Below are 59386 nucleotides of genomic sequence, written 5' to 3' on the forward strand. Positions count from 1 at the left end.
TGACTGACACCGAGGGGGGTGGAAAGGACGGGGACGCTGCAGCTTGTCTCTTCATCATTGATTAATCCCAACCTAAAGCAAGTATCTGAGATGGGCTTTCCTTGACTTTCCCTTTCTTGGCTCAGGAAGCCAAGGAAATTAGTTGAGCGTAGACACAGACTTTTAACTGAAGTATGGGGAGATGTTGTCTACCCAAGATGCCTCCACTCCTGTGTTTTTTCAGTGAAGATGCCTTACTGGGTGGCCAGGTATGATTGGAAGGGGAGTTTGAGGTTCACTAGCAGTTCTGGAAAATAATTTACAACAAATATTTTGGGTGAAAGTGGAACTCAAGACCTTTTTCCAGCAAAGTCGAGAGGTGGAAAAAACTATATATCAGTCCCGAGAATTTAAATGCTTTTTGCTTCTATGGGTTGCTGCAATGAATTGGATTAGCAGGTTTCTCAAAGGAAAGTCCTTACGAATGGGCCGCTTTCAACCTTTGGAAAAGGTTTTGAATTTCTTTGGAAATGATTTCTAGTTCTTCAGGGCTTGTGAGCTTTTTTGGAATTGGAGGGAGGAATAATTCGCTAACTCAATGTATATACCTGCAAAGCTAGTTCTGCAGTCACCGAATTGATTCCTTTTTACGAGTGAAAAAAACAGGTGGGTTGGAAATTCGCACGCGATTTCAGTAGGATTTCAAGCACAACTGTCCTTGGATTTTGTTTTTGATGCTGACTTACCCGGAAGAAACCTGTGGAGAAAATATCGCTGATACCCTGAGGCAACACACAATGCAAAAAACATCACGATGTTCCGTGACGGTGAAACTTAATAAATCTGATTTCCTGTTGATGTTTTGGTGTTTAACACCCTGGTGGTGCTAACCATGAAGCTTTTCCTCTAGTGGACTTAGTCTGCTCACTGACCCACCTCTTTGCATCTTTGAAACATCTCCTCCTTTGCCACACTCAGCTACACTTCGCCAGAAAGTTTACAGGTTATTTGGTAGGAGGGGTTGATGGATGGACCAACAATACAATTGGTTTGGAAATTCATAGGAAAACAAAATACTGTCCTCCGAAAATACTGAGAAAGAAACCTAATGCCTCACAGGGATGGCATTTGAATAAGGTGGGTCAAAGTTGAGAACTACTCCAATCAGTGGTAAAATTTTACAACCCCTTGCCTTGCTCTTGAAGCACTTCACATACCACCATGTTTCCCCTGCATCCCTACATCACTACTCTACCTCCACTACCTGCAGGATATATGGTCCAAAAACCAGCTTCCCTCTTGCTTTAACCTGTTTTACACTGAAGCCGCCCCAGCACCCTCTGTCACATTATTTTAGATTCCCAGGAGTTCGATTCCTCCTCGTCCTACGTCCTGCGAATTGCCACTTAATCTGCATCACACTCCAGGCTGGGCCTGAAGGCAGGGGTGGACAACCCTTCCCGTGGGAAGGGCAATTCCTCAGTCCCAGCATGAACATTATTTCGGCAGGGTGAGGGGTGGATGCTCAGCATCATCCAGAAGCAGAGCAGGGCCAAACACACGGGCGCAGGAGGCTTGTCTTTGGGGTGGGCTATTTCCCCTGTGTTTCTCAGAGACCTCGTGCCAGCCCAGCTGGGAAAAGACATCTCTTAAACAAGCTGACCCCGACTAAACAATGGAGCAATACTGCAAAAAGCCAGTCCCAGATCCCTCCGTGATCCCTGGAGATGAGCAGCCAGGTGACCGCAAACTTCTGCAGGTCTTCTGTGCTTGCATAGGTTCCCTTGGGGTGACCAGGGGACAACATTAGCTGGAGACCTGCTGCCCTCTGTAGGTGCCTCTGCCACATTTCCAGGTTGACTGGCTCCCAGGTGGCCCTCCAACAACATCAGAGGATTTTCCTGGTACAAGTCGCGGTGCAGGGAGTGGAAGCTGCACCTGGCGAGGATGGGATGGTGGTGGTTGAGAGCACCACAGTCTTCTCTCCCATCCCAGCCTGGTCACACTGAACCCCAGGGACTCTGCTGTGGAGGAAAGGTATTTATTTGATGAGTAACTGAGAAGCAACCATTGATGCTCCTATGAGATGATCCCGGCACGTGGTCCAACAGAATGATCACACTTCCATGCTGGGCGGTCCAGCTCCTCCATGCTCTGTTGGCAGGATTCCGCCAAGGAGAAATTCCCCAAAGCTGGGAGCCAGGGCAAGAAGCAGATGGTTCAAATCCAAGCTGAGTTGAACCACTGCCATTATGGAAGAGGAACGGCCATTTCTGACCATTTCTGGAGATACAGACACTGCTCAGAAGGTCCAGATGAGATTTAGCTGGCTATAGGGCACGTCTACCCTATAGCATTTGTGGTGCTTAGATGGGCAGAGGAGATTTGGGTTCCCAAGAAAGTCTGGAGGGAATTACCACTGCAGCACACAACTCCTGGCTTGGGCTTTGCTAAACCACATCCCTGCAAGGGACCAGTCTTGTATACAAGTGTTCCCAAGGATTCAAGGGTCCTTTGGAAAAGGTGCCATGCCCAGGGATGCTGTGGGACATAGCTCCAGGAACTGGCAGCTTCTGCAGCTATGAGTGCAACAGAAAGGCCTTGCTTCACCTGAGCAAAAGAAAAAACATAAATCTAAGCCATAGGTACAACAGTGTTAGTGTTGCAGAGGTTTATTTTGACTCATTACACCTAATTTCAGGTGCCCGCTGCAGGTGGTTGAGGTTAAAACCTCACGACCAGGAATGTTTTTTGGTAGAAGGAGAAGAGCAGCTCCCCACCACAGGGGTTTTCTTTTTTGGGGTGAAGACAACTTAAATGAGATAAATTCAGGCCAAAAAAACATTCAAAACCCATGAAGAGACTTCAGAGGGACCTGGCTTCGGCCTTTCACTGGTGTCTTATGGCAGCTCATTTGAAATCCATTACACAACTAAATTAAAAATAAACATTTACAGAAGAGGGAGCGGGTGACAGTGTGTGGTCTGTTACTGCGATGAGATAGATGCCCAGCCTTGGTAGTGACACCTCTGCTAGTAAACTAACCCGTGCTAGACCTGGTCTCCGGCCCTGACGCCAACTGACCTCGTCTGGCCACATCCGCACAACTAAATGCTCTTGGCTATCAAATCTGGGTGTCTGCATCCAACTTGTCTGTCAAGAAGGGGCCCTGGTCTTGTTCATTCCTGAGCCACGTCCCAGGATTGCTCGTCCCATGCCAAAACCAGACCAGGGGCTGTGTTTCACCAACCCCTTGTGCCCACTCCCTGACACCGCTTGATTCATCGGCACAGCCCCAGTTTTTGTTTCGATGAGACGTTGCAGGAAATGTCGAGCCACCCGTTTGCTGCTACGAGCTGAAATGCAGCTGTAGGTCTGTGTCAGATGGTTTTAGCATGAAGGCAACAGCTCGTCTATCTCCGTGGTCCCTCTCCGTCATCAGCAGCCCTGGGAAGGGCAGTGCAAGCCACCGGGTGACTGCTAGCAGCGCAGCCAGAGCTGATCACCAGCCTGAGTTTGCATGTGCACATCTGAAATCTGACCCAAAAAAAAGGGTGTTGGCAAAGCTGGGGGAAAAAAAAAAAAGAATAATAAAAAAAAAAATTGCATTTGCATCAGAAATGTGAAAATGCTGTTCTTCGCTCTTTGGAGTCCGCATTGCTGCGTCTCGCAGGGCACCCGCTCCCCCTGTGCTCGGTGCTGCACAGACACAGCGTCCAAATCACTGGGGGGGGTGTGGGGCACCCCCTCTCTGGTTGGCATTTGAAGGGAGGAGGGAAATCCCAGTCCTGTGAGGGGGTCTGTAAGGCCTTTGTTGGGATGCCGGACTCAGGAAAGGGCTGTAAATCATGATGCCGGCGGGGGAGAGGAGGAAAGGCTCAGACAGGAGAAGGGAGGGGTAAAAAAAAAAAAGGGAGGGGTAAAAAAAAAAAAAAAAAAAAAAAAAAAAGAGCCTGTGAGGGGGTTTCTCTTACAAAAGCTGAGTGCAGAAGGGGCCTGGGTCGTTAGGTGTCAATGGCCAACTCTTAACCCTTTGCACCACCAGGTTCGCGCACACGGCCAGTGGTCCTGAGACACCAGAGGTGCAATAGCTGCAGGTGGGGACGGAGGTGTGGGACGCGTTTGAGAGCTGTCCCCAGGCTTTGAGGGGTTAACCTTCATCTCCCGGAGAAGGAATGAAACACCCTCTGTCCCCTGCCTTTGCTCCTGGCCCCGAGTTAGCCAGCAGCCAGGGCACGTGCCTTGATCAGTCCCTCTTTGGAAGCAGTTAAAATGGTTTCCAGCCCCGCTGGGGGAGACGTGAGAGCAACAGGCTGTTTCCCAGCACATAAGACAGGCAAAGGCTGGTTCCTGAGCTGGTTTCTGTCTGGGGACGGATGGTGCCAGCAAGCGGGTACTCGCCACGGTGCCCTGAGATACCCATGCCAGGGCTTCCCGGAGATGCTGCTGCAGCCTTGCAAAACTCCCCTCCACACACACACAAACACACACACACGCCGACCCCCCGGGCGAGAGGTGGCATCTGGAAAACGTTATCCCAAAGCTCTCCCCAGTGCCAGGGGACCCCAGGCTCCGTGGAGAAGGGCTCGCAGCTCTCCGTGGCATGCAAGGAGAACAGCCACGGGGCCACCAGCCCGGTTCATGTCGGGAAGAGCCACGGGATCCTTTGGGAGTAAACCAGCTCCCCGGGCGTCTCCTGCGGGGTTTTTGGGTCCCTGCACGGCATCCCTTCATCCCTGTTAGCCACGCCGAGGGCATCGCCACCCCTCCTCCCTCGTTGGGGTGGCGGAGCCGGAGGATGTTTAGGACCCAGGCTGTGCAGCTCCTCCCTTTCAGGTCTCTCCAGGGTTATTGCTTGGTGGGAGGTAGGTTCAGGGCTTGGTGGTATGAATGAAAGAGAGAGAGGAAATCTGGACTGAAAAGCTCAAACTGGAATAGCTCGCCTGTCTCCAGGCAACAGGCCTGACGCAACCGCTGGAAAAAAAAAAAAAAAAAAGAAAAAAAAAGTCCCTTAAATAAAAAAAAAACACGCACACACAGAGATTTCTGAAGCGAGGCAGAGAGGAGGATGAGACAGTCTCCTGAAGGCGCTGGTGTCACTGCTCGGCAAATACCGAGTTGGAGACCCGAGGTGGAAGGAGGCAGCCAAGATGTCCGTGCAACCTTCCCTCTGACTCGCTGCACGGTAAGTTTGTTGCTGGCGTTGGCTCGGCCGTGCTGGGGCTGGGGGGGACCACAGCCACCCCGGGGACACCCCACCGTACCCTGGGGACACCCCACTGCACCCAGGACTGGAGCTGTCTGAGAGACGCCTGGTGCAGGAGGGGACCCCCATCTTTTCTAGCCCCACAGAAAGGGGTAGCAGCAAGGACCAGGTCCCTGGGGAGCATCGGGGTGGTGGTGATGGGGACCCACCAAGTTCAGCACTGGGGTCTGCCGCTCCAGCTACAACGTGGTGGGGCTGGGGGCTTGTATTGTGTCCTCCCCCCGACGCAACCTCCTGCCTTGCCGAAATCCCCTCGAGATGGCTGGCACGGTGGCTCCCCGGTGATCAGGACAAGTTGGAAGCCAGGGCAGGGTTTGAGTCCTCCTTTACGGTGGGTTTTGTCGTCAGCTGGGAGCGGTGTGGGGGGCTTTACTCACCGCTTTCGGGGGGGGGGGGGGATTTTTCTGCACTGGCTGGGGTGTAACGGGGAAGAGTCTGGCCAGGTTTCGGGACGAGCACTTGTTGCTGCCTCTGCCCCCTCCCCGCGATTTGCGAGAGCCCCGGCAAGGTTTTGTCAGCCTTGTGCAGCGCAGACATAATGGGATGGAGCGCGGTGGCCTCGCAGGGCGTAGCTACCTTTGATTTTTTGAAGCAGGCACCGCGTGCCGAGCAGAGCAGGTTTCCACCTGCTCAGGTCTGGCCCTCGCAGCTCACGTTAACACTGAGGGGGGGCGGGGGGAAAGAAAAAAAAAAGAGAGAGAATAAAAAAAGAAAAATCATCACCTAGAACTTCTTCAGAGCCCTTTATAACAGCTTGGGGCTAATTGCTAAAATAATACCGTCAAGCCCACACCCTTCCCAGCCCAAGCGCTTGTGCAACCCCAGGCAGCGCTCCCCGGTGCGATGCACAGCCCTGCACCCGCATGGCCCCGGCCCGACAGCCCGCGCCCTCGCCAGCCCACGCAGACCTCTCCCACCTCTCCCACAGCCGGCACCTGCGGGGGGCTACGGAGACCCCTCCCTATTTTCCTGGGATGCTCCCTGTATTATTCGGCACTGCTCAGCCCTTCAGAGCTTTCCTACATGGGGGACCTCAGTGGAAGGGGGGGTAAAAATGGATGAAAACCAAGCGCCTTGTTTCCAGTGTCCAGCTGATTCCCTTGGCTTTGTCTGCACGTTCCCAGTATCCTACAGACACCCCACTTTTCAGGGGGAAAAATCCTGTTTTGGCTGCTATGGGTTTTCTCGCTGCCAGCCATCATGTCAGCACGCTGTTATTTGCATCTCAGACCTCCTCGGCTTTCCAGTGCCCATTGCAGTGGTACCTCTTCACGGGGAGGGGGGGGCGGTCTGTACGACACGAAAAAATAAAGGAGAATGGGGAGGGGAGACGGCTTCTCCCGGGCTGTGGGCTTGCAATAGCTCCGCAGCCATTCGGTGTTTGCAAAATGTAGCAGAGACACTGCAGGGGGAAAAAAAAAAAATAATAAAATAAATAAATAATAATCAGCCTCAGAGGAACGTAGCCTTTTTGGGGGGGAAGGGAGCGGGGGTCTGTTTACAACCAGCTCACCTTAAATAATATTGAATGACCAAGCGGAGCCCAGCACGGGGAGAAGGCAGGTCTGAGTACGGGGCTTATGTGATCATTGCTTGGGCAGCCGCCACGGCGGGTAATTGGATGGGACAGGGAGCATGGAAAAGGGATTAGGGGATCGCCGGGGGGCTGACCCCACACCCCCCCATCACTTTAACGTGGAGCCTCGGGGTCTCCTATGGGAGCTGATCCTGGCGCTGGTCTCTGCAGGGGGGTGAGCTCAGCGCTGGGCAGAATGAAGCCCAGCAAAGCCGGAAAGAGGTTTTGTTGGTTTGGGGTTTTTTGTTGTTTTTTTTGGTGGTTTTTTTTTCCTGAAAATATACCCTTCGTGCCTTCCACGCTGCATTTAGGGAAAAATAACTCCCCGTGCCAGTCTCCTGGGAAGAGAGCATTTCTCAACCTGACCTGGCGCATTCCCAAGGAGTCCCAGCCCTTCGCGTCACCCCAGTTGCACGGGCACAGAGGTCCCTGCCTGCTCCCTCTGCTCTCCCCTTGCTGAAACACCGCTCTGCTTGGGGTGGCAGCAGGGAAAATAAAGGAAGGAACTGGTTCTGCCAAGCCACAGGTCCTTCATGGGCAACTCTCAGGACAGGTTAGGCATGCCACCTCCAGGATTATGTCCCAAGACCTGCTAGGACACTGGGGTAGTGCATGGAGAAGCAATCCTAATCATCATCATCATCATCGTTATCACCATCATCACCCATGGCTCCCTTTGCATCTCAAGAGACCTTACCGGAAGATGACTAGGGTGGATGGGGTGCTTTCACCAAGAGGTTATAAACTTGCCTTTGCTGCTGCTGATTAATCCTTTTTCCTCTGAGTAATTATACCTGGTTTTGGCTGATGGGCTGAGAGCATTAACCGCCCCACCTCCAGCTTCCCAGTTTGCAAATGCTTCTGGTGGAAGACGGGTTTGTGGGAATGCCAGACATTTGCCAATGCCCATCTTCATCCAGGATTTCCACCCGACTGCTGGAAATCTGCTGATCGATGGGAGCTGAGCTGGTCTGAAAATGGAGCTGCCAGGGTCCATCTAAAGCAGGCAGCAATCTCCATCCTGCTTCCTTGCAAGAATCCCGCTTGATTTTGGGCAGGGGAGGCAGGAGGGATAAGATGTAGGTAGACGAGAAGGGACAGATGTATTTATTGAAGCAGGTTCTGACTCTACTGGTGATGCTGGGGATCAGCATAGGAGAAATACCTTGGGGCAGGGAGTGCATACTGGTCCCCTGTTATCTCTGCACTTCTGCTCTGCTCCTCTTGGGCTGGTGGATTGGCTGCAGTCACCCACTGCTCTCCCCTCTTCCCTTCACTGCGCTGTTTGGGGGTCCGTCTGGGGGTTATTCAGGAAGAAGGATGCGCCAGGTGATCCCTTACCCTGCTCCAGGTCATACGTGAATGGAAAGCCCCTCTTCTTTCCCCCATGTATCCGTGTCCGCATCCGAAGGGCTGAAGCAGCAGGAGAGGCTGCTTCCCTACTGCTGCCCTTAGCATCCAAGCTGCCTGGGAGGTCTTCTGGGGGTTTGTTCGTGGCAGTAAGTGGACAGGAATACCCAGGTGCCCTCAGGATCCCATTACGCTGGGTCCTGTACACCTACCTCAGCCCACTGCGTGGGGCAACTCTGTGACCACCTCTCCAAACCTCTGCAAGGGCATGTCATTCCGGATCAATCCAGGGACAGAACCTTGGTCTCTTCCCTGGGCTTTTGTCACGTATTAGGCTGGAAGTTGGGGGTTGGGTGTGTGTGAAGGGACAGAATTAATGTGGACAGCCCTGCAAGGAGGTCTTGAAGAGTCACCAGACCTAGACCTGCAGTCATGATGCCAGCTTGGTCACTTCAGTGCCATCATCTTGCCCCTAGAAGAAGCTAACAGCCCACATGAGTGTGGCCAGGACGACCACATGGACACTATGTCCAGTGGGCACTGAGGGCTAGGGGCTCCACCAGGACCCCTCCAGCCTTGAATGGACAAGACCCCCTTCCATCCTGCACCAACCACGCTGAGCAGGCAGAGAGCGTCGGACCATGACGGCACCAATTTCAGCTGGGGTCTCTGCCCTGGAGAGAGTCCTGGCTTCGGGATCAGGCAGATCTTCAGATTACTGGTGTCTTCTCCTTTTGGGTGGAGAGGGGCTGGATGTCATTTTAGGACAGGTAAAGAAAGCATTTGGGAAGCAGGTCAGCTTTCTGAGGGAGCAGATTTCAGGTGCTACAGAAAGGGATCAAGTGGCCAAATACTGGATAATATAACCCAGGGAGATCAGCTCTGCTCTGAGCTCGTGAGACAGCCGGGGGAGCAATTAAGGCTGAGGGGAGACCTTCTCGCTCTCTGCAACTCCTTGAAAGGAGGGTATAACAAGGCGGGGTCGGTCTCTTCTCCTGAGGAACAGGTGGTGGGACAAGAGGAAACGGCCTCAAGTTGCACCGGGGGAGGTTTAGGATGGATATTAGGAAAAATTTTTACACTGAAAGGGTTATTAAGCATTGGAACAGGCTGCCCAGGGAAATGGTTGAGGCACCGTCCCTGGAGGTATTTAAAAGATGGGTAGACACAGTGCTTAGAGATATGGTTTAGCGTTGGTTTTTGTCAGAGTTAGGTCGATGGTTGGACTTGATGATCTGAAAGATCCCTTCCAATCTGGACAATTCTATGATTCCATGATTCTATCTCTGTAGGAGCCTCGTGCAGAGCAGCGTGCTGCAGCCGTACCACTTGGAGGGGGGGGGCTGTGGTGGGGGACCCCAGGGTGAGGAACAGCCCAAGCTCACCAAAGCCCACGCAGCCCAGCAGCTCCTCATTTTTGGCATGGGGAAAGGCGTTATTGATGTGCAGCCTCCCTGAAAGGGAACCACTGGCTCCAGGGAGCCGTGGTGTTGGCCTGGATGGGTTTTTCCTTTCCTCACCTGCTGCCTCGGTGTCTCCACTGCCCGGAGGATGCTCGGGAGCCTCCATCCACCACCCTGCAGCAGCCGGAGTCCTCCCTTACTCCATTGCTATGGCAACCCCCTTTCACAGGCATCTCCTCCTCGCTGCCCTGCTGCCATCCTGCTGCAGACCTCCGGGGGTGGGTGTGGGGGTGTGTGTGTGTGTGTCAGCCACCCCCACCCCATCCCTGCCTTTTTGCTGTGCCGAGAAGGAAAGTAAAATACAGGGCTTTCCGCACGGGGTTTCACACCGGTCACCATCCACCCCACCTCTCGCTCCTCCTTGGTATTTCTTCAGCCCACCGTTTCGGGCTCAGGGTCCTCCTCACCCCCTGGGACCTGCAAAGCTCGATGATGACATTGTTAGCAGGTGCAGTTCTCTCTAGGGCTTTCTTTTGTAGGAGCAAGGAGTGTTAAGGGTGAACACCGATACAAACCCTCGGAGCAAATGCCTTGCAAACAGTCAGAGGATCCACGTCCCAAACTCCTTGGATCATAGAGGGTGTCCCTGCACTGATTAGAGTCAGAGCACGGGGACCCAGATGAGGTGGAGAGACCTGAAGATGCCAGAGGTGAATCCCTGCATGACTCTGAAGTTCCTCAGAGCTTTTTTCCTGAAGGCCGGTTATGTGAACTGCCTACTCAGTGAGAGGGAAACTGAGGCATAAAAAGGGCTGAGGTGCTTTTTGAAGGTCATTAACAGGCTGAAACGTTACCTCTGCCCCATTTCACCCACCCCAGAAGTGTCATCCATGGGCTATGTGGGCACACCTTCACCCTGCAAAAGGACTTCACTTGTCCCGGGCTTTGTCTCATACTGAGGGTCTTTTTTCTTATCAGAGACTAGACGATCAGAGTAATGCAGACCCTTACAATCACTGCTGCTCCTCTGTAATAAAAAATGGTATTACAGTAAGCTGAACTCCACCAGGAAGAGTCAAGGGAGCAGAATATTATTCCCCACACCTCTGTCCTGGCTGATATTTTTCTTTATTCTGCTTTTTCCCTCTCATTTCCATCCTGAGTGTTTCTCCCTTCTTTTTTTTTTTTCTTTCTTCTCCTAGTCCTCTTGCTCCCCACCGTGTGACCTTCCGAAGCATCGTGTGCCCTTATTTACAGCCATGAATTTAACAGGCTGTACCTGTTCTGCCCTGGTCCAGCACATACCAGCCATAGAATCGTAGAATGGTTTGGGTTGGAAGGGAGCTTAAAGATCATCTTGTTCCAACCCCTCTGCCAATGCTGCTTCGTGAATGCCTCGTGTTCAAAGCTGACCAGGGGGCAGAGAGATGATGGGGAGGGTACAGATGTATAAAATTCCTCGGGCACGTAAAACTCCCGCAGGGTAAAAAGCTGTGCCTGGCATCATTTTGTGCAACCTCCCTCTTGACCGTGAACAGCATGTGAATTTATTGTTTCCCGTCACCGGTGGTGATTAAGCGAAGCTTCTCTCACACCCCGTACACCTCCCCTTGCCTCCTCCCCCCATCACACCCGGTTTATCAGGGGACAAACCAGGGTAATCAGGGTATCCTGATCCCCTGCTCTAACGCACAGGCAGGGATGTCTGAAGGTGTGTGATGGGGACGGGTCTTCTGCATCTGCATCAGGGTGGGAGGAATGGCAGCAGTGGGAAGCTGTGGTGGCAGATTGTGCCGCTGGACCTCGTTTCTTGGACCATAGGACAACCCATGAGCTTCACAAGGTGTGTCTGGCGTGGGAGAGAGCAGGAGTCGCATTGCTGACATGCAACCATGCAAAAGCCAAGCCGCAGGCCATGCCAGCTCCGTGAGTCTTGGCGTGGTAGGACTTCACACCCAACCCAGTTTGACAGTCCTGTTGTTTCTCCATCTTGGTCGTGCGTTTCTGCTAATCCCTTTGCATTACAGCTTGCGGGGTCAGTTAAGCTGTCTTCTCTGATGGAAACGTAGCCCAACAAAGAAACTGAAGGGGTTTTTGTTGTCTTGGTGACCTGATGTGTCCTTCAGTATTGATAGGATTCGTGCAAGGGAAGGGGGAAACCCCTGAGCAAAGGGTATTAGTGATCTGGGAGCAGACCCTCACTCCAATTTGGTGCTGAGCTCCTGTAACCACTAATTAGGCATGGCACGAACCCCCTGAGACTGGCAGGTGTGATAATGAAGACAAATCAAGGGTTAATCACTTTGACGACTTTGTGCGGACCAGCCGAGGGGGAAACTGAGCCTGGGGCAGGGGGACTGGGAGATGGAGTCTGTTGGCTTGAGCCAGAGGCCAGGTTTGTTCCTGGGAATTAGGAAACTCAGGCAGCAAACAGGTTTGTATTACAGCCTCGCATGCAGACTTATTTCACACGCTTACCAATTTCACGTCTCTTTTTCTACAGCAGGTCTTTAACCCAAGTCCCAGATATTGATAGGAAATTAGAGGCGGCTCCTTTCTGTCGTTTTTGAGTTTGGACAGGCTGGGGAACAGACGTGCCTGTTTAGGGGTGTCCCTACAGAGAGAAATGAGAAGTTCCGTGTTGCACCTGGGAGGAGGTGAGGGATGGGTTGGATCGGTGCTGCTTTCAGGATAGAAAAATTAAATCCCTCCACAGTTTCTGGGAGATGATGGTGAGGAGGGGGAGATGGCAGCGGGATCTTGGCAAAGGGGATGCTCCAAACCGCTGTCGTGCTTTCCAGGTGCGATGCTGGAAACGCCAACTGAGCGGTACCCACTGTGCAAATAGTGAGGGTGTTTTCCACCCTGAGGATTTTATACGTGCTGAAGACACAGGACAAAGGAGTTTGTGCGAGCTCGGCTATGTAGCTGTGGCATTCAGAAAAGTCAGCCTTACAATAAAATAATATCTCTGTTAGGGGTCATTGAACCCAGTAGCCCAGTCCGGAGCTGTAGCAGACACTGTTGGGCTGCTGGTTTTGGCTACCCCTAGCAATCCCCATCTCAATGAACACAAGAAAAAGCTTGGAGGTGAGGTCTTTAAAGTTACTACGTGTTTCCCTTTATTGATTTTGGGAGGCTGGAGCTGGAGGCAAGTGAAAATCATCGGCATGCCCTCAGCTCTGCAGAGCATCCATGCAAGAGCTGGTGCGGGACCTGACTGAGAGGGCAGCCCTCTGCTTTCCCCTCCATACCATCTATTTTTCAACGGAAGAAGGAAAATCGTTGCTGCCCCAGGCACGAGAGCTGTTGCCTTCAACCTGATGTAGTATCTGTGTTTGCACCCGCTCACCGTAAAACTCTCATTAACATAAATAAGAGCAGGAACAAGACCGCAACATGACTAATTCTCCACCCCCAGACTGTCTGCGTGTATATTATCAACTCCGGGTTCAGCTCCTGCCTGCACACAATTGTGGGATAAATCTTGCTTTCTGTTGGTGTTTATTTTAAATTGAATCTTCTTACTGAAAAGGTTCGAGAGGCATAATTATGGTCTGGATTTCAGAGTTACACACGTCTTTGTGTGCACAAATAGCAGGGAAAAGAATGGCTGAGTAATTCATATTGCTGTGGTTTAGTGCATGCAGTTAGAGAGCTGCATACGTCCTGGCTGGTCTTTCTGGGCATGTTACCAGGCAGGCAAAAAAGTATTTTGTTTTGTGTTTGACGTGTAGATGAGAGCTCTGGATCTATTCCTAGCTCAGCCGTAGATGAGCATACGACCTTGAGAAAGTCTCTTATCTGATCCTACTGGCAAATGAATGCAGAAGCTGCCTGAGCTTAACTCTTGCAGAGTTGTTTGAGTCCTCTGTCCCTCCAAGTCCCATAGTGTGGTTGACCAACTTTGGGCACAGCTTCCCAGACTCCACACGAGGTGGCAAGAGGGGAAGGGGGGAGGAAGCTCCTGGCTCCTCTGTGCTAGTCCTCCAGCAGGATTTTTTCAAGGGGACCACTGGGACCATTCCCAGTGGGCAAGCTGGACGTAGTGGACAGTGGTGGAAACCACAAGTCCAAGTGTCCCTGAGTGCTGGCGTCTGAACCCAGACCAATCTAGCACCCCATCTAGTCCCACACTTGGCTGGGGACCATGCTCTTGCTCTGAATCAGCTGGACAGGAGGGAGATGAATCTTACGGCTGCAGACTGGCATCTTTATCAAACCTAGACCTTTTTTTAGCAAACCTTTTCCCTTTTTTTTTTGGGGGGGAGGTGGAACTTAACAGCTACTTTTGCCAGCTCTCCTTTTGGCTCAAGCTTTTGGGAGAAGTTTGGTTGTCTTACTTCACCTGGTCCTGTTTTACCTAAGCAGAAAGATGTAGGTTTGCCAGCCAGAAAACCAGCAAAACAGTGCCTGCAGACACCCTGACCCCCATCAACACCCCTTGCTGCCTCCAGAGGACATCAGGTTGTGTGATACAGCCCCAGAGGGGTCTGTGAATGTGTCCTGGACTCCTTGGCAACCCTTTCACGGCCCCTTGAGTTAAGACCGGAGATGTAGGTAACCAGAGCTTCCCTAAAAGCCAGAGCCTGTCTGTTCCTGCCCCAAAAGCAGTCAGATAGCTGAGGTGAGGTAACACTCCCCAGGAGCACCTTGGCACTGTGCCTCTCCCAAAACCCTCGCTCCCTCCACTGCAGCAAGAGCTGTCTCTCCCTTCTCGCTCCCTTTTCCTTCTCAAACTGGAAACCAACCATCTGTTTTTCTTCTAGGTGCTCATCCAGGGCCAGAGAGGTGCTTGAGCAGGGACCACCACCACGACTGTCCTCCGAGGGGCCGCGTTTGTCACGCTACAGGAGCTGGTCCAGCCCTGAGGGTTTCCCACTTCCATCCCTGGCCCTTTCCAGCACACCCTTATGCTGTTTGACTCCCAGAGAGGATGTCTCTACCCAAAATCCAAATAGAAGAGGCTTTGGACAGTGCAGATACTGGCTCTGGAGGTGCCGCTCCTCCTGATGACCACCTGAGGAGCCTCAAGGCTTTGACGGAGAAGCTGAGACTGGAGACCAGGCGCCCATCCTACTTGGAGTGGAAGGCAAAGCTGGAGGAGCAGGCATGGAAGAGCCCTCAGCCAGCAGGAGAGGAGGAGGAGGAGGCGACTGAGGCCAAAAAGGCCATGGGGGAGACTGTTGCCTTGAGGAAGATGCAGCTGCATCTCAATGGGAACCCCGCCCAGGACAAGGTGACTCTTACCTCAGGGAGAATAGGTGGCTTTGAGAGCATCGATGAAGCTTTGACGTGGCTCAGGAAGGAATTGGTAAGTGGTTTCCTGTCCCTATTAAATAGCACACTTTCTCAAGAGGAGAAAAAAAAAAAAAGAATAAGGAAACAAGTGACTCCTTGTTCCTACCTGCTTTCAGCCTCAGGTGAAAAAGCAACAATCAATCATTGCATTTTCTGCGGCTGGTGGCAACAGAAGCAGCCCAGGGAAGGGAAAAGATGAATGCCAGAGCATCCATCACCTCAGAGAAGGAGCTGGGCAAGTCCTAGCATCCCTGTTGGGATCCAGCAGGCTGAGGAAATATGGCTGCTTGCACTGGTTAGAACTTTTTAGCAACTTGCCCCCTCCCCTGCTTCTCTAATTATATCTCAACAGTCAGATGAATGCAGCAGGTATGAATACACCATGAACACGTGTGCACTGCTGGCGCAATAAAACTTCTCTGATGAGCTTCTTGAAAGGATGCTTTGTCAGGGCTGTAGGAAGGAAGAACGACTAGATCCATCCCCTGGATCTGCCCTTGCAGCTTGTGTCTGTTGGGTCTTTAGGAACTCCCTCAGTGGAAGATTGTATGCTGACCACTGTGCTTAACAGTCATTAGTGTATCTAATGACCAAATGTTTGCCTAATTCCCCTTTTTTTTTTCAACTCATAACTCCTTTTAAGGTCTTGCAATAACCTGCTTCCCCCAGGTCATTTCTCCATGGTGAGAGCAAGTGCTTCCTCTTGTTTCAAACTGTGGTGGAAACCCCTTGTTCTCACCATGTAATATCTAATGAATAAAATTCCTTTTTTTGCTATATGCATAAAGCCAGAACCTTATCTGAGACCCCATCACATCCAGCTCTTACAGGTCCATCGTCTGCTTCATTAGAAGCTGGTCCACATTCCCATCATCCTTGCATCCCAGTCTTGGACTCTATCTTACACATATCTTTATTTCTTTTAGTTATGAACTGGTAGTTTCACAGAGAGGAAGACAAGACAAAAATACTGTATTTATGGTCGGAAAATACACAAGAGTCAGGACATGGGTGATGGAAGTTCATCTTTCATATGTTGTGTTGCTATCATGGTCTTTGGTGCAAATTTGGCCTGGGCCAACTAGCACTGACCCAAGCAGCTCCCAACCCAGTGCAGGAGTCAGCACAACCTGCAGAGAATTCCCAGGAGACAGCATGGATGCAGCACATCTTTTCTGGAGGCCACAGGAAGTCAATAGGATGGACACGACCAGATCAGAGTAGCTGTTATCAGAGCTGGAGAATGGGTCCTGGTGCTCTTTAGGAGCAAGTAGACACCAGTGATCCTTCCCTTCTCCTCACTGGAATGAAAAATCTTTATTATTTGGCTCACATGACTAGCAACAATTCATGTCTTGTGGCTTTGTTTCTCTTGCCTGATTGGAAGTCTGCCAGTGAGTCCCACCAGCATTTGCAACTTGTAGTGACAGCAGCAATATTTGCAAGAGAGTCCCAGCGGGCTGGGACGTCACTTGTGGTTCAGATGCGCTTGTGAAAATGTTCCTGAGCAAATGCTTTGCTTTGGTAAGCACTTAAAGTCTTTGGGGAAAAATTCTCGTGCACAACAATGGATCAATCTGGGTGCCCCAACATAAGAAGGACATGGACTTGTTGGAGCGGGGCCAGAGGAGGCCCCGGAGATGCTGGGAGGGCTGGAGCCCCTCTGCTGGGAGGACAGGCTGAGAGAGCTGGGGGGGTTCAGCCTGGAGAAGAGAAGGCTCCACGGAGACCTTCCAGCCCCTTCCAGTCCCTCAAGGGGCTCCAGGAAAGCTGGAGAGGGACTCTGGAGCAGGGAGGGGAGCCATAGGTTGAGGGGGGACAATTTTAAACTGAAAGAGGGGAGATTTAGATGAGATATAAGAAATTCTTTGGTGTGAGGGTGGTGAGCCCCTGGCCCAGGTTGCCCAGAGAAGCTGTGGCTGCCCCATCCCTGGAGGGGTTCAAGGCCAGGTTGGCCGGGGCTGGGAGCAACCTGGGCTGGTGGGAGGTGTTCCTGCCCAGGGCAGGGGGGTGGAACGATATGATCCTTAAGGTCCCTTCTAATCCAAACCATTCTGTGGTAATATTTTGGCTTTTTTTTTTTTTTAATTCTCTGTGACTTTTGCTTCAGATAACATTTACTTGTCACCTTTTTGATGTATTGCTGTATTCGCCCAGCTAGACTGATCTCTAGAGAAGTTATTTACTGACGCTCTTCTGGATGTCAGAGTTTTGGAGGATGAGACATTTCTCGGTGCCATGGCTTTCACAAGGCAAGTGCAGTGCTTTCAAGAAACCAGAACTATTACGAAGGGTTTTTGAGCTGGTCTCCTAAAATCACTCACCGCTCTGGAGAATCTCAACTCCAGATCTGAGACCTCAATCTGGGTCCGTGCTTGCATCTGTGATGCAATCTTAAATTCACAAGTCTCAAGATGTCCCAAGACAGTAAGAAGCAGATTTTCCTTCTCAGAGGCCCAGATTTTAAATGTGTTATTTTTTTTTCTTTTAGTTTCTGCCCATGATGGAAGTATAAATTGTCTCAGGGTCCGGTTCTACCCTTTAGACTAGGGTGTGGTATATAAACCACCATCTGTTGAAAACTAAAAGTTTAAATTAAAGAAGAAAAAAGGGCAAAGCAAACCCTAATTGTTCCTCACTTTCCATTTTCCTGCCTCTTAATTATACCAGTCTTTTCTGGATCTGGACGTGACTCGTGTAATTTAGAACAATTTCCCCAAAAAAGAGAACATGTATTTGACTGACCACACAGCTAAATAGTTATGTCGGAGGCACTATTGTTGGGTAAGAGCTGCCAGCAAACAGTGAGAACACAGTGAGGCCGTCGCATCACAGGGTGCTGGCACAAAAAGATGCATTTCACATTACATCTCAAGGGTGAAACCCAGATTCTTCTCAAATAAAGGAACAAGCTTCCACACATCCTGACACAGGCAGGATTTTCCCTTGTTTATCCCTGTGTTGTGATACTAAAACAGTTGGGAAGGCTTCAGAGCAAGGCATTGTTATGCTTAAGGCTATACATTTACTTAAGGCAGTAGCCAAGGCCAGAGAGGGCAGGATCCCTCAGACCCTGCTTGGGGCGAAGAGGCAAAGGGGAAGAACCTCACGCCTTGGGGAAGGTCACCTTTAGTGGGCACTCAATCCTTCTGGTCTAGTTTATTCTAGGAGATCATAGACCTGGGAGCATCACACAATCCAGCCTTGCCCCAGGCAAGCATGAGTATGCCGGGCAGCGTTCTGAAGATCATCCAAAAATGATCTAGTAGTCATGGCTGGGATGAAATCTGCCTCCACCACGCTGTCCTCTGCTGCAGGATGAATTCTCCTTCACTCCATGCAGTCCTTCATGAGAAGTCAATTTAGGATATGTAGGCTTCATCTATCCAATGAAAGGGTAAAAGCCCATGTCCTTACTGAGTGAAATGCAACGATGCAGGGCGTGCAGCTCCATCACTCACACTGCAACCCTCATCACAGCTACCAGTGAGTTTAGGCTGGGTTATTTCAATAAGCATGGCCCCAGCATGGTCTTGGCTTGTACCAATTAACATCCTGCCAAACTGTTAGAGCTTCAGGAGTTTGCACATGCTGGGGACTGTTCCCAGCAGGCAGTTTGTACGGGACCACCCAATTTTGGAATTAACTCTATCCCAGCCAAAACCGGTAGAGGCAGCGAAGTGAATTTAACAGTATGTGTATGGCCAAACTTCCCCTTGGCCATGGTGCTACAGAACGGGCCATGGCATGGGCTAGTTGCCTGGTGAAGTGATAGTCCAGAAGTGCCCAGCTTTAAGATTAAAGTTACCTGATAAATCTGAAGCATTATTCCCAGTTCATGCAAAAGAGCTCATCCAACACTGCAAGGAAATTGCCTTCATGTCCTGGTTCAGGTTCAGCCAGGTTCTGGCTCCTCATATTCGGAAGTGAAGGACAAACCCAAAGTCTTCCTGTGCATCTGCTCTTCTTGGTCTTTCGCCTCACATGACCTGTCCCACGACCTGATTCTGTGCATCAAGTCCTGGCCCCGGTTTACAGGACTGACATATGCCCACCGAGCTCCAGCCAGCCGCGTCAGCTGGGACCTGCTGAGAATCTGGCCCCGAGAAGCTGATTTTTTCAGACATGCAAACTCCTGCTCTTGTTTTTGCGCTGAGAGAGGCTCTGTGTAGGTGTAGGAGCAAATTGCAGCACTCAGCATGTGCTGAACCGCCCCGGGGCTGGAGCACTTCCCTCCCCAACTCCTCCTGCCTCTTCTTTGCCCTTGTGTTTGCCTTTGCACTGCCAAGTGTGGCTGTTCTTCATCAATGCTGAAAGTGAAGCCATCAGCAGCCAGGGTATGGTGACAGACCCAAAGACCAGAATGGTCAGACTGTCATTTTCCTTTTTGTTTTTGAAATTTGTCAGGACAAATGTTTACAAAGTTCTAAAACTGAGCCCTCAAAGTCTTCTTCTTCCTAAAGGTCATTAAAGAGCAAAACTCTGCTATGAACTGGGACATCTTAGGATAGTTATGATTTCGTCCCCATAGGAAAATACATTTTCTGTCTCAAATTCACCAATGGTTGGCACTGAAATTTGAGGTGTGTAAGCCAGAATGCAGGAAAGGCTCTTGAAAAGGGACACAAATGTCTGATGCTCTCTGCTGGGAAATGTTAGAACACCTATGATGTCCTGTTGGTCAGACATTTATTATTAAATATTAACTGTTATTATCTCTCTTTGGGATACTGATATTGGCCGAACCAGTACTTAAGTGAATTTACACAACAATGCAACACCAAAACAGTGTTGGCGTGAGCCTTGTTGGAGATCTCTCTGGGGTTGTTGAGAGGTGGACAGGAGGAAAAGGAGCCTAGATCGTGGATATGGTGATGGAGACTGCGCTGGGAGTCCTCTGCTACATAGCAAGTCCAGGAAAGATTTTTCTGTATTTGTATTTAAAGCGATGAAAGAATAAGGGCACAGGCACCAGAGCGTGGTCTTCTGTACTATTAAATTGCTAGAACTGGAGCGCAGTTTGGGAGTTATCACAGAATAGGACCATCCCCAAGGGGCATTTTGGGTGCAACCACCCTGTTTTGGAGGCAGAGGGAGTTTCGTGGGGTGGTTGTGGATATATGTGCATAGTGGAGATGCAATTGTAGAAACATCTGAGAAATGATGTACTCTTCTGTGTAAGCCCACTGAGATGTCCTTCAGTTCACTTCACTCAGATGTTAAGCTGCCAGGCTTTTCCTCTGGCAGTGGGCTTTCTCCTCGGTACAGCATTCCCAATTCTGGAAGCATTTTGGCACGCCTTGATTTGACAAAAAGACAGAGGTAACTACCTCCCTCAGGAAAGATAATATGAAGATTAATTCTGAGGGAGTCAGCACAGACTATACTCAACACTGACGAAGGGTGAGATCTGGGACCCACCAGGCTCTGCAGGTGACAGCTGGCAGAGGTATCCTGGACTTCAGTGGTGTATGACTCCCAGGCACTGCAGGAGATGAGATACCTTGTGTGGGGCTGGGGGTTGTGCCCCAATGGCATGAGCATCTAAAATTAGCCACAGCAGAGCGGCATCTGAGCACCTTTGAAGATCAAGCCTCAAACCAATACACAGACTTAACTGACTTCTCTGAAGTGTTTGGCAAAGTTCTAATAACAGGCCTGTGCTTCTCCGTGCTTGAATCCAAGTGGCTGCACAAGGAAAACACCAGTTTAGATTTAAGTTTCTTTTGATATTTTGGAAATAAAAAGGACTAGCCTCATGGGAGCATCTGCTTCTCCACAGACCATCACCCTGAGCTTCATGGACCACAGACCGGGATGCTGTCCATGGGGCACTTCTCTTTTGGGAAGAGGTCCCAGGCAGCTCCACACCTCCATGCCATGAGGTGCTCTTTGCACTTCCCCTCATAGCAGGGAGATGGACCACTGGCAATGGGAATGTTATTGGTCTTCCTCTCTGTGACCATATGGTTAAGGCAAACTTGAAGACAAGTCTGGGCTACAACTTGAACTACTTCTATCTATCTGGACTAAGCCACTGGACAACAAGCAAGGATGCATCCAAAACTTTCTCTCCCTTCCCCATATTAAACATCCCTGGGAGACTCTGAGGCTCAATCTAAGCAGAGAAGCCTTCCCATAAGACTATGGGCCTCTGTGGTCCAGCGTTGTGATTCCGTCTAGCAGTTGCAGTAGCTCCTTTGCCAGGAAGGAGACGGGTTTAGTTCCGCCTCCCACCTGGGGATGTTCAAACCAGCAGCCTGTCCATCCCAAGAAGGTGCTCCAACCGTGCAGATGAAAGGCAGCTCTTTGCCTGCTGGAGCTGGGTGTGCAGGAAGAGGCAGAGTGTGTTCAAAAGCAGTTTGTGAGAGCAAGGCGTGCCTGAAGCTGTTCCTGTATTTGGCGTGTGAGACTCAAAGGAAGCAAAATGCACAGCTTCTGCTGGATGCGCTCCATGGGTTTCACCAGGATATTGCACAGAGTGTGTGGGATCATGCTGTTGTCCCACACAGATGAACTGGTGCATTGAGTTACACTGTGGTGGCTGGCCCTGTGAGTGAACTGTGTAAACTGAAAACCCACAGCTTCCTGCAATGTGGCGCCTGTAATCCCATTATTTCTTTCCAGGAAGCTTTGTGTAGCTCTTTTTAAAAAGAGATCATTCATCATTTCTAGCAATGGTTTGGTCCTCAGCGTGGGATGGATTGAATGTTTCTAGTACTCGTGAGGAGCCTCTGGGAAAGCGGAGAAGGATTTCTGTGTTCTGACCCAAATTCTGATGATATTCTGGATGGTTTTGATCATGGTTCAACAGGACAAGTCCATGGAGGGACAGCAAGGTGTTTGCATTTCGAGCCAAGCTGCCACGATGAGTGGGAAGAGTGAGAGGAGCCATGCCCTGCAGAACAGCCCACCCTTCCACCATGCAAAGTGCTCCCAAGCCCTCAGGAAGCCAAGGCAGACTCCCAAGGGGCACAAGCAGTGACAGCCCTCATCCCCTGTGCCATCTCCTCATTGTGCACATCATCCTTTAGTCAACCACTGCCAGGCTTCGTTCCTCACCCATTTACCTTTCTTTCCTGGAGGACAGAAGAGGGCTTTATCCCCCCGGGAAAGCTTTGGCTGATGGTGCACGTCTCACAGGTCACCCTTGCTTCCCTGTTCAGCCCCAGAGCACAGCCAGGCAGGGCTGGGTCTAAGGTGGTCTCACAGCCTAGGTGGTCAATGAAGATGGGTGGTGGGTTTGCCCCCTGCCATGTTGTCCCCAGCCTACAGGTGGGCCAGTGGGCCATGTGGCTGACTTGGTATACCCCAGGGTCAGCAGGTCAACTGCTAGAAGGAAAGAAGGAAAGAAGGAGGAAAGGGTGACTGGAGATCAAGCACCTGAAGGACATGCTTTGGAGAGCTTTGTCTTCAGCTTGCACAAAATCAAGACGCCTTCTTCAAAAGACAAGGAAAGCAAGAACCTGTCAAAACATGGAAAGCTGGCTTACAAGGGAAAAACAGCAATCTCCAACCCACATCCCTCTCCACAATGGCCTCATAATTAATTTTTAAAGCCTTTTTCAGTCCCACATTCCTCAAAGCATTTAATGAAAATATTTGTTGACATTTCTTATGTAGCTTGATAAACTGACAAGAAAGAGCAACCAAGGGTCAGTTCAATAAGGCCCACGATCACCTTCCTGATAAAATGTCAAGTCACAGCACTTGTTGTGAAACAGGGAAAAAATATCAACAAAATTATTTTTTTTTTCATTGCAACTCACGTAGGAGAAGAAAAACCTGCCGATTGGCCTCTGCTGGGGGCACAGGCTACAAGGTCTGCAAGGAAATAGTGTTTTTTTGAAGAAGGTAAATGGTTACAACCCTGCCAACAATTCGAGAGATTTCATGAGAGAGAGATTCACTCTGAGATTCGTACAAAGGTGACTTAATCCTCTCCAGGAAATCAAGCTGGAGTCCGGTTGCTGTCTGAGAGCACCAGGCAAGGTCCTCCAAGGTGCCTCCATGGTGCGGGAGTGGGAAAAGCTTTGCTTGGCTTGATTTAATTTCCATTATACTCATGTCAGCTCTCAGCTTAGGCTCTGGGCATAGCATTGCAAAGGGCTTCCCGACAGCCGGAGAAAACAGCTGGAGCGGAGCCAGGCTTCCTTCTGAGCCCTTCAACCGCCTGAAGTGGCTGCTTTGCCTTGCTGTGAGGCTATTGATGCTGCAAGGGGCAATCCCAATGTCTTTGGAGGCATTGCCTGGAGGAGGAGGAGGAGAGATTGTGCCACAAACTAGAGGAAGCCCAAGGCTGCTCTGGTTGACAGCCTTGTTGCAGCAGCCCGCGCATCAGGCATCGGAAATTTCTCATGTGGAAATACCAGGGCCACCTGCAGAGCCTCCTGAGGGGAATTTTTCCCTCCTCCCTTCCCTTCTGCAGTTTCATGGACGAGCCACCAGATCAGGAACAAATTTACCCCCCACCCCCAGAACTGCATCTGTACTTGTAAACTAAACAGCTCATTTTCAGGCCTGGAGGCAAACTGGTATGGTCTGTCCACCTCCGTGCTGTTAAAATCCAGACAAAGTGGCTGTATCCCAAATGCCTCCTGAGGATGAATCCCTCTGTGTTAGCCCCTGAAGAGCGCCCGCGGGGAATTGCTTAGGACTGGGAGAGCTGGCCCCAGCTCAAAAGATGCCAGGACCTTGCTCACAATCAAGTGGAGAGACTTTGTTGCTATGCACTACTTAATGTATTGCTATAGATGTAGCCTGGGTCTGTTTCTCAGCTCCTTCAAACCACAGGGAGCCAAGAAACCCGTGATGCAAATCAAAGGAGCGAGGTGAAGGATGGATTTGGGGCCAGGGCAGTTCCAGGGAGGAGCTGGAGATGAGCTCAGGGCATCGTCTCACGCACTGAGGAGTCGGTGAGGACAGCACATACCTAGGGAGCCATTGGGAGGGGAAAAAAAAAACCCAAACAAAACAAAATCAGGAGCCTTGGTACTAAGGGGCTCATTCCAGTGCCAGTTTGTGTTCTGTGATGGAGGCAACACCAGGGGAAGAGGCAGGACACTGCATCAGGGCAGATGTAAGGCTGTTTTCCAGCCAGTTTTGCTCCCTCCTTGTCTCCAGTAGTTAGAGAGAGATTTAAGCCACAAGGTTTGCTAAGAGCTGTTCGGCTTCTCTCCCACCGCTCTCTTTTCTTTGTGGCTTGTGGTTTGTTGCTTTTCTGTGAGGAGGGATGTGGGGTGAGAGGTGGGAGTTGTCTTGGCATCTACTGTTCTAACTCTACCTGCTTCTGTTCCCCAGACAAAGGCCGATTCTTGCACCAAGTATTCACCTCCTTCCTTCACCTTCCCCAATATCCTGTGGCAATAAATTTTCTGCTTAATTACAAGTTGGAATTAATAAAAAAAAAACAAGAAAAAGCTTTTTTCTTTCATCATTTCTGAATCTTCCACCTTCCAAAGTTAGGTGCCAGGGGAGGAAAAAATTCTCTGAAACACTTAGCTCATTAGCCTGGGGGGATAGTTGTTCTCTCTCCTGTGGGAAAATGTGGAGGTTCCATCCCGAGAGCCACTTCAAATCAGCGAGATAAGCCACGGGGGATGTGGAGGGTCACGTTCATGGCTGTCATGAATCAGGTCTGATTTATGCAGACTGGAAACCCCAGCCAAATATTTGGGGATGGGTCCTCTGAGGTTCTTTTAATTGGTCCTTTCCACCTCTAATTGCTTCTTCTCACCGTGGCTGCTCCCTTATGAACAAAATTAGTCTGGGCTTTGCTTAAGGTTGGGATGGAGGCTATGAAGCCTGAGCTATAGGATGGATACCTAAGCCAACAGCTTTGGCATGGCTGGCTTTAATTCCAGTTTCCTGGTACTCCTGAAAACTAAAAATTCACCATCCTGAGCTGGTATTTGACTGTGATGGATTGCTGGCTTGTAAGAACCTCATCTCCCTCCCAGTTCTTTGCAATGGAGTAGCACCTCTAGGTGAGTTCCATTTCCAATGATCTGGTGAGTCCTCTAGCAGGGAGCAGCACGATGAGCAAATTCTCTGTGCCCTTGCCAACAGTCTCTTCTTTCCCCACCCTCTGTCTTGTGTTTCAGGCAGAAATGCGCCTGCAGGACCAGCAACTGGCGAGGCAGCTCATGCGCCTCCGCAGCGACATCAACAAGCTGAAGATTGAGCAGACCTGCCACCTGCACCAGCGCATGCTCAACGACGCCACGTACGAGCTGGAGGAGAGGGATGAGCTCTCCGACCTCTTCTGTGACTTCCCCCTCGTGAGCTCCTTCAGCCTCTCCACGCCGCTCAAGCTCATCGGGGTCACCAAGATGAACATCAACTCCCGACGGTTCTCACTGTGCTGAAGGGAGGAAGAAGAGGGAAGGATGGGGGAGAAAGAGAGAGAGGACTGGGCAGCGCCGGGGCTCTCTCTGCCCAACGGCTGGGTGAAAAAGGCCCAAAGAGGAGCAGAGGGAACAGGAACAAACAGGGAACCCGCAGCTGGTCTTGGTGGCAGGGTACAGCAGCAGAGCTGGGTGCTGAGATGGCCCAGAAATGCATGTCGAGAAGACAGGACCTGCATGGAGGAAGTATGGACAGCATCTGGACCCAACATGTGCACTTAGCCTGCTCCTTTGCAAAGTCCCTCCTTCTCTTCCCCCCACAGTAACTAAGAGGATGCAGATCCAGTGTGGTTGTTTGTACTCAAAAATCAAAGGAGAAGGTCAAAGATCAGCCACAAAGCAAAGCAAAATCCCTTCTCCCTTCCCCTTTACCTTCTCCCAGGCTGGAGCTGTCTGTTCAGATTCACCCTCCTCCTTGGATGTCTCCTTGGACATTGATCCTCAGCCTCTGCTGGCCCAAGCACAGGGTCCACTGGGCTGTTTCAGGTAGGAAACTGATTTTCAGTGGAAAGGAGCCCTCCCAGCCGGTGAGGGACCACGGGTTAAATGATGGCCCCAAGGAGTGGTGAGAAGATGTGTTTGTTGACTTGCTCCATTGTGTCCAGTGTGCTCTATCTTAATTTTGCCTGTGGTATAGATTACGGACAGATCACGGACATGTTTTTATAGAGACTCCAGCCAGCCAGAAGTCGCCTGTGTGCCCAAGAAGTTGTACCCAGAGCAATACCTGTTCCTGATCTTGTTGTCAGCAGTGGCCACAAGACACCGTGTGGTTACCCCCATGAGCAGTAAGGCAAAGGAGGTAACTTACACCCAAGACATCTCATATCAGAGCAATCACCCCCAGGCTGACATTCCCCTAACAGCAGCACCAGCAAATCCTGGATCCTTTGTAGCAACACACATCCACTAGAGAAGGGAACTTCAAGAGGAGAAAAGGGACCTTTGTGTAATGAACATACGGTGTGACTATAGAATTAAAGGGAGAAATATTGCTGTGATGAGCTTTGGACCTCCAGCAAACACAAGGGGTTCCCTCCCTGCTTGTCAGTACGTAAGATGGATGCTGTATTTTCTTGCCTTTTAGTGCACCCAGCTGCACACCTGCCTGTACTTGGCATGGAGGGCAGAGACACCCATGGTGAAGCCCAGCAAGGGCAGGGACACAAGCAGTCTAGCCATGGCAATCTTGGGACACCAGGCACCCAAGATAGTCTGTCTAGAGGGAACGTGGGTGCCTCTGGACTCTCCCTCCTGTGCCGACACCTCTCCTGACCATGTCAGAGTGGTGCAATCTCTCAACCCATTGCCGCAGCACAGCTCTGCTGCCCGCCACATGCCTGAACAGCGAGCGCTCTGTGGCTGAGCGGATGGCTCTGCGTCCACGTAGCACCAGCCCAAGCTCTGGGGACGAGCGGGAGATGCAAGCCAGCGCTGGGCTGAAAGCTGTGTGGCTGTGTTGACGTGCCTGTACCTGACTGTGTCTGTAAGCTGTGTGTGTGCATAAGTTGTCGTGTGTGTGCATGTGAGCCTGCAGGATGCCTCTCTCGGGAGGCCGAATGGTGGACCCACGTCTTTGTTCCCAAAAGTGATGTGAACCAGAAGCCAATGAGGCTCTGCCGTGCCTGGGAAGATGCAGTGAGGCTTCAAGACTTGGGATTTCCACAGAGAGCTTAAGTCAACACAGAGAAGCTAAATAATTTGCCTGCCTCCTCAGGTCCCTGTGGAAGGAACAAATTAACATCACAAAGGAGTTCATGGCCACATGGGGCTGGGGACTGGCAGGGGACTCTGGAGCTGAGTTCAGTCCTCTATCTCCCGTAGCAGATAACCCCTCGGCGATGCCTCCCCCTCCACTTCAAAGCTCACTGAGTATCATTTCTTTCTGCTAAGAAAGGAGGTATTTTGGGCACTGGAGCTCTATCTATACCAATAAGTTAATCAGTGCCGGGTTTCTGAATCTTGTGCTGCCCAGGCAGTGAAGGTTTAATTGAGTTGTGGCCAGACTGTCAGCTGGCCTCTAGATAAGACAACCAGCCACGATGCTGTTTAGTTTACCAGTAGAGAAATAGCCTTATTTCCCCATGGACATCTTGAAAAAGAAAAAAAAAAATCTCATTAAAATTCTTCTTTGTTTACTTTTTTAATAAAAAAAAAAATCAATTCATGTCCCACATGTTGATTTGCAGAGGAATTTTCGATCAACATATGACAACTTTTCAGTGAAAATAATGCCTTGGAAGAGGTTCTCTCTAGGATCAGCTAGAGTCGACTACAGGGTGGACCTGCCTTTGGGCTCTTGTCTGGTAGCCAAATGCAGGAGGTTAGTACAAGCACAGTCTTAGGAGGTGATTATATGTGGCATCAGAAATAGCAGCGGTCTGGGTTCCAGACATGTATTTTCTGCATTAAGTGGAATGGGGGATGGTTAGAACTGCCAGCTGTTAATCAAAATGCACAATTTTTTAATTATAAAATTATGTCTGTATTGATTTCTGCCTCTGGTCTCTCATTGTGTTCAATGGCTCCAGCTCTGCCTGGAGAGCGGTTGGGGAAGCACTAGTCCAGTGTGTTCAAGGTTTACAGGTACACAAGGTTTCCAGTCAGGTTTCTCTACCCATACACATCACTGGGACACACTTACAGCTCCATCACCAATTTCTCCGCCTTGCAGTCTGGAGGACACAGGAAGAAATTAAGGTGGGAGCACTTATTACGTATTTGGGCAAAAATGTATGGGAAAGAAAGCAAAAACAAAATTTACTCCTTTATGTTATGTGCTGTTTTGTTAGTCAGCCACTGAGTCAAAAGTGGGTCCAGGCATCTAAAAATATATCAGGCTAGGGGAGAAAAATAAGTAGAAGTGTGTCTGATTTTTGCTGAACTTTGTTTAAAAAAAGAGAGTCATCCAAAGTTTGGGTAGCCTTTTAGAAACAGGTCACTGCTCCCACCACAAAATTCCCGGAAAGGAGCCTCCAGGCCTCAGCGGTCTGCAATGAGATGAGTTGAGCCATCAAGTGCCAGTTCCTCTCCTCATACAAGTGGCCTAGAACCACGTTCCCTTTCCTAGGTGACCTACGATGCCTGCAGAGAAAGGCTGGTGGCAACCAAAGTTGACGCATCTGGGGTCCATCCTGAAAATATGCTTTAATGCGACCACATGTATGGACCACCAAATCAAGGCCACGGCATCTCCATCTGGTGCACCAGCAGCATCTCAGAGGTAGCTGCTGCTTCATCTGTTTGAAGCAGAGATCTACTGGACATTGATTCAAGGGTTTTCCACAGCCACCCAGCAGTAAGACATGTTCCTCGCTGAAATTAAAGAGCAAGCTTGAGAATAGTCCACGTGAATAATTTTTAATTTAGATGGCTAGACTGAAAGACTATGGAATTCTCCAGGCTAACTGGCAGATCAAATTTCAGATTACTTTTTCTTGCCCCAAAAAGCTCACGTATACACAAATTTTGAGTGGGGGAGTCGGTCTAACGTTTTAATTGGTTACATTTTGCTCTTACTTAAAACAGTTCTAAAAACCTTAATTTAAAACTGAAACCATGAACATCTCACTTTCATTCAAACATTGTTTTGCAATGAACAGTCAAAAATCTTTTCCCTGGAACGGCCTTAATGAAACTTTTCCACTTTCTCTTTTTCAGTGGGTATCAGCCATTCATCCAGCTAAACCCATTCCCTGAAATTTTAGTCAACCCAAAGCTCAATATATTTTTTAGCACGAAGAAATAAGTTAAAAATGAATTGGCTGAGCTTGATTTCTGACTTCCTTTGGGTCAATTAAGAGGAAGCACAAAGCAATTTTTACACATTTTAAGTTACGGTCAACTGGCCGCTCTCCCTGGCATGGTCTGCCACAACGTACTAATGGAGAAGACCTTGCTCGTCTGTCACAGCTCCAGTGTAGCAACACTGAAAAGGGTCATTGTTCCTGGGAGAGTGTCTCATTTCTCACTCTTTTGGCACTGCAAATTGCTATCGTATAATCAGTGAGTGATTTGTATTTTGACATCTCCCACAATTGCCTCCGTATAACCCTTAATGAAATTCAATAGAGATATTATCGAAGAAATGGCCTGACAGGTCCCACTTACACCAGGAAAGCCAGGGAATGACATGTTTAAGGACTTAAAGACTGAATTTTCAGATTGCTTCTGCTACACAGTATTTCAGCTATCACAGCCTAACCTCTATTTTATATATATGGGAAAAAAAAAACCATCTGAAGTATTCCCAGCACCTTGTGGGTTGGTTTTTTTTCCACAGACTGACGCTGTCTGCTAAATGGGTTTTATTTTAGATCAAGGAAGAAAGAAGGAATGGGAGGGAAAAAAAGGATTGGAAGGAGGAGGCGGCAGGCTACACACCAAAACCAGACTCAGACTCCCTTCCCTCGCTGCACGTTTTACAACCCAATGCTGTATCTAAGGAGATACACACAACGGAGTGAGGCATCCCAAAACTTTGGGGAGAAATCGCCCCGTGGGTGTTGCTTGTAGCCCAGCCAGTGTCCAGAGGAGCCGTGCAGTCCCCCAAAGGAAAAGTGGCACCAAAAGATGTGCGAACTGCTCCCAGAAATCCTCACCAGTCTCCATGCTACCCGGGAAATCTGGAAAGCTGAATAACACCAGTACCTCCCTCCCCTCGCCGACCAGAGGACATCCCTGAGCCCCGGGTGGCCACACTCATGTGAAGGTGCAATAATTGGATGTAGATTTTAAGGTAAGCGATGATCAGATTTGGAGAAAACTCTTGATTACAAGGTTTCATCTCTCACCCTTTCAATCTATTTGATGAAGAAGGACCAAGAGACCAGCTCCATGAACCCATCATTCAGAGCAGCCAAGACCTGGTCTTGCCCCACCCTTGGAAGAGGACGGTGGTGCAGAGTCCCTGCAGGCCAAGCCTTGGGTCAGCCAAGTTATCTTGGTCACCGTTGCCTCCAGGATCTCAACGTGCTGCAAAACACCCTGGGTCAACCACCGCGAGGGTTCTGCGATGTCCCAGCCCTGAGGTGTTGGTGGAAGATGCTCAGTGCTTCACTGCTATCCCTTCCCAGACACCCCATCTCCCTGGTGGCTGTCTCAGCCCCCCCCGCCTGCCTCTCAGAGGAGGGGGAGGAGGAGGACAGGGGGGTTACACAATGTTTTTGTTCCACTGATGACTTCCCTTTGCCAGTTGGAACAGGCTGCTCATAAATTGCAGCTTTCTGGAGGGGTTTCAAGAGCTTTGCATTCTTAGATCATTGTCTCTCCTCCCCGGGAACAATGCGGGTAGGAAGGAGCTGCTCCAAAAATGCCATGTGCTAAGAGGGGATTTCTTTAGGATGGGGATTGCTCGGGGAGGCAGAGGGAGTTTCCCCCAACAGCTTTAGCTTGCAGCCGGGGTAGCTAAAGAGGCAGCTCAACGGGAAGCAGGAACGCTGTTAACGGCGCTCTGTGGACACCTGCAAAGGTCAGCTCCTTTCTACCACCCCAGAAAGCTAGTTAGAACAATTATCCTCTGATTATAAGGTGGAAAATGAGATGTGAGATGACCCGTGCTGTAGCTGCTCAGCCTGAGATACAGCCAAGGACCTTCTGGCCTTTCAGGTGTGACCAACTTGGCACACTCGGCGGGTCCTTTGCCACCCTGGAGCCTGCTGGGACTGGCCTTTTAGACAAAAGCCTGTCCTGCAGGTCAATTAAAACTGGAAGTCTGTTGTTAGGCTTCTGACCAAATCAGAGGGATCAAGTTCTTAATGCGATTAAACCCATCCTGTGAAAACAGCAGCTTGTTAGACTGCCCTGTCCCCCTTCCTCCCCTGCCAGTTCCAGCCACAGCTTTGGTGGCTTTGGCAGGTGGCTTGCCAAGGGTTAGCTCTGCCTGCTCGACTGTCAGCATGGTTCCTGACATGGTGTCGGTCCAGGCCAGCTAGAACTGACTCAAAGAGCTAGCAGGTACAGCTCGGGAGTAAGCCAGGGACCATCCCAAATAGACAATCTGGGTGCCACCACCTCTTTTACAGTATGCGGGTTCTGAACCTGTCTGGGACACGCCAGTTGGTCTTGGGGACAGAAGAGGGACCCTGGTACAACATCTGCATGAAGAAATGTAGTCAGGGCAGTTTGCAATAAACTTTTCTAATAAAGCAGCAATCACTAATAGCTCAAGTCTTGCAAAGAAACAGTTCCCTAGTGCACTTTTAAGCCAAGGCTGTAGAGAAAAAGTTTTCTTGATTCATGACATACAAACCTCCCACCCAGAGGTAGGGTCACTCATTTGGAGGGAAACACCAAGAGCCACATCTTCACCAGCAACCAGGACCCATTCTCTGACCAAAGGCCAAGTGAACAACCTGGCCAAGTCCTTATTATTAACTACAAAACAGGGCAGCCGCAGCCGAACTACATCTTAGGAATGGTCCTTGCCCCACGCAAGCTCCCAGACCTTGCCTGTGGATTGTTGTCCCATGCCTAAACCATGCCAGGGACTGTGGTGACCATTGAAGAGTTGAACTCCAGCGCCTGGAAATGCTTCTCAGCCATTTGTTTTGCTAGCACAAATATAGCCACAGCACAAAAACTAGCAAAGTCCTGAAGAAGTTGTTCTTCCCTGCTTGGGTGTCTTATAAGCCCACCCAAGACAGGTAGAGGACACCAGTCCTCTCAGATTCCTATGTGAAAACTTGTCCAGCTTATTAAGAAAGGTGACTATAAATTCTTAAGTATCTTCATTAGCTGCCAGTCTGCTCTGAGCAGGGGTCCCAGGGATGTCAGGATGCTCCCTAGACATCTTGGTAACAAGATGCAATCGGCAAAAAAAGGGAATTATCTATCAGATGGTTCCTTGTCGTGTAGGAGGAGAGGACAGAGGGAGGATGCTCCAGGGGCCCTATGGGGAGGAGCGGCAGCCTCCAGCACCTCCCCGAAGGATGATGTGTTGCAGCGTTCCGGGAAATCCTCCTGCAGGCAAAAGCCAACCACCAAAAGGAAACGAAAGACGTCCCACTGTGTGCCCTGGGTGGGATCAGCCAAGATGCCACATGGCAGGGCTGAGCCCCTGCCCTGGACAAAGGGGGAAGCTTCAAGCAAGGGGGTTGGCTACGTATAGGCAGCCACACTGCCTGGGAAAAGCCCTGCATTGTTTTTTTCACCATTTTCTTACCCATTATTTTTTCCATTTTCTTAAACAGAGGGAGGAAGGCTCCCCTGAGGTGGGCCTTATTTGAGAGTAACCAGGCCAGAAGGGGCTTGTGATGGTTTGGTGGTCAGGGCAGTCCCCAGGAGAGTGGAAACTCTGGAATTTTCTCCCTGTTTCTGTGCCTTCACCGGTGACTGTTTAATGCAAAATACCAGCTTGAACCAGCCCTAGCAAGCCCAGGTTCCTCAGGGTCTCTTTGTCTTCCTCATGGTTGTCCAGCTATTGCTTTGGGGTGAGCAAGAGCAGGGATGGATCTTGGTGCATGTAGGCCTCAAGACTTGTCATGTATCACAGTGCAAGGTGAAATATGTCCCACCATTGGTGGTTTCTTCCCCGTTTCAGGGTTCTGGCACAGAAGGAAAGGATTTAGTACCAGGACATCAGTACTAAGGGGTTTCTTCATACCCCTAAAATCCAAGCCTTCTTCCTGGTCTCAATTTAAAGTCATTGCCATCAAAGAAGAAATGCAAATTCCTTTGTGTCGTCTCTCTCACCCTGAAGTCCCACATCTGTTTCTTCAGAGCAGCTTGTACGCCAGTGTCCATATAACAATGAAGTTTGGGGTCCCTGAGTTCCTGTCTTCTTGCTCTTCCTATATCCAGAAATGAATTCCTGGAGGATGTGCTCCATGATCTTTCCAGGGCCCAGGGTGAGGCAGACCTCTATAGCTCTCCACATCGTCCTTTTTTTACTTTCTTAAGATGTGTGTAACGCTTGGAGACACCTGATGGGTGCACACAGGTCAGACACTATGGGTTTTTTGCCTGACAATCACATCAGAGAGCTCTGTCAGAGCACAGATCAGAATCTCATCCAGTCATATGGGTGTAAATACATTTAATTTCACTAAATAGTCCCTAACCTTTTCCTTCTCCCACTGCTGGATGTTCTTTACCTTCCGAAAAACTGTTGCTATGTGCAGAGGCTTGGACCTAGCCTGACCTACAAAAATGGAGGCAAAAAAGGCATTCAACCTTTTCCATAATCGTCCATCACTAGGCTATCCCCCTTTCCAGGAATCAACCCACATTTTCAATTAAGTATGCTGTTCAAATACTGGCAAACCCCCTTTTTGTTACTCTTAGCATCCCTGGCCAGTCTCTGCTCCAGCTGGTCTTTAGCCCTTCTGCTTTTATCCCTAAGTACGCACGCAATGCATTTGCACTCTTCTTTCATTTTCTCTCCTTATTTCCATTTTTTGTATGCTCCCTTTTAGTAGCTCGGTTCGCTAAGAAGCGTCTTAATTAGCCAAGCAGGCTTTGTGCTGAAATTCCTGATTTTCATGTGCAAAGGCAGGGTTTGTTCCCAAGCTCTGAATAAGTTTTCTTCAAAAAAATCAGCCAGCTGCCTCAGACACCTTCTCCTATCATAGCAACCTTCCAGATCCCCAAATAAGCTGAAGTCAACTCTCGTGAGTTCCAGAGTACTCAATCCACGGCTTGTCTTCTCAAGCCCTCTCCAGTTGCAAGTCCAGTCATCTCACAGCTACAAGAGACCAAGCTGCCACCCCTGACCACGATTGCCCTCTGCTCCTCCAAGTTTATGAGCAGCAGGTCAAGCACATTGATGGACATGGACAGGCATTGACCAAGGACAGGTGATGAGCTTAAAAGTTACCAAGAGGGAGGCAAGGATAGTGGTTAAAGACAGACAGTAGAACCTCATGGTGAAATTTTTTTCTTTCCTAGAAATCTGGGTTAGAAATAGGGCCAGTCCTGCTCTCTCTGGACCTGGCCCGGATCCCTTCTGTGTGTCAGCCTCCCCACCTGCTAACCACCCCCCGCACTTTTTTCCTTCTGGGTCCTCCATATGATGACCCAAGCACAGCAGGGCAGGACTGACTTTATGCCTCAGGTTTTCTGCATGATTTATCCACATTAGTTGAAATCTGGATGGGTTCCTCATTCCGGCTCCCCACATGGCTGCACAAATGTGTGTGCCAATGCAGAGGAGATGGGTAGGAAGGAGGGGACAGGGACAGGAGCCTTCAACTCCTCAGCACCAGCTTGTGCTGCTGCTGGAGCTACATGTTGTGTCTATCTAGTCAAGGGCAAGCCCCACAACCATCTTCGTGCTTCCTGGCACGTACCAGCAGGTCTTTCCCAAACCACACCTGGGAACTGATGGTAGCATGAGCTGGTGGTCTCCAGCAGCACTCTGATACAGCTGCCCTGCTGGGGGAGGAAGGATATTTAGCTACAGGTATGGATGTCATCATATGCACTACATCATTTACATCATGACACTTGGTTCTTGGGACCAAAGGGTAGTTCCTGACGTGTATAGACGTAGCTACAGAGCCTGAATCCAAGGTCTTGCATTTACCAAAGGTTCTTCTGCAACGTTTCAGCCGACGCTTGTGGCAAGTGGGATTTGCAGATGGCCCCTCCCCAAGCACCAGACCAGTCTGTGCTTCCTCGTCTTGGCCAGTCATCCAGCCCAGCATGCCCAAGGTCCTGTAGAGAGCACGGAAACATGCTTTTCCCCTGATATCAACGCTGCCTTCCTCTACCCTTGCTCTAACCGCTGGGAGAGTCTCTCTCAAGCCTGGCTGTCAGCATCTCAGCCCGTAGGAAATAAAGCTTTTGATGAGTTCAAGCCCGGCCGATCTGAGAGATGCCATCGTGGCTCGGGGTCCCACCCCTCCCAGCTCAGCTCTCCTTTCTTTCCCAGCAGCGCCCTGTGGAGAGTGTTTGCTCCGGCCTCCCCACTCCCCCCCGGCGCCTCTTTGTTTTCCTTTCACTGCTCAGCGGCTGCAGGGGTTTGATCACCTGCGGCTTATTAATTACGATGTGCAGCTCTCCTCCCTCTCCGCCAAAAGCAAAGAAAGAAAGGTCCCCTTCTTAGCTTCTCCCCGGGGACCTGTTTTGTCTACAGGCCTCCAGTTTCCTCGGAGAGCGGCTCTGCCCCATCGCCTTGTGCATCCCGCTCGTACAAAGCCCTCTTTGTGCTGGCGCTGGGCTCCAGCCAGCCCAGGCTGCGAGCACATTCTTATCTTTAAGCAGAAGTGGCATTACCAGCTTCAGCAAGACCGCTCGCATACTGAGACGAGGAATGCATCGTGCCAGGCGTCTGAGTTCCTCCCGTGGCACTCAAGAAATGCCCTGCCCCAACCCTGGCTGCAATGAGTCACCCCTTTTCCATGCTTTTCCCCAGGGCTGCAGCCAGGGTCATGAAGATGAAGCCCCCAGGCGAGCCGATGCAGAGGCGATGGTGCTCCTGCTGCCATGGTTGTCTGCCATCACCTGCTGGCACCAGCCAGAGGAACACTGGGCTGCTTGGCCAGGCTTTGGGGGGCTCTCGCCAGCACTGGATTCTTTGGGTGCTCATCCTGCTCTCCCAGGGTGATTGCTATGGGGACAGGGGGAAAGTCAGGAGTCTCTGGCAACAGCAGAGTGCCAACGCTCCTCCTGGGATCATAGAATCATAGAATGGTTGGGGTTGGAAGGGACCTTAAAGATCACTCAGTTCCACCCCCCTGCCCTGGGCAGGGACACCTCCCACCAGACCAGGTTGCTCCCAGCCCCGGCCAACCTGGCCTTGAACCCCTCCAGGGATGGGGCAGCCACAGCTTCTCTGGGCAACCTGGGCCAGCGGCTCACCACCCTCAGAGATTCAATTTATCACATCCAGGTACCCAGAGGGTTTTCATACATTGCAGATGAGGGTGTTTTCCCTGGGGGAAGCTGTCGGAGCAGTGCAGGAGATGGCTGGATTCAAGGGCAGCTCTTAAAAGAGGCAACAGGGATTTCGAGTCTGGAGCAGGCTCAGCAGGAGGGGATTCAGAGGGGGATTTTTGGGATTCCCTCTGGCTTTTTTTTGCTTGGAAAGGTGGCAAATTCCCCTCTTGCCACTGGTTTGTACTCTGGAGTCTGCGCTTGCAGATTAAGCTTGTTTTGGCAGGGTTACTCACAAGCAAGGGACTGTGGATCCCAGAGGGGAAAACACACTGCTCCAGTGATGCAGAAGTGCCCTTAACCTCAAAAGGGGACCACACCGGTGCGTTATCCTAGGGTCTTTTCTAAGGGGAACCCCAAGTTCTGGGTTGCTGGTGAGAAGATTTTTGCAGTCAAAGCCTAATTTCTTCCACTTGTGTCTTTGCAGGTGTAAATTATCAGCTAGGGGGTGGCAGTCCAGGTTATTTTACCCACCTCCAGAGCAAGCCGTGTAATCCTGATAGCATGAGCTCTTGTCTGGCTTTTTATAGAGGTTTTCCTGGGGTTTTGCTGGCTCATTTCTGCAGGCTCACGTGCACACCAGCTCTTGCTCGCTCATGCCAGCTTGCTCACAGCGAGCGTCTGTGCACGTCGCTGGTGGGTTTTGTAATGCTGGTGGTGTAGGAAAAGGAGCAAAGGTGTCTCTTCCAGGTAAGTCTTTTGCAGGAGGGGGAAAACCTGTGTTTTCTGTCCTGAGCTGGTGCTGCCTTGGGGGGGAAGAGAAGAGCAAAGCTGCTCCCTCTGAAATGCAGAAGGAAAGCAAAAAGCGAGAGCTGGAGGGATGAGCCAGCGTCAGACAAAGGCGTGCCAAGGAGGGGAGGGAGCGAGGAGCGGGCTCGGAGGCTGCTGGCCGGGTTGCCATGGATTTTTGTGCTAATCGGCCCCTTCCTTGCCTGGAAGCAAAGGGAAAAGCGAGGGCGATGAGCATGGAGGAGCTGCCTTCATACCTGAGCTGTCTCCTGTGACCATCTGTCCAATGGCTGTGCAAGCCTGAAGGGCCAAAATTCTCTGGTACAGGATATTTTGGGAAATAAGGAGGCGATGTCCCTGCACAAGGGACACCATCTCCGTGGCATGCTGCCATGGTCCTGGCTGCAGCTCGGACCCAGCTATGCTCTCCTTGCAGGGCTGTCCGTGTGCTCTGGAACGTGCTGCATTTGCAGTGTGGGTGATGGGAAGGGGAAATTTGCAGGAATAGACAGTGGAGTCAGGATTTTTGGGTGCCCACGTGGGCTGCAGGACATCCCCAGACCTCAGAAAACCTCCAAAGCCCTCTTGTTCCCCTGCAGCGCAGATATTAACGCTCCCTCCAGCATGCAAATGTCCCTCCTTGGATTTCATCTGTCTCCAGGTCCCAGGGTATATGTTGAATCGTGGCAATATGTTGAATCAGGGTATATGGCGAATCATGGCATAGACAAGTGTACTCTTCGCTGGGTAAAAAACTGGCTGGATGGCCGTGCCCAGAGAGTCGTGATTAAGGGGGTGAAATCCTCTTGGCGGCCTATCACCAGTGGTGTCCCTCAGGGCTCAGTTTTGGGGCCCGTTTTGTTTAATATCTTTATCAATGATCTGGATGAGGGGATTGAGTGCACCCTCAGTAAGTTTGCAGATGACATCAAACTAGGTGGGGGTGTTGATCTGCTTGAGGGTAGGAAGGCTCTACAGAGGGACCTGGACAGGCTGGATCAATGGGCCAAGGCCAACTGTATGAGGTTTAATAAGGCCAGGTGCTCGGTCCTGCATTTCGGTCACAACAACCCCAAGCAACGCTCCAGGCTTGGGGAAGAGTGGCTGGAAAGCTGCCCAGCAGAAAAGGACCTGGGGGTGCTGGTGGACGGCCAGCTTAACATGAGCCAGCAGTGTGCCCAGGTGGCCAAGAAGGCCAACAGCATTCTGGCTTGTATCAGGAACAGCGTGGCCAGCAGGAGTAGGGAAGTGATGGTGCCTCTGTACTCGGCACTGGTGAGGCCTCACCTCGAGTGCTGTGTTCAGTTCTGGGCCCCTCTGTACAAGAAGGACATTGAAGTGCTGGAGCGTGTCCAGAGGAGAGCTACCAGGCTGGTGAGGGGTCTGGAGACCAGGGCATATGAGGAGAGGCTGAGGGAGCTGGGCATGTTTAGCCTGGAGAAGAGGAGGCTGAGGGGAGACCTCATTGCCCTCTACAACTCCCTGAAAGGAGGTTGGAGAGAGGTGGGTGTTGGCCTCTTCTCCCAGGGGAATAATGACAGGACCAGAGGAAATGGTCTGAAGTTGCGGCAGGGGAGGTTTAGATTACATATTAGGAAGAATCCCTTTACTGAAAGAGTGGTCAGGCACTGGAACAGCCTGCCCAGGGAGGTGGTTGAGTCACCATCCCTAGAGGTGTTTAAGAAAAGTCAAGATTTGGCACTTCAGGGCATGCTCTAGTGACAGAGATTGTAGGTTGTTTGGTTGGACTCGATGATCTTAAGGGTCCTTTCCAACCATGAAGATTCTGTGATTCTGTTCATGAGCACATGAGAAGTTGTGGATGCCCCATCCCTGGAGGGGTTCAAGGCCAGGCTGGATGGGGCTTGGAGCAACCTGGTCTGGTGGGAGGTGTCCCTGCCCAGGGCAGGGGTTGGGACTGGATGACCTTTAAGGTTCTTTCCAACCCAAACCACTCTATGATTTCCCACCTTGACGCACCCAGGATGCTGTTGTCTACCTGGACCAGGGAGGATGGGGTGACGTCTGTGCTAAACCTCCCTTCCTCTGAGTCATCACTCTTTATTGAGCCCTGGTTTTGAGACCATCAGGAAAACCACTCCAATAAAGCCAAACGGGATGCTGGCTTCCCTAAGATCACGGCTGCCTTCACCAACCCAGGCAAAGATGCTATAAAGGGATTATAATTTATTAACATGGCTGCTAAAACCCATTAATTAGCCTCAGACACATAAAGAGATCTCTGTCTGGGGATCGGCTTCTAGAAACGTGATGTATCTGCTGGGCGTGAGTGTGCGTGTACACCACAATGAGAATGAGGGTGTATACGTCTGCCTGTGCCACGGTGTGTGGATTGGGTGTGCGTGTGTTGCTGTGCATGTGTGTGTTGACACACATCTGTGCACTACAGGTGTGTGCATGCCCACAGACTGTGCCGAACGCGCTCATGTGTGTAACATAGACTTTGTGTGTGTGTGTGTGTACAGGTAACATGTTCAAAACATGATGAAGTGATAAAACAGAGTGTGTGTGTACCACAATGCCTGCGCACATATGTGTATCACTGTGTGTGTTGAGCACAGCAGTGGATGTGGACACCAAGCTGAGTGGTGTGGTTGACATGCCTGAAGGACAGAATACCTCTAGAGAGAGCTGGACAAGCTCGAAAAGTGGTCCCATGAGAACTCCATGAGGTCCAACAAGGCAAAGTGCAGGGTCCTGTGCCTGGGTCAGGGCAACCTCTGGTATCAATACAGGCTGGGGGATGGAGGGGTGGAGAGCAGCCCTGAGAAGAAGGACTTGGGGGTGCTGCTGGGTGAGAAGCTCCACAGGAGCTGGCACCGTGCGCTGGCAGCCCAGAAACCCTCCGCAGCCTGGGCTGCATCCCCAGCAGAGTGGGCAGCAGGGCAAGGGGGGGATTCTGCCCCTCTGCTGCACTCAGGGGAGACCCCCCTGCAGTGCTGCCTCCAGCGCTGGGGCCTCGGCACAGGAGAGACACGGAGCTGTTGGAGCGGGGCCAGAGGAGGCCCCGGAGATGCTGGGAGGGCTGGAGCCCCTCTGCTGGGAGGACAGGCTGAGAGAGCTGGGGGGGTTCAGCCTGGAGAAGAGAAGGCTCCACGGAGACCTTATAGTGGCCTTCCAATAGTTAAAGGAGACATAAGAAAGAGGGGGGATAGACTTTTCAGCAGGGCCTGTTGTGATAGAACAAGGGGTGACGGCTCTAAACTAAAAGTGGGGAAATTTAGATTAGATATTAGGAAGAAATATTTTACTCTGGGGGTGGTGAGACCCTGTCCCAGGTTGCCCAGAGAAGCTGTGGCTGCCCCATCCCTGGAGGGGTTCAAGGCCAGGTTGGACGGGGCTTGGAGCAACCTGGTCTGGTTGAAGATGTTCCTGCTCATGGCAGGGTGGGGTTGGAACTAGGTGGCCTTTAAAGGTGCCTTCCATCCTAAAACCATTCTGTGTGTGAAAACTGTCTACACGTAGTAAGTGTAGACCACAAAGCACCTGCACAACATCTACATGCACGTGTGTTTGTACCACTGTACGTGTGTGCGCATGGGGGTATGTTTGCACATCCGTGTGCAAATGTTTGTGTGTGTGTCTCATTGTACGCTTGCATGAGCACAACGTGCATGGGTGCGTAGGGCTGGTACTGTGCATGTGGCTCACTGCAATGCCTATTTTAATCTTCATTTTCATGATGTTTCGTGAAGGTTGCTGAGGGGCAGAGCCAGGCTCCAGAGCGGAGTGTGCCAATGCTCCAGCGTGGGGTTACAACCAGTCCTGGGGACAGGTCAGTCTGTGGGCTGTCAGATGGGCTAAGCATGTCCCTGACCTCCAGCCACTTTGTCCCTACCTGCATGGTGCTCCTGTGACCTCATCAGATGCAGAATGGACAGGGGACAACCCTGCTGCTGCTGGTAGCCCTTGCCAGTGCAGGCAGGTTGGAGGGGTGGAGAAGAGCTGTGCTGACCTTCCTTGGAGATAGGAGATGAAATGCATCCCTTTGGTACCTAAGTAGCACCTCCCCAAGTGAGAGCCAAGGTCAGAGGATGGGTCCTTGTGACACATTTCATTCCCAAACCCACCTCTCCTCCTCTGCACCAGCCTCCCAAGTCTGCTCTTTGCAGCACTGTTCTCCAACATGTCTCCCTTCCAACACCCTTTTTTCTCTGAAGTCATAGAAATGCCCTCAGCTGCAGGACTGAGATAAGGGCACATGCTTGAAAATGATGCAGATGTTCTTCATTCAGTCTTGCCCTGGCTGCCAGAACCGCCTTCTCCAGTCCCTCTGATAGACAAAGGATGGTGCCGGTTGCCACAGAAAGCCCTGCTTGAGTGAGGAGTCACTCACTGGTTCGCCTTTTGGTTTCTCCTTCCTCCACATCCCAAACAGTCAAATATTTGCCATTCCTTCTAGCATCATTTTTTTGTAGAAATAGAGAGGTCTCAGCTCACCCAGGCCATCTGTCCTCTGTATCAGTGTAGATCTCATTAAAAGAGAGGACATAATTAAAGAGGAAATAAATAAAAACTGTGCTGGTCCTGCTTTACTGTTTAGCGATGTTCCCACATATTTCTCTGCTCAGTTGTTGGTGCTCGTCGTGCACTGGCTGCATCCAAGGGCATCCCTTCTCCTGGCTGCTGTGGGGTTTGGAGCACTACATACGAGCAAAATTCAAGTCTGCATCAAGCAGGAGCTGATCTTTGCACGGCTCCTCAAGGACTACAAGGGAAGGAGCCCCAGCTGCCCTTTTGGTGCTATGTCCCTTTCTGGGTGGAGCTGGTTCACTGCATCCATCTACCATAGGAGCCAACCAGGCTGGGGCTGCAGCCATGCACGCATTGCCTCCAGAGCTCTTCTGGGCACCACAAAACACTTTTTTCCTTTTTTTTCCTGGGTTTTTCACAGTGACTCTTGAGATCATGGAATCATATAAATGGCTTGGTTTGGAAAGGACCTTCAAGATCATCCAGTGCCACACCCTGCCCTGGGCAGGGACACCTCCCACCAGACCAGGTTGCTCCAAGCCCCATCCAACCTGGCCTTGAACACCTCCAGGGATGGGGCAGCCACAGCTTCCCTGAGCAACCTGTTCCAGTGCCTCACCACCCTTGGGGGGCAAAATTTCTTCCTGTTATAGTGAAAGATTTCTTCCTGAATGCTCATCCATCTTCCTAATACTCCTCCAACTCCACTGCTGCAAAATCCAGAGCTAGTAAGCACGTGGGCTGGTCTTAAAACCCACACACCTGAGCTTAGAGGACCTCTGAACTTTTTCAAGCCACTGTAGAAGCTTCCAATGTAATCACTTCTCTGGGCAGCTGCTGTATGCTCTGAGGTTGCAGTATTCAGGTACCAAAGCCCACAAACCAGAGGAGTAACTGGTTTGGATCTGCAAGATCCCCTACACAAAATCATGGCTCTCCATCCAGGTCCCACAGGATGGCTGTCATCTCCCCAAGAGCCTTTACTGGCCCATCAGTCTGAGCAGAAGCAGCGGCTATGCTTATCACGGCACAGGCCGAGTGGGCACAGGATTTCTGTGGGAAAGGATGAAGGCACCCTGCCCTCCTTGGCATCTCATCTTGAGGCTGTATCTTCATATTGGCCCCCACTTTTAAGCTTCTGCCATTAGCGTAAGGTTTTCCTGAGTGAGACTATGTTCAAGTGCTAGGGATAGACCAACCCTCCCTGAATTTCTCTTATCCCCTCCTTGACTCTGCATACCCCCTGGGCTCCGCAGGGGAGGAATGCATCAGCTCTGGAGTCAGGAGGTTTCTGAGGGCTCCCAAAAGCTTATGCTGGAGTGCAGGATGGGACACGTCTCTGTTGCATGCGCCTGGGACAGCGCTCAGCCACCACGGCCCAGAGCAGCCATTCCCCACTGCGTCATCATGGTTTCAGCCCTGGGGTGAGGTTCATCGCGCTCTCAGTCCTTCCCAAAAGGTGCCTGATATGGTGGGGGTGAGATGTGGGGAAGAACAGGACCACTCTGGCTACTGAAGCTGCAGCATCATTTCTAAAGCGAGCAGCTTCCAGCTCATGCAGAAAAGAACCCCAGATGATCCCCTCCTCCTCCTCCAGCATCCTTCTACCCCAGCAAGGCGACCTCGACCAGGCTTTTTCCTTGGGGGAGCAAAGGGAGGCAGGGAGGGGCGTTGTAACTTGAGATAAAACTGGGTTAATTTGGCATGGAAGGGGTTTTTTTGTCTCCCCGTTTCTCGCTTCTCAGGGGAAGAGTGTGCTCTTTCTCCTTCCCCTCTCTATTCGTATTCCGAGCTCATTTGCTGCAGTGAGAGCTGCGCGGCCGCCAGCCGGGCCGGGAAGCACATCTGCATCGTGATGTAGTCAGAAACTCGGGTCTCCAAATCAATTACTGACCTTCTGCTGCTCCAGAAATTGCTCGGGATGGATTTGCATGTTGGGTGTGGGAAGAGAGAGAGAGGCGGGGGGGCGCTCAGCCACGTTTTCTGCCTCTCTGCCTCTCTGGCTTCCTCAGGGGCAGAGCTGTGATTTATTTGGTGGATGTGATTAATTATATCTCATAAAATTTCCCTGTTTGTCCTGATCTTCCCTCTCTTCGTACCAATTCTGATTGTTGATGCACAAGCTGCTTTTGGAGTGCTTTTTTTCCCTATGATTCTTATGAATGACACCGATTGTGTATCCCTCTGTTTGTTGTCCACCCCCTCTTCCCTCCAAATGGCTTTTGAACCTCCTGATCCCTGCCAGATTTGGCAGAGCAGCCAACCTCAGAGATGTCACATTCCCACAAATCTTCCTCAAGTGTCTTTCTGTCAGCTTATTTATTGAGCAGAGGGCGTGCGTGAGACTACGTCCATACCAGTGAACTAACCAGTGCCTGGACTTATCTTCTGTCCCAGGGCTCCCCTAGCCATATCAAGTGGCCACGAAGGTGGTAGATATGGTAACTGCTGACCCACATTTCACCAAGTCCTGGGGAGCAAATGATGAAACCACTGGGGAATCAATGTAAAACCGATAACACGAATTAGGTCTTGGCACGGTGGGCATCAGAAAGTATCAGGATGCTGGGAAAAGAGCGAGAAATAGTCGTGGGCAGCAGAGCCATAAGTGAATGTTAAAGACTAGGCTGGGGTGTCCTCCCTAGTATCTCTAACACCCCAGGGGTGAGGATGCTGGGGAAGCACCGGAGGACTGGCCCATGGAGAGGTGCTGGGTTCATGAGCTCTCCCTAAAAAGCATCTCTTCGGCCAGCATGGGCTCAAAGGACCGTGCTGTGATCCCTGAAGATATTCCCTATGTCCACTCCTGCTTGTACCACCCAGATCCTCACAGTCCTTCTTGGGACTGATCCCCGCCCCTGCCCAAGGGACTGTGCAGACACAACCCGAGGGAGACCACGGTCCAGCCGGGGAGTGGGGCAGCAGATGGGGCAAGGCAGAGGCATGCACCACAGCGCCCAGAAATCCTGCCGGGATAGAGACTCGGAAAACAGAGGAAATTAATATCTCAGGAGACAATTTTCCCCTAGGAGCAGTTCTCCATCTCCATCTGCGTCACGTGCAGAGCAGAGCTGGGAGCACCCGAGAGCCAACCATTGGTGTTTGCTGAGCCGTGAACACGGAGAGGCTGGTATCATTTGTCTCAGTAAACTGGTTATTAATTCTTGCAGCCAGGAGGGCATGCATTCACATTTCCTTGGCAGTATCATGTGCTGGCAGGAAATTAAAAGGCAGAAATGCCGGCTCTTCCCGCATTTAGAAAGCACACGGACACCCGGCCAGAGCCAGGCTCTTCTCAACCATCCAGAGAGACACTGAGGCAGCGTCTGAGGTGTGTGCCATCACTGCCAACACTCTACCTAAATTAAAGGGCTGCATTTGAGCCTTTTCAGGGGGAGGGAAATAACCAACCGGCAAGGAAATCCAAGCCTGTGTTCATTTAGAAATCCCTACACATACAAACAACCATGCCCACGCAGACAGTGGCAAATAAATAAGTAAACATGGGACAGTTGCTTTAGTTCTCTGAGGGTTTTACCCTCAGATCGCTGCTGGAGATCAGACCATCTCCGGAATAATGTCCGTACTTGGCTCAAACCCCCGGCAGGCAACGAGGGGGCTCGGGAGTTGCTCCCTTCCTCAGATAAGAGATTAGCTTTGAGATTTGATTGTTTCAGTCAAATCCTCTCCCTCTTTTGGACACTTGGGGCTTACAGGAGAGGGAGCGTGGTGGGAAATGCCCCCATTGCCTGGATGCCAGTGGGGGGAGTTGCAGGCTGGATTTGGAAGAGGGGGACAAATACCACAGGGACTGAAGCATTAAAGGATCCCTGAAGCTTCATTCTAGTCCCATCCCCATCCCTCTGTGCTGGGGAATTCCGTGTCTCGCCAGCATTGCCACACTCAGAGCTCCACTGGTAACCGGGAGAGCTCCAAAGCTCCATTGAGGCCATTCAGATCTCCCCCTGCATTCAGATATCCCCCTGCAACGGTTCCTCCAGGGGATTTGGAGGTATCAGGACTCTCCTGGGGTCATTTGAGCCAGCTCAGGCATAATGCTGAGCCACAAAGAAATGAGTAAAAAGCAGAGGTGGCCGGTGCCAAAAGTAGACTGGGGAGGAGGATCCTTCCTGGCTTTGCACATAACGTTTTCAAGGATCACAATTTCCACCAGCACCTTTGAAGAAGGGGGCAGAACATCCATTCCCGGAAGAAGATCAGATAAGGCCTCTCTGCCTGCAGAGATGAAGAAAGGCAGAAGGTTCACTAAAAGGGTTTCTGCATCCCCAGCAACCTTTGAAAAATGGTCTTTGATCAGGAAAAAAGGCAAAGAAGCTCCATGTAATGAATGAATCTTTACAGCGCACAGGTTTGTGTCCCACAGCCCCTAGGCTTCTTTCACCCACTCACACCAGACTCCCAGATAATCCCATAACTCTCATTTCTCCTTCCTAAGTCCCCTTGATCTCCCAGGTGCAAAACTCCCACTCCCTTCTCTCCTCCATCCCCCTGTCTCCTGTCCATCCTTGGCTCTCTGGCTGTGGATACACCATGTCCTGGCCTTGTTTGGAGCTGCAGGTGCTGAGCAAGAGGGCAGAGGCACTGCCTGCCTCCTGTGTCTCTGCTCTAGGGGACATAAAACAGTGTGAGGCACTGCCGCCCCTGCACTCCCTTCAGTGCCAACAGTAATGCATCTCCTGTCCTCCAGCCAGTGACCAGTTTTACTAAAAACCTCCGAGAACCGCATATCTTTGAGACCTGCACCCTTAGATCAGACATGGCTGTGATTTGTCATGTATTTCAAGGTGGCTAACCTTGCAGACAAGCATGAGGCATAGATCTGCATGGTCATGTAAGCCCCTTTCTTTAGAAAACCCAACAAAACCACGTTTCAGAGCCTTGAGTTGGCTGATGGCTGTAGTGTGGTTTCATTTCCTCCAAATGTTGCTATGTAAACACTAATCAGTCCAAATTATTCAAATCACAACTGTCGAGCATGGAAGTAGCATTAATGAGGAAAAAAAAGGAACAGATCGGTAGAGCAGAAAGTGTCCTTTGGCTGGAGGTTGGTGGCTCCCATCCAACACATGCAACTCACACCCCTTCCTCTCCCATAGCCCTTGGAAACGTCTCTTGTTGGGAGAGAGCTCTGGGCCAGTTGTCCAGCCCCAGGGTTTCTGGCTGGCAAAACACTAGTGGGTATTTCACTTTTCATGGAGAATATAAACATCCTGGGGTCTCACGCCCAAACTGAGATGTCCCAGAGCCTGGAAGGGCTCTGTCCTGCGCTGCTGACAGGTTTCCAACTGATGCAAGACCACCTTGGGTGGCTACTGCAAAACCAGGATGAGTATGAGTGTAGGGCCCTGTTTTATCCTACCGGTGCCCCTGTGCAGACTCATAATTCACTTCACTCATTTCCAAAGCCAGCTAAGCTTTGAGGCACTCTTAACACCTGTGGCTGCCATGTGGTTCCTGGAGGCAGACTCACCCCAGGTCATGGTGCCTGACGCAGTTTGGGCTCATCTCTGGGAGATGAATTGGTGGTAGAAATGTGTCACGGTGCCAGATGAGCCCTCCATGTGGGTTTGGACCAAGGAAGGCACCAGCCTCCAAAGCCCAGGCCTATGAAGGCCATGGCAAATAACATTTCCCCATACCAAGCTAGGTGAACCATGGCTGCAGGGCTGTATGCATTCATCAGCTCTCCCTGCCTGTCTCCACAGAGCTACGTCAGACTGGGGAGACTACGTCAGGCAAGGGAAAAAGGCTCTCATAGAATTGTAGGATGGTTTGGGCTGGAAAGGACCTTAAAGATCATCCAGTTCCAACTCCCTGCCCTGGGCAGGGACACCTCCCACCAGACCAGGTTGCTCCAAGCCCCAGCCAACCTGGCCTTGAACCCCTCCAGGGGTGGGGCAGCCACAGCTTCTCTGGGCAACCTGGGCCAGGGGTTCACCACCCTCACACCAAAGAATTCCTTCCTAATATGTCATCTAAATCTCCCCTCATTCAGTTTAAAAGATTTAAACGGTTTTAAAACTGTTCCCCCCCGTCCCGTGGCTCCCCTCCCTGCTCCAGAGTCCCTCCCCAGCTTTCCTGGAGCCCCTTGAGGGACTGGCAGGGGCTGGAAGGTCTCCGCGGAGCCTTCTCTTCTCCAGGCTGAACCCCCCCAGCTCTCTCAGCCTGTCCTCCCAGCAGAGGGGCTCCAGCCCTCCCAGCATCTCCGGGGCCTCCTCTGGCCCCGCTCCAACAGCTCCGTGTCTCTCCTGTGCCGAGGCCCCAGCGCTGGAGGCAGCACTGCAGGGGGGTCTCCCCCGAGCGCAGCAGAGGGGCAGAATCCCCCCCTCGCCCTGCTGCCCACGCTGCTGGGGATGCAGCCCAGGCTGCGGGGGGTTTCTGGGCTGCCAGCGCACGGTGCCGGCTCCTGTGGAGCTTCTCACCCACCAACACCCCCAAGTCCTTCCCCGCAGGGCTGCTCTCAATCCATTTTCCACCCAGCTTGTGTTTGTGCTTGGGAATTGACCCAGGGGAGTCCTTGAAGGTTTCTCCAGGCCTTTGCAGACCCGTTAAGGGGTCATGGTGTAAACAACACTCACAGCTCTGGGGCTTATGGTCTTACATCATGCCCACCCAAGTGCTAAGCTCAAACAACCACAGTGTGGACACCACTAGCAAAACCCTCCCAAAGCAGAGGACAAAAGTGCACACCTCCGCCATCCCCTGCCCCAGGCTGCAGATTGGTGCTGCTATGCCAGCCTATGAAAGGAAACTGTATTGGCTTTGCTACAGGGCAGTAATGTCTGGAAAAGGAGTAGAAATAAGTTCCCTGGTGGCATCCCACGGAGTTTGTGGGATCTTCATCCTTGGAGGTATTCAAGACTCAGCTGGTGACCTGATTTAATTAGATCTGCACTGAGCAGGCCGTAGAACTAGATGAGCTCCAGAAGTCCCTTCCAAACTGAATTATTCCATGATTGTACATTGCTGCCGTGCTCTGTAGTAATAAATTAACTGCTACCAGTCACCAGGCCAGGAAAAAGTTTCACCGCTGGGGGCTACATCTGGTGTTTCGTTGTATGGGGTTTTTTTTAAAATAAACTTTTCCAGACAGTTTTTGAACATCGGTGACACCAATACCTGAAATAGATGTGAACCACTCATCCCGAAACGTCACAGCAGAGCCTTGCAGGAGGCTCTTCAAAGATGGGAATGGGGATCTCTTGGAAGCTGTTCAGACTCAGCATACTGGAGCAATTTTCAAAAAAGCAAAGCAGGTGTTACATGTGGAAAGGGGAAAACAGACTCTGAGGAGGGGCAAAATGACATCGTTCCATGGAAAGCTGCTGGTCTATGGAGAAAGCCGGCTAGAAAACACCTGCATCCAGTACGACATCCAACAGCAGCGTATACTAAAGCAGGAAACTGTCAAGTCAGACCTTGAAGCTGGTGTTTAGATTATTTGGAAAACATCCCAGACATTAAACACTTGGAGCTGTTAGAATAAGGTCAGAATAACAGAAATGATACTTGGGAAAGGAAGGAATGAACCCATCAATCCTCAGGCCTCAGGAAGAGAAATTTTAAAACCTTCAGAGAGAAGAATTTAGAATTTGGCCAGAGAACCATGAAACACTTCACCTAAGGTGTTTGGGTTTCCCTCTTTGCTTTGCTGGCAGTCGTGTTTTCCACCTGTCTGGCCCAGAAACATGGAAAATCCAGGTGTTTTGCTTCGTGGCCCTGCTCCTTTCTCCACTGAGGTATGAAAGGACCTGTTGTCCTCATTTTTGCTTCAAAGGCAGCCACATTTTCAAGGGACAGAAGCCAGTGACCATGACCAGAAGATGGAGGAAAGTGTCTGCGTTTCTCAGGGAATGACTGTTACCCTGTTTTCCACCCAGGCTCAATTCAATTTGGAAAGTGCTTAAAGACAGATTCGGTTACCAGAACTGTGGAACTCCTTGCCACGAGACGTTGTTGCTGTTAAAAGTTGACATGAAATTCATGGGGGACCAGGTTATTGTGTGACAGCGAAAGTCAGTGTTGCTAAATGAGCAGACGGAAACCACAGATAAATTCAGGAATAACTTGAGGCACAGCATAATTTGAAAAAATACCCTGGGGAAGGATATTTTAGGTTTGCCTTATCCTTATGGTATTCTCTAGGTATCGGCCTCTGGACACTGTAGCAGAGATGTTGGGAAGATACACCCAACCCATAAGGGCTGGTGTTTGAAAAGAGTTTTGCATGTCTGGCCCACCTGGTTTTGTATGACCCAACCCTACAGAGGTGTTTGTCTCTTTGGTTTCTGAATTCATGCAATTCAGACTACAGGTCTTTCTGGCTTGTATGGTCTGTTCTTATTAACAAGGCTTGGGGTTTGGTTTTAGAGGGGTAATTTCTCTCACAAACAAGAGGTCTGAATTAGCCTCAGCTGTCCTCAGCTCCTGCTTTCTCCTGGGAAGAGATGAGAGCGGTGGGGTCAGTGCACGCAACTCCAGAGACTCCCAGGTCACCTCCTGGTAGCCCACCCCCAAAAATGTCCTCTACTGATGGCCAAATACCTGTGACTAACAAGGATGCTCAGGTAGGTGCAGACTGCCTTGCCGCCAGTCAGACCTTCCAGCAAAGTCAGCGATGTGGGTCAGGGCTGACACAGCCACCAGCACCCAGCAAAGCAACCCCAGACACCACTTTCAGATGCAGGTACCCCAAAATCCTTGCACGGAGTGTTTCCTATGGGCTTTCAGGAATCTTTGGCATTGGAAGCATGAAGGGGTGCAGGGGGGTTAGGTGGAAATTAAGTCACTTGTGCCCTGCTCCTGCATCCCACTTAATACACGGCAAGTTGATTTTCAAAACATCATTGATGCTGTGGATCGGAGCAATGGCAGGTTTATTACCTGCCCCGCAGCTCACTCTGCCTGAAAACAGTTCCAGGGTGACAGAATAAGCATTGCTGATCAATGATGCAGGCAAGATGGAGAAGGAGGAGGAAAAAAAGACCTGTGGGGTTTGCAGCATGGGCCACTCAGGCATTTCACAAGGAGATGGAGAGCAATAGGGTGGGCTGAGCCCCGAAATCACATAAGCAACCTGCTCTGGGCAGGGCCTTCCTTGGGACAGACCTGGCTTAGGGCTTATCCTTTGGTAAATCAGTTGGCAGCAGTTTCCACTCCTCTCAGTGAAGGATTTACCCCCAATTTAGCCATCCTCTGCTTTGCTGAGCATCTACTCAGCTTTTTGTAGGATGCTGCTGAAGCTGGGGGATTCACCTAACATTCTACACACAAGCCAGCAGCTGTCCTGAGCCCTGGGTGAGGGCCAAGGGGCGCTTCACAGCACCCACCACCCAAAGCCAAGGGACCTCTGAACTGGCCTCGAGGACCTGCAGTCCTCAAGGGTGTGTTTTAAAGCCCCTTCTCAAGAGCTATGGGGTGGTATTAAGGTCAGAAGAGGGGCCCCCTTTCAACAGGACTGATTTCAGGAGGGGGTTTGGCCCATCAATCCCCGTCTGACCTAAATCTGTCATGAAGCAGAGACTTACCTGCTCAGAGACACGCTTTGCCCACCATGATGCCACAATACAAAGGTGGTTCCAAGAAACCCCGAACTTTGATCAAATTGAGTAAGAAAGAAAGAATAGAGCTAGGGCTGCAATTCTCCATTGCCAGAAGATGTGTCCTAGACCAGGTCCTGGCTTGACCAGCATGCAGACCCCTGGCAGAAGGACCTCCATCTCCCAGAGACCATGCAGTCAAACAGTGTGGAAGAAGTTATTGTTTCCAGTCTCTCCACCATCCTACAAATAACCCCTGCCCTTCCACCTTTGGGGTAGAAATCCATGATTGTACATGCAGTGGGCCAAAACTATGTGAGGGACCATGACAACCCAGTGGAGATGGCCATGGTCCAGTGAGCGGATCCATCCCCCATCCTGTGGGGACCCTGTTTGCCAGCACAAATACAGATGACAAAGCCCACTTCAGCCATCATCCAGTTGCACAAAGCCTTATATGAGCTTTATATGGGCCTTCACCTCATATTAACCCCATGTTCTTTCAAGGAAATGTGGCAGAGACCCAGAGTTCCTCAGAGGCCAGGACACAGTTCATTAGTGTGTAATTGCATGAGCAATTACAGCAGAAAGACTAAAAGAAACCTAAACAGAAGGGCCAGCCCCAGCCCCGAGCTACTAGGTCGTATCCATGTCCTTGCACAGTGCGTAAGGAGATGCGAAGGAAAGTTTGATGGCTCCAGGAAGTGTAATTAACTTGCAGTGATGAGTGGGAGACTGGGAACAATATTAATGCAGCATATATCATCTTTTAAACAAGTCCTGTTTACTTATAACAGGCTCCCATGACCTGTGCCCTGAACTTAAACCTCACCCTTTGCTCTCTTATCCACTCATCTCCGGATTTTTGTGTCGCTGGGTGAAAGGGAAGGTCGGTCTGTTGGTTCGCAAGCTCGCTTGGCCCTTAGGAAATGTAGACGAACAGATCTGGGAAGAACCTTGAGAGATTGTTCAGATCATTTCCCTGCCCTGTGGGAGGAGAAACTCCACGTAAACCAGTGCTGGCAGTATCTACCTGATGGTCTCACCAAGTATCACACCTACATTGTGCACAACGCCTTGTGTCTCATCTGGGTTTTCTCTGCCAGAGACTGAACGATCCCCTTTGTCCTGGCTCAGTCCCATGGCTCTACATGCCCCAGGGACCCTACTCCATCCCTTCGATTTGCCTTTTCACCCCAGGGTGATGCCCGTGACATGGAGAAGCTGGTAGCAGGGTTCTTCATCTCCATCCAAATCCTGGTGGTATCTTCTGGAAAATCCTCCTTTCTCCAAAAAGGCCTTTTTTTTTTAAGTTCACCACCCCCATGTGCACATGTACACGGTTCTTTTGGAGTCAGTGGGACTCATCCTGGCCAAACCTGTGCCCACAGCCGAATGAGTGAGTGGGTGCAGAGCATCTGAGCCTGCCTGCAGCTTTATACCGGCTCCAGTACTGCCCTTCCCACACAAACGAAACTAAGTCAACTCTTTAATTATACCAGGTTTCTCAAAAAAGGGACAATTTTCTAGGGAATGTGCTTAAATATATGTTTAACGTCTATCTTGAAGCAAGCCCTGACAGCAAGGCAGGCTGCATGGTGGGGACAGAGAGACCTCCCAGCAGTGAGGGAGGGATCTCCGAGGGGATGGGACCAGGACAAGATGGGTCCTTGGTGGTGCTGGGAGAAAGGCGATCTGCTCCTTGCTCAGCCTGCCCCGTGAATGGGATAAAGGGACAGCCATGGGTCGGGCCCTGCTGTAAATTACACAGATACACTATAAATAGATGCAGTTTCCTGCTGGAGCCCATTACTTGCTGTTTTAAGTGCCCGAGCTGGGCCCCATGAAGCCAAGGGGAGTGGAGGATGTGCTGTTGCAGACAAGAGTGGTCTTCGGCACGCTGATGCCCAGCCTGACCCCAGCACCAGCTTTTCTCCAAGGCAGAGCCCCTGTCACCATGCAGTGGCCCGGAAAGTGGATGGACAAGACTTTCTGGGGTTAAAGACAACTCACCTCCTCCCTGTCGATGAGCCAGTTCCTTGCCATGCCTCCCTTTGGTCTGCTGCATCTCCCTGGGAGGAAAGTCCTGTTGAAATGACAAGTCTCTTGCAGCAGGATTAGAGATTGGGAAAGGGCCTTTCACCAGAGGGCTCATTCAAGAAGGGAAATCATCGAATCACAGAATGGTTAGAGTTGGAAGGGACCTCAAAGATCTTCTAGTTCCATCCCCTGCCCTGGGCAGGGACACCTCCCACCAGACCAGGTTCCTCCAAGCCTCCTCCAACTTGGCCTTGAACCCCTCCAGGGATGGGGCAGCCACAGCTTCTCTGGGCAACCTGGGACAGGGGCTCACCACCCTCACACCAAAGAATTTCTTCCAAACTTCTAACCTAAATCTCCTCTCTTCCAGTTTAAAACCACTCCCCCTCGTCCCATGGCTCCCCTCCCTGCTCCAGAGTCCCTCCCCAGCTTTCCTGGAGCCCCTTGAGGGACTGGCAGGGGCTGGAAGGTCTCCGCGGAGCCTTCTCTTCTCCAGGCTGAACCCCCCCAGCTCTCTCAGCCTGTCCTCCCAGCAGAGGGGCTCCAGCCCTCAGATCATCTTTGTGGCCCTTGCCTCCATCCATTTTTTAAAGTAGCCCAGAGAAATTCTTGCCAGGATGAGTTTAGGTGGTGTCATACTACCTTGAAGCAAAGGCGCAGGAATGGGAGCTCTCCTGCCAACTCTTCGATCCTGTGATCATCCCCAGACTCAAAACAGCATTGGCAGTAATGTCACAAATCTTACTGTGAGTCCTTCCTGCTGCTGGCCTCAGTCTTAATCCCTACCCCCATGCATGAGATTTTTGCAGGAAGGGCTTGAAGGAAGGTCTGTGCCACGCTCACCTGCAGTGATCACAGGTTCTGGGTCTGCGGGGCCGAGGGGGGGAGTAGCGTCCCCAGACTCAATCTCACAGTTCATCTTGCAACCAAAAACGTCCTGCCCTCATTTACCTGCTGGTCCTTCCCACTGACACCATGGAGTGGGATTTCCACCAGATGAAAAAAGGGAGAACTCAGGCTGGAAGGACCTTTGGCCTCGAGCAGTCCCTGGCCAAGCTATTGCAGCAATCCCTTCCCATAAACCCAGCTGTGAGGTGTACATGTGAAATGGATTAGTTAACATCACCCCTACTTCTGATTTGCATCCCACAGTGGAGGTCCCCTTGCTCTCCATGCAGAGACTCGCATCTTCTTTACTTCTTTGCTGTGAGGGTGGCAGAGCCCTGGCACAGGCTGCCCAGAGAGGTGGGGGAGTCTCCGTCTCTGGAGACATTCCAACCCCGCCTGGACGCGTTCCTGTGCCACCTGCTCTGGGTGACCCTGCTCTGGCCGGGGGTTGGACGGGATGATCTCCAGAGGGCCTTTCCAACCCTGGCCAGTCTGCGATCTCCTGCCCACCCAGCTGGTAGCAACCAGCCATGGGTCAGTGCCACTTGCACGAAGGGCTTCCTCCATGGGGAGAGCAAAGCATGAGAGAGCAGCGGGGCTGTCCTGCCTCCTGCTCTGCCTCTTTTTAAACAAAATGTCTCCAACATAACTATGGAGCCCCTGCGTTAGGGCTGGGGAAGCCAAGACAGTTTGCAGGTACCGCTATTTTCTGCAGCCTAAGCTGACTATTTTCCAGAAAGCAATATACAGAGTTAAACTTGAGGGCTACCGCCTCTGACCTCAAAGCCATAGAGAATTTGTGCTCCTGTTTTGATTAGGACTTACAGTTTCAAGGAATGAGCGCTAATGCTCCCAGACCTCCTGGAAATCACTGAAGCCGTTTTTAGACTATGAATAATTCTTAAAGGGGAGCCCACTGATACCGAACTGCTCTCTGCTAGCAGGAGAGCCCCTTTGCTGCCGATCTGTGCAGCTAACCCATAATTTTCCATATCCACGCATGTACAAATCCAGCCCTTTTTCTACTTGAGATGAAATCTGGCTTTCTCTTAGCAGCCAGGGCTCAGTATTTTCCTCCCTCTGCCCTGTAGACCCACCAGCACTGTGGCTGAGGAGGCCCCAAGGAATGAACTGCAGAAGGTCCCTTGGCTTCTCCTGGGTCCTAACACGGCCTCCACAAGCTGGACTGAAGACCCCTCAGGCAGCCTGGGTTCTCTTCAGACCCCTTTCCCTGATGGACTGTGATGAGGGTGGTCACTCTGTTAAACCATCCCATGCATTTGAAGCCATTCTGGTCCTCCCTTGATGCTCCTCACGGTCCCCAGCCATCCCTTGCTCCCCTCCTCTCTCCCAAATCTGCTCAAGTCAGAGCAAAACTGCAGAAAGAGAAAGAAAACCTGTTCTTAGCTCCAGCCCAGGGGGAAAAGGTCTGGGGAGCTAATTATAGACTAGTGCATCAGAGCCATCAATAATTCAGGAAGCTCTGAAATTGGAGATGAGATGCAGGATGGTGCTGTCCCGGCGGCTGAAGCACCAAACGCTGCTCTGCCCTTGGAGTCAGGGTGGTCAAACCATGGGTGAACGTGTGGGATGCAGCGCTATCAACTGTCCATTTCAAGGGGCAGACACCAAATTCAGGCTCCCCATCCTTTCTCCCGCTTGACCAACAAACGAAGACGGCAGGATCCTGCTTCTCTCAAGGCTTCAAGCCACCAAGCTCCAGCTTGCTGCTAGGCTGTGCCTCCCAAGAAAGACCCAAGTCTCATTTATCACCTCTTCCCACACTCAGCTCTGTGCTTTTCTCTACCCTGAGTAAGGTTTTGAGCTTGCTGGAACGGGATTTTATTTGTGAGGTTGTGGTTAGGGTATCCACACAGCACTGTGCCTTCTCTGGCACTGTAGAAATGCTACACTCCTGCCATCCTTGAGACGTTGGGATCAGGTCATCACACTTTTCTGAGCATCCCTTAAATTTAGAGGGAAGAGGGAGGAGGAAAACAGGGAGGTGAAAGCCTGAAGCTGAAGTTAACACAACAGCACAGGGGGCTTCTCTTGCTAAATTGGGAATTCAACCCGTCCTTGGATGCATTTCCCACCAGCTGAGCTTCTGAAAGGACACGTGCCCACCCCCATCTCAGCTTCAGCAAAACAGAAGTGATTGCATTTGCTAAAGTAGATGAATCCAAGCAATTATGATGTCAGCACACCCTGAAAACACAGCCCAAGTCTCTCCTGCCCGTCTCACACCTGGATGTGCACACCTGGATGAGCTCTCAAACACCCCCCAGGTTAGTACACACCTATGTTCAGCCCCATGGACACACCACCATGTGCTGACACACACAGGTGTGCACCAACGTGTTCAGATATGCAGGAAGTATTTAGAAGCAGCTGAATTCAGGTTCCTAACACCACAGAAGAGGGGGCAAGGAGAAATCCCACCCAAAGCGCATCGCACTCATGGCACTCAGTGCAATCAAAATTCAAGACAAAACTCCCACAGGGCATAAAACCGCTGTCCCACAGGGCACCGGTCCCTTGTGCTGACTGCACCAGGATGTGTCTCCAAAAATTAGGGCCCTGAAGGACGTGAATTACTGGATTTGCTCTGAGCATCGTCAAATGTGGCTGGGACCAGCTCCAAAATGGGGGTGGTGCGTAGTCTGGGATGCTGCTATAGCAGCGAGCATCCCTTCCCGGCAGCTCAGCAGCTCTCAGCTGAGGCTCTGGCTCCCTCTCCTGACACCTTTTGCTGGCCCAAACATGTTCCCAAAAGCTGGTGGGGAAGGCACTGGTGTTGCCCATGGCCTGTCAGGTGTTGGCCACAGGCACGAACCAAACCACCGAGTGGCTCAGGCATCCCTCAAAATCCAGTTTTGGTGATGGTTCACCCACGGAAACATTTGACGGAACAATTGAGTGCAACGTGCAGCAAAGCTTCCTCCAAAAAGCCATATTAATCATGATGAACCAAACCAAAGCAACCCCAGACCCATGCCAAGCATGGCCACTGGCAGTGCGTGTAGGATACACATCTTTCCCCTGGATCTCCAGTGAGCTTCCCCCATGTCCATCTCATTCGAGTCCATCTGAGTTCACACGTGGGAGAGCTCTTCTTGCTTCTCTAAGCCCCGCTGGCCAGAGGTTCTCCCAGGGTGGGTTTTACAGACCCCTGACCCCACCAATATCCACGCTGAGGGCCAGGCCACCTCTGGCTCATCCTTGGGATCTCCATGTCAAGGAAAGGTAAACCAGGAGAGCAGCAGCACGGACAAGCTGGAGAAGGGAAGAACCCGGAGCCAAACGCGGGGTCTGAGTGGGGAGGTGGCCTTGGTATCCCTGAGGGAGTTTTAGGAGAGGGGTGATGCTATCACCGGGATGAATGTATTTAAGTGGGTATTAGTAGACCACAGGAGCAAGGAAAGCCTTCTGGAAAGCAAGGATAACGCCACTTGTGAAGCTGTGCTTGGTGCCGTCTTGATCAGGCTGGTCCCCCCCAGGGGTGTCAGCGGCAGCAGCACCGCAGGGACTCAGCATGGGGCTCAGCCCCATACCCCAAACTCCTTCTCCTCGCTGTCCTCTGCCCCTGCTCCATCTCCTCTGCCCGGCTCCCACCAGCAGATGGCAAGACAAGCCCACATTTTGGGGTGAAAGCCACCCTGAGCCCCTAGGAGACAGGCCTGTGCCTGGGAAAGGCTTCTCTAATGTCTAATATGAGGTTCAGTTCACCCTGGGGCATCTCCCTCTCTCTTCTTCCAGCTGCCCCTGTCCCAAAATTTCTACAGACTTGGCATTTTTAATTTCTCTGTTCCTCGGTGCATCTTGGCTGAAATCAATCATGGGACGCAATTATTGCTGGGGGAGCGCTGAGGAGCAGACAGACAAACGGTTGGGCATATAATTCTTCGTTTTCTTAGGAAGCGGATTAAGAAATATCGCTGGTACAGGAGTTTGGGAGCTCGGGAGGAGCAAGGGGGAACGGCCAGATTTCGAGTCCTCTAGAAAAATAACAGAAAAAGCAATGCTGGCCCTCTGCAAATCGCTTTGCAGATCATCTGGCTGTGTTCCCTGCCTGAATTTGGCCGTCTCAGGAGAGATTTGGTTCACATACCCCCACATTCCTATTTTTAATACCCCTGGGATTTATTCCAGGGACCATTTTCCTCTCTATATATAAGCTTCCCATCCTGGCCTCCTGCCTATGGGACCACATGGGTTTCTGAGGCATCGTGCATGGATTAGGGCAGGAAATCTCCTCTCCCCATGGCCAGGGACCACGCTGCCAACCTCTCCTGGCTGCTGGCACAGGCTCAGCGGCAGCAGCGTGGCACTTGCTGTCCCCTAACGGTACCTGGAGTCGCTTTGGGGGCTGCAAGAGCCACAGCATGACCAGGGCTCCCCGAGTTATCACCGTGCACTTGGACATTATGAGACATCCAAGTTTAACCTCGCCAACATGTGAAAGAGATACAGGGGGAAAAGAAAGTTTAAAGCAAAATGCATCATCTTGCAAAGTAGCTGCGCTGCTCAGGTTCTAGACTAATGTTTGGATTCACCCTGAAATGCTAATCCACAGCCAGACAGGAAAAAAAGGCAGGTAAAATAGTGATAAAGTCTGCTTTAGAAAGGTTGCTGGGAAGAGGAGGGCCGGTTTCAAGTAAACATGTGTCTCCAAGTTGTGTGCAGCCATCCATTTTCCTTAAAAAAAAAAACCCAAAACACACATGTAAAACCCAGTATTTGGGAAGTTTTGCATCATCAGCCCCTGCAATACATCGTACACAAGGCCTACAAAATCCAGGGCGGAGAGGATGTGGCAATGCAAAGCACCTTTTTTTGGCCTGAGCTCACTCTCTGAGGAGGGAGAATCCCCCACCTCCCCGCTTCTCCAAAATCACTCCTTGAACAACTTCTCCGTGGTCACAGAAGGAACCTGGGCCAGCTGTACCTCTGACACCAACCTTGGCCATGGAAAAGCCCTTTCCAAAGACGACTTCTGCTCCAGCAGTGTTGCTTGCCCCATGCACATCCCAAATCGGGGCAATCGCTGCACACCCAAATGTCTCCCATGGCCAGAGGATCATCAGTGCTCACCACCTCCATTTCTGTCTCCCGGCCAACGACAGCTCTAATTAATTAATGGCTTCCGGAGAGACAACAAGTCAAGCCTTAAATTAAACTTTCCACTTCAACAGGCATCTCAGCAGGGATGGAGACCCCTGCCCTGGCCAGATGACAAATAAAGCTGCGACGGGCTCCACGCGTCTCGGAAGAGAGAGAGATGCCACTTCTTGTGGCGATGGGAAAGGATTTGGAACCAAAAACCCATTGTGAAGAAACGTTGGCCAGAGCAATGAGCAGAAACTTCTTGGCAAGGTGTTGGAAGAGCATCTGGGCTTGGAGTTCCCCAAGTGGAGCTTCTGGCAGCGTCGCCACCAGTGTCAATGGCCCTCCTCTCACTATGTTTTTATCATTCAAAAGGTTTAAATCAGGACTTTCTTTCAAAAATGCTGCCTGGT

General features: G+C 51.0%; 1 protein-coding gene across 1 annotated transcript; it reads left to right on the forward strand.

Moving 5' to 3' along the window:
• The first annotated feature begins 5034 nt into the window (after positions 1–5034).
• Positions 5035–27716, forward strand: FAM167A (family with sequence similarity 167 member A). Its single transcript, XM_054195585.1, has 3 exons — positions 5035–5164; positions 14344–14888; positions 24979–27716. The coding sequence occupies exons 2-3, from the start codon at positions 14511–14513 to the stop codon at positions 25240–25242; spliced, it is 642 nt and encodes a 213-aa protein (XP_054051560.1). The 5' UTR covers positions 5035–5164; positions 14344–14510; the 3' UTR covers positions 25243–27716.
• The last annotated feature ends 31670 nt before the right edge of the window (positions 27717–59386 follow it).

This window comes from Rissa tridactyla, chromosome 3 (assembly GCF_028500815.1).
Source record: "Rissa tridactyla isolate bRisTri1 chromosome 3, bRisTri1.patW.cur.20221130, whole genome shotgun sequence".
Classification (NCBI taxonomy): domain Eukaryota; kingdom Metazoa; phylum Chordata; class Aves; order Charadriiformes; family Laridae; genus Rissa; species Rissa tridactyla.

Bases quoted from the DNA above. Each gene is read 5' to 3' on its own strand.
- FAM167A (XM_054195585.1), top strand. From the start codon at position 14,511: ATGTCTCTACCCAAAATCCAAATAGAAGAGGCTTTGGACAGTGCAGAT. The intron at 14,889-24,978 runs GTAAGTGGTTTC...CTTGTGTTTCAG, and splicing joins CGTGGCTCAGGAAGGAATTG to GCAGAAATGCGCCTGCAGGA.